Here is a 59,173-nt window from a genome sequence, read left to right as displayed (position 1 = left end):
GGGAGGGGAGGACCGAGCCGGCCTGGAGGATAGGGGACATAGAGAGTCAAAGGATGCAGAAAGGGAGGAGAGGAGGGTTGAGGAGGCAGAATCAGGAGATAGGTTGGAGAAGGTTTGAGCAGAGGGAAGAGATGATAGGATGGAAGAGGAGAGAGTAGCGGGGGAGAGAGAGCGAAAGTTGGGACGGCGCGATACCATCCGAGTAGGGGCAGTGTGGGAGGTGTTGGATGAGAGCGAGAGGGAAAAGGATACAAGGTAGTGGTCGGAGACTTGGAGGGGAGTTGCAATGAGGTTAGTGGAAGAACAGCATCTAGTAAAGATGAGGTCGAGCGTATTGCCTGCCTTGTGAGTAGGGGGGAAGGTGAGAGGGTGAGGTCAAAAGAGGAGAGGAGTGGAAAGAAGGAGGCAGAGAGGAATGAGTCAAAGGTAGACGTGGGGAGGTTAAAGTCGCCCAGAACTGTGAGAGGTGAGCCGTCCTCAGGAAAGGAGCTTATCAAGGCATCAAGCTCATTGATGAACTCTCCGAGGGAACCTGGAGGGCGATAAATGATAAGGATGTTAAGCTTGAAAGGGCTGGTAACTGTGACAGCATGGAATTCAAAGGAGGCGATAGACAGATGGGTAAGGGGAGAAAGAGAGAATGACCACTTGGGAGAGATGAGGATCCCGGTGCCACCACCCCGCTGACCAGAAGCTCTCGGGGTGTGCGAGAACACGTGGGCGGACGAAGAGAGAGCAGTAAGGAGTAGCAGTGTTGTCTGTGGTGATCCATGTTTCCGTCAGTGCCAAGAAGTCGAGGGACTGGAGGGAGGCATAGGCTGAGATGAACTCTGCTTTGTTGGCCGCAGATCGGCAGTTCCAGAGGCTACCGGAGACCTGGAACTCCACGTTGGTCGTGCGCGCAGGGACCACCAGATTAGGGTGGCCGCGGCCACGCGGTGTGGAGCGTTTGTATGGTCTGTGCAGAGAGGAGAGAACAGGGATAGACAGACACATAGTTGACAGGCTACAGAAGAGGCTACGCTAATGCAAAGGAAATTGGAATGACAAGTGGACAACACGTCTCGAATGTTCAGAAAGTTAAGCTTACGTAGCAAGAATCTTATTGACTAAAATGATTAAAATGATACAGTACTGCTGAAGTAGGCTAGCTGGCAGTGGCTCCTCTAGAACATTTGGTTTGGCACACATGAGAATTAACCTTGATATTCTAAAAACAGGGCAACAAAAAATTGTCAGTTGGTTGCATGAATAAATATCACTACCAAATGTTACCTGACATGTAAATATGAAATATTTGATTTCATAGTCATATTTTAAACATCTTTTCAATTACATTTTGCTTGGTGGGATAGCCCCAATGTCAAAACACAGTTTTAACGTGTCCAAATTAATAACCAATATGCAGCAACATTTTGGGATAAATTGAAAACCTAACATGTGCTATATGCACAAACATCTGCCACAATAATTGTATTACTTGTATTTTTTAAAACAAGCTCCTTATAAACTGCACAAGCACCAAAAACACTGTTGTTTTGACAAGTAGCAATAAATCACTGATATCGATTAGGGAGGAAATCAGGTTGTACGTGTGTCACGTCCTGACCTTAGTTCCTTTTCTATGTCTCTATTTTAGGTTGGTCAGGGCGTGAGTTGGGGTGGGCATTTTATGTTTTGTTCTTGTGTTTAGATTTCTGTTTGACCTGGTATGGTTCCCAATCAGAGGCAGCTGTCAATCGTTGTCTCTGATTGAGAACCATACTTAGGTAGCCTGTTTTCCCACTTTTGTTTGTGGGTGGTTATTTTCCGTTTCAGTGTTTGCACCATATGGGACTGTTTCGGTTTTCATTTATTCTCTTGTTCTTTTGTGTTCAGTGTATTAAAAGTAAATAATGAACATGTACCACGCTGCGCTTTGGCCTACTCCTTCTTCCACCAACGACAACCGTTACAGAACCACCCACCAAAAGAAGACCAAGCAGTGTGAGAAGGAGGAGAAGAGCTATCTGTAGGAATGGACATGGGAAGAGCTGGAGGCAGCTAAAGCCGAGCAGCGGCGATATGAGGAGTTAGCACGGCAGTGCAACAGGCACGAAAGGCACCCCCAAAAATTTCTTGGGAGGGGAACACGGAGAGTGTGGCTAAGTCAGGTAGAAGACCTGAGCCAACTCCCCGTGCTTACCGTGGCGAGTGGTTGACCGGGTAGGCACCGTGTTATGCGGGGAGGCGCACGGTGTCCCCTGTGCGCACGCATAGCCCGGTGCGCTACATCGCAGATCCTCGTATCAGCGGATCTGAGCCAGGAGTAATGAAGCCGGCTCTACGCATCTGGTCTCCAGTGAGTCTCCTCCGGCTGGCGTACATGGCACCAGCCTTACCAGCACAGCCCAGTGCGGGCTATTCCACCTCACCGCACTGGCCTGGCTACGGGGAGCATTCAACCAGGTAAGGTTGGGCAGGCTCGGTGTTCAAGAGCTCCAGTGCGCCTGCACGGTCCGATCCGGTGTCACCTCCACGCACCAGGCCTCCTGTGCCAGCCCCACGCTCCTAGCTGTCTCTCCGTCTTCTCCCTACAGGTCTCCCGTCTGTCCTGAGCCGCCAGAGTCTCCCGTCTGTCCTGAGCCGCCAGAGTCTCCCGTCTGTCCTGAGCCGCCAGAGTCTCCCGTCTGTCCTGAGCCGCCAGAGTCTCCCGTCTGTCCTGAGCCGCCAGAGTCTCCCGTCTGTCCTGAGCCGCCAGAGTCTCCGGTCTGTCCTGAGCCGCCAGAGTCTCCGGTCTGTCCTGAGCCGCCAGAGTCTCCCGTCTGTCCTGAGCCGCAAGAGTCTCCCATCTGTCCTGAGCCGCCAGAGCCGCCAGTCTTATCCTGAGCCGCCGGAGCCGCCAGTCTTATCCTGAGCCGCCGGAGCCGCCAGTCTTATCCTGAGCCGCCGGAGCCGCCAGTCTTATCCTGAGCCGCCGGAGCCGCCAGACAGCCAGGAGTCGCCGGAGCCATCAGCCAGCCAGGAGCCATCAGTCAGCCAGGAGTGGCCGGAGTCCCCCGCCTGTCCGGCGCTGCCGGAGTCTCCCGCCTGTCCGGCGCTGCCAAAATCTCCCGTCCATTCGGTACCCATGGCTAGGGTACCCAGTCGGGGGTCAGCGGCGAGCGTCGCCGCTCGTAAGAGGCCACGGGGCGGTTGAAGTGGGCTCCACGTCCCGCGCCAGAGCCGCCACCGCGGACAGACGCCCACCCAGACCCTCCCCTATAGGTTCAGGTTTTACGGCCGGAGTCCGCAACTTTGGGGGGGGGGGTACTGTCACGTTCTGACCATAGTTCTGTTATTTTATTCTTTGTTTTAGTATCGTCAGGGTGTGAGTTTGGGTGCGCAGTTTATGTTGGTTTTTCTATGTTGTTTTTTGTGTTCGGCCTAGTGTGGTTCTCAATCAGAGGCAGGTGTCGTTAGTTGTCTCCGATTGAGAATCATACTTAGGTAGCCTGGGTTTCACTCTTGGTTTGTGGGTGTTTGTTTCCGTGTGAGTGTTTTGGCCACACGGTACTGTTTCGGTTTTGTAAATTCACATTGTTATTTTTTGTTTAGTGTTCTGAGTTTGAATTAAAAATCAGCATGAACACTTACCACGCTGCACTTTGGTCCGATCCTTACTCCTCCTCAGGCGAAGAGAAGGATATCCATTACACTCTCAAATTCATAGACAGAGCTGTGGATGCAAGGACTGACCATCCATGATATCATTCATGATATCAACATTATAGTTTTAACCATGTTGAGGCTACAGTGGTGGGTTACATTGTTTCTAAACATAGGAGTGAGTCGCTCTGGATAAGAGCGTCTGCTAAATTACTTAAATGTAAATGTAAATGTAAAAAAATATTATTGTGGGTTCTGATGGGGTACAACAGTTGAACTAAGCTCATGAGGCATGTGTTATATTCTTCATGAATCAATGCCTATAAATAAACAAATTTAAAATGTCTAAATATGGATGTAGCTATTGCAGATTTCCCCTTTAGCACAACGCATTAGTTCAACAACTGCAGAGTTTGTGCCTATGTTTTTAAGACTCCTCTATTTTTAAGCTTCCTCCCTAAGTTTGTTTTATTCACGGCTTTAGCACACTCCACCAACCCTGATGTCCTAGTCGTGTCTAAATCATTAATTAGGAAGGCCACCAAAATTCCTGACATTTCCATCTCCAACTACAACATCTTCCAACAAGATAGAACTGCCAAAGGGGGCGGAGTTGCAATCTACTGCAGAGATAGCCTGCAGAGTTCTGTCATAGTATCCAGGTCTGTACCCAAACAATTCGAGCTTCTACTGTTAAAAATCTACCTTTCCAGAAACACGTCTCTCACCATTGACCCCCTTCAGCCCCGATCTGTGCCCTGGAATCCATATGTGAATTGATTGCCCCCCATCCTATCTTCAGAGTTAGTACTGTTAGGTGACCTAAACTGAGATATGCTTAACACCCCGGCTGTCCTACAATCTAAGATAGATGCCCTCAATCTCACACAAATTATTAAGGGACCTACCAGGTACAACCCTAAATCCGTAACCATGGGCACCCTCTACGCAGACGACACCATTCTGTATACATCTAGCCCTTCTTTGGGCACTGTGTTAATAACCTTTTGTGACTAGGGGGCAGTATTTTCATTTTTGGAGAAAAAAAACATTCCCGTAGTAAACGGGATATTTTGTCAGGACAAGATGCTAGAATATGCATATAATTGACAGCTTAGCATAGAAAACACTCTAAAGTTTCCAAAACTGTAAAATCATTGTCTGTGAGTATAACAGAACTGATGTTGTAGGCGAAAGCCTGAGAAAAATCCAATCCGGAAGAGCCTCATGTTTTGAAAGCGTTGCGTTCCAATGTGTCCCTATTGAACAGTGAATGGGCTATCAATCCGATTACTCGTTCTCCGTATTCCCGAAGGTGTCTACAGCATTGTGATGTAGTTTTACGCATTTATGTTGAAGAATACCCATAGGCGGCTACATTGCACAAGTGGTCACCTGATGGCTCCCAGAATGACTCTCGTGTAAAATACAGAGGTAGCCATTATTCCAATCGGTCCTACTGAAAAACAAATTGTCCCAATGGATATATTATCAAATAAATATTTGAAAAACACCTTGAGGATTGATTATAAACAACGTTTGCCATGTTTCTATCGATATTATGGAGCTAATTTGGAATATTTTCCGCCGTTTTCGTGACTGCAATTTTCGGGCGATTTCTCAGCCAAACGTGAAGAACAAACAGAGCTATTTCGCCTACAAAAATAATATTTTTTGGAAAAAAGGAACATTTGCTATCTAACTGGGAGTCTCTTGAGTGAAAACATCCGAAGCTCATCAAAGGTAAACGATTTAATTTGATTGCTTTTCTGATTTCCGTGACCAAGTTACCTGCTGCTAGCTGGACAAAATGCTATGCTAGGCTATCGATAAACTTATACAAATGCTTGTCTAGCTTTGGCTGTAAAGCATATTTTGAAAACCTGAGATGACAGGGTGATTAAAGGCTAAGCTGTGTCTCAATATATTTCATTTGTGATTTTCATGAATAGGAATATTTTCTAGGAATATTTATGTCCGTTGCGTTATGCTAATTAGTGTCAGTCGATGATTACGCTCCCGCATGCCATGCCTTTGGGGAAACCGAACCCAGATATCCAGGTCCTCCTCTTCATTTTCTTCTTCCAATGTGACAGTCATCTCCACCTCCTCCTTCACTCCAAAAACTGCATCCTCCTCTTTCTCTTCCTCCTCTTCTTTTACTGTAACATCCTCCTCCTCTTTCACTCTGAATGCGTCTTCCTCTTCTTTCACTGTAATGTCTTTCTCTTCTTCTTTCACTGTAACATCCTCACCCTCTATTTGTTTTTGTATTTTTACATCCTCTTCCTCCTCTTTCACGACAACGTTCAGCCACATACCCTCTTTCTCCGTCCAGCAGACCTCCTCTTCTTTAGCAGGAGGAGAGTAGTTTAGTGAGCTCATGGTCGGGGATGTTAGCTAGGCTAATGCTAACTTAATCAGCCCCGCTAGCTGACTAATAACAACAACACCATAAATATGAAAGTAAATCGGATAACTAACTAGACGACAGAAGAGGGGTTAAAACAGTGGCTAATATACACTAAAGCGTCTAAAGAGCTTTATTGGTTCGGCTATTTTGTCTAGCAAGCTACCGAGGTGGCTGACTAATTGTTGCTGCTGTTGAAAGAAGCGTTCCGTCTACTAGATTTTACATCACACGTATGGCCTTAAAGCCCCACACCAGACCTAGTCTGTTCATTATATACATCTACATGATGTATTGTTACACCATGTAGAAGCAGTATAGACCTAGTCTGTTCATTATATACATCTACATGATGTACTGTTACACCATGTTAGAGCAGTATGGACCTAGTCTGTTCATTATATACATCTACATGATGTATTGTTACACCATGTAGGAGCAGTATAGACCTAGTCTGTTCATTATATACATCTACATGATGTATTGTTACACTATGTAGGAGCAGTAAAGACCTAGTCTGTTCATTATATACATCTACGTGATGTATTGTTACACCATGTTAGAGCAGTATAGACCTTGTCTTTTCATTATATACATCTACATGATGTATTGTTACACCACGTAGGAGCAGTATAGACCTAGTCTGTTCATTATATACATCTACATGATGTACTGTTACACCATGTAGGAGCAGTATAGACCTAGTCTGTTCATTATATACATCTACATGATGTATTGTTACACCATGTTAGAGCAGTATGGACCTAGTCTGTTCATTATATACATCTACATGATGTATTGTTACACCATGTAGGAGCAGTAAAGACCTAGTCTGTTCATTATATACATCTACATGATGTATTGTTACACTATGTAGGAGCAGTAAAGACATAGTCTGTTCATTATATACATCTACATGATGTATTGTTACACCATGTAGGAGCAGTATATACCTACAGTAGCTAGCTACTTATTTAGATTTAGTATGACTGAATGAAACTGCCTTACATTTGCTGTAGTAAACATTTTTTATTCGCACTAATCAATCAACACAATCCTGTCTTTGCATGTCGCATTTAATTGTATTATTTAATTAAATCAATTTAAAATCAACTTTGTCTGAAAATAAAATATGATCCTCAACTGCGTTTCCCCTCCAGACAGCAGACGGCGATGTGCGTCTTTCAGGCGATGCTGCCAGAGTGATTTATAATCTAGTGGACGGTTCTTCAGAAACTGCTCGTCAACCACCTCGGTAGCTTGCTAGCCAACATAGCCGAACGATTAAAGCTGTTACGCTTTCGGTGTATATTAGCTAGTGTGTTTTAGACACACTTCTGTCGTATCTACTTGTTAACCTATTTAATTTAATATTACGTTATTTTGTATTAGTCAGCTATAGTAGTTGGCTGGTTAAGTTAGCAATAGCCTAGTTGCTAATGATAGCTAGCTAGCTAATATCCCCGACCATGAGCTCCATTAAGTACTCCCCTCTTGTTAAAGAAGCGGTCTGCTGGTCGGAGAAAGAAGCTCTTGTGAAAGAGGAGGAGGAAGAAGAGGACGTCACAGTAAAAAAAGAGTGTGAGGCTGTTACAATGAAAGAAGAGAAATATGTTTCAGTGAAAGAAGAGGAAGATGCCTTCAGAGTGAAAGAGGAGGAGGATGTTACAGTAAAAGAAGAGGAGGCAGAGAAAGAGGAGGATGCAGTTTTTGAAGTGAAGGAGGAGAAAGAGAGAATATTGACAGAGGAGTCAGGAGATCTGATTACCACCCGTAAGTACTGTCTTAAAAACGGGCTCTAACTCTCAAAGTTTTTGAACGAATGTGTGGTTTTAAAGCAGCATGCTACTGAAATTCTATACTTGAAAATGTTGTTCTCTACTATAGGAATTTGTTATAATATAATGTTAAAGCTACATTTTAAAATAGGTGATAAAGCCCTGAATGCTGATTGGCTGACAGCTGTGGTATTTCAGGCCGTATACCATGGGTATGACAAAACATGTATTTTTACCCTTCTAATTACACTGGTAACCAGTTTATAATTGCAATAAGCCACCTCGTGTTTGTGATATATGGCCAATATACCACGGCTAAGGGCTGTATCCAGGCACTTTGCGTTGTGCATAAGAACAGTCTTTAACCATGCTATATTGGCCATGTACTACACTTTCTCGGGCCTTATTGCTTAACTGTGACATGTGTAGAGAGTCCCCCTCCCACCCACCACAAAATCACAAGTTAACTGTCTCACAGGGTGACGTGTGTCTATTGTAGACATTGCATGGCGTGTGTATACCCACAAAAAGCAGATTTCTAAATAATGTTGGAGAAATACAGAAAATAAGAAGCATTATTGACATGAAATGGACAAGTGTTTTGGGGAGACTGAACATATTAGCAAAAGGACAAGCATTTTAGGAAAACTGAAAATATTAGCAAAAGGACAAGCGCTTTGGGGAGACTGAACATATTAGCAAAAGGACAAGCATTTTAGGAAAACTGAAAATATTAGCAAAAGGACAAGCGCTTTGGGGAGACTGAACATATTAGCAAAAGGACCAGCGCTTTGGGGAGACTGGACAAGGGCACAAACGTTTGTTAGTCCACAAAAAACATGGGCAAAATAGCCATTTCAAGGAAAGGCTGAACTAAAGAGTGATCATTTAGAAAAGATAGTAATTATAACTTTAGAGATGAAGTGGGCCACCAACAAAACGTTATTAACATTGGATCAAATGCAGCCTATAACATTGACTGAAATAGTAATATATGTTATTATACACCTCTACTCAGCCTGTATACATGACAAGATCTATTATTATACACCTCTGCTCAGCCTGTAAACATGACATGATCTATTATTATACACCTCTGCTCAGCCAATAAACATGACAATATATATTATTATAGAGCTCTCCTCAGCCAATAAACATGATATTATCTATTATTATAGAGCTCTGCTCCTCCTAAAAACATGACATTATCTATTATTACAGAGCTCTGTTCAGTCAATAAACATGATATTCCCTGAGAAATTAGATTTGGAGCTCTACATCATTTGTTTTTAAATCTCACCATCACCAAGTTTATTATTAATGATGTAATGTTGTGAAGACTGACCTTGGGTTATTGAGGGATCTAGTCTGGATTAAACCTCATAGGAAGACAGTTTTATCATGTGGAGATTTCATTCAGGTCTCTCTTTAGACAAATTACTCTTTGGCAGGAGAGAGACCAAACTCTCACTCTGATAGCAGAAAGAGTCCTTCAGAGGAACAAGACACAGAAATGCCCAAACCAGCGAGACAACACCACTGCTCCTACTGTGGAAATAGTTTTACCAGATTACTACATCTGAAAGCACATGAGAGAATACATACAGGAGAAAAGCCCTTCCACTGTTCCCAGTGTGAAAAGAGTTTTAGGTGGTTAACGAGTCTGAAAAAGCATGAGGGGACACACACAAGAAAAGCTCTACCAATGCTCCCTGTGTGGAAAGAGTTTTGCCAAGTAAATGCGCCTGACTAGGCATGACAGGACACACTCAGGAGGGGATAAGACCTACCACTGCTCCCAGTGTGGAAAGAGATTTAACCGGTTAAGGCATCTGAATAAGCATGAAAGAATACATACACAGAAGGAGAAGACATACCACTGCTCTCAGTGTGGAAAGACATTTTCCCAGTCAGAGGACCTGACATCACATGTGAGAATAGAGAGACTGTGTTCTGACTGGGAATTTGTGTTTTTGTTTGTCACAGTAAATCATATTGTTTAAATGAATTCAGACATGAAAATCTGACCAAAACAACAGGCCTGTTTCTGTTGTTTATTCATCTTGATCATGTCTAAAATCAAATTAAATATTTTAAAATGTGTATTTCATTTTTCATTATGAACTTTGATTGATTGTATACAAGTATAAACCCTCTGATGTAATTCATAATATGATTTGGATATTGATAAATGTAAATTATTATATAAGGAAGGAAGTAGCCGTGGCTTGTAGCTGTTTCTGTAGTGTGAGGCAGGTTGATGTACAAGTACTTCCCCTGGACAGGACTCTAGTCTATTAAGTTATTATATAGATTAATTTAATTTTTGCTACTCTTCACTCCAACTTTGAATTTGATTTGATATATGATTTGGATATTGCTAAATTACTTTGTTTGGATACAGCTGCAGCCAAATATATTGGCACCCTTACACAAATAATTCCCTATTTCTTCTCAAGTCAGTTGAAATTGATGGTGGTCTAGTACCACTACTTTACTATGATGGTCTCCACCTTGTTATTGTACTAGTACCACCACTATACTATGATGGTCTCCACATCTTATTGTACTAGCTCCACTACTAAACTATGATGGTCTCCACCTTGTTATTGTACTAGTACCACTACTAAACTATGATGGTCTCCACACCTTGTTATTGTACTAGCTCCACTACTAAACTATGATGGTCTCCACCTTGTTATTGTACTAGTACCACTACTATACTATGATGATCTCCACATCTTATTGTACTAGCTCCACTACTATACTATGATGGTCTCCACATTGTTATTGTACTAGCTCCACTACTAGTACCACTACTATACTATGGTCTCCACACCTTGTTATTGTACTAGCTACACTACTAATACCACTACTATACTATGATGATCTCCACACCTGGTTATAAAATCTATTTTTACAAAGCCCTTTTTACATCAGCTGATGTCACAAAGTGATATATAGAATCTCAGCCTAAAATCCCAAACAGCAATGCAGATGTAGAAGCATGGTGGCTCCCCAATTAAGGTTGCCTGTAGTTGAGAGGTAGTTCTGTAGTTGTATACGGTCAGACTGGAAGGGTTCATGCAGATTGTTGGTAGAGAGGTAGTTCTGTAGTTGTATACAGGCAGCCTGGAAGGGTTCATGCGGATTGTTGGTAGAGGGGTAGTTCTGTAGTATCTAGCCAGACGAGAAGGGTTCATGTTGGTTTGATGGAGGCAGTTTTAAGGGAATTAAGCACAGTGCCTGAATTAAGAAAGTGATTTATGATTGTATGAGTCCTGTGGGAACAGGGTCCAAGGGGCAGGTAGTTGACCTCATATTATGGACAATTTCAGAGACAGATGTTGGGGTTGTCAATGAGAATGTGGTGAAACTGTAGCTGGGAGGCTCAGTGTGAAGCAGGGGGGCAGGTTTGAATCAAGGGGTAGATTGTACAGTGAAGCAAATGCTCTTTATTTTGGATTTTAGGATTTGAAAAATGCATGAAAAATAGTACTTTATTCAATGAAGTGGGTAAAGAAGGAGTTAGCGAAGTGGTTGAACTCATTTCTTTACTACAGAAAATATAATTCTGGGGTTCCAATCACCATTTGCAATGAGATTGGTAAAGTATAACTTGTGTGCAGTGTTCAGTGCCTCTTTGTTTGCAGTCTGTTGATATACCAGGGCCTAACTGTATCAGTTAACTGGAGAATAGCTCAAGGAAAACAAAGCTTTCTCCCAGCAGCTTTCATAGAACTTAGATCACTGTTAAACTATGCTGCAGAGCGTTTGTTTGACTGAAGGAATATGATGCCTTAAATGCAGCGTTAGATGTAAAGTTTAAATTCTCATTCATTACAAATCTTCACTAATCAATAAACACATGCTTTCATTTCGACATATCAATATAATATTATTATTTAATGACACATTTTAAAAATACCCTTTTTTTGTCAGGAAATAAAATAAACATTTACTTATACTGCGTTACCCAATCCAGTCAGCTGATAACAATGCTGCCAGTGGGATGTATAATCTAGTGGACGGGACCCTTCAACAACAACAACAGCGAGTCAGTCACTTCAGTAGCTTGCTAGGCGACATGGCCTAAACGTTCAAGCTTTTTAGACTGTTTCAGTGCATATTTGCTCATGTGTTTAAAACATACTTCTGTTTTACAGTTAGTTGCCCCATTTATTTTCATATTTACGTTGTTAGTCAGGCGGATGTCTAAAATTTGCCTAGCACTAGGCTAGTCACTAATGATATCCAGCTAGCTAACATCCCCGAACATGAACTCCCTAAACTACTCTCCTCCTGTTAAAGAAGAGGAGGTCTGCTGGACGAAGAAAGATGTTCTGGGGCTGAACATTGTTGTGAAGGAGGAGAAGGAAGAAGAGGATGTCACAGTAAAAAAAACAAGAAGTAGAGGGTGATGCTGTTACAGTGAAAGAAGAATAGAAAGACGTTTCAGTGAAAGAAGAAGAGGAGGATGTAATTCTTGAAGTGAAATAGGAAGGAGAGGAGGAGACAGAAGGTCAGATTAACACCAGTAAATACTAATATTTAATAACTGGGGCACAAACGCTGCAGTTGTTGAACTGATGAATACAAACGTGGTTTTAAAGCAGCTGTGGTTTTTGTTTTGCATACATTTTAAAATAAAAAATCGGAGTCTGGTGTAATTTCGTTACTCTGGAATTGCCCTGCACCTAACTTCTCAACAAATATATAAACGCAACCATTTCAAAGATTTTACGGACTTACAGTTCATAGAAGTCAATTTAAATAAATTCATTAGGCCCTAATCTATGGATTTCACGACTGGGCAGGTGTGCTGCCATAGGCCACCCACTGGGGTGCAAGGCCCAGCCAATCAGAATGAGTTATCCACACAAAAAGGCTTTCAAATCAAATCTAATCAAATGTTATTTGTCACATACACATGGTTAGCAGATGTTAATGCGAGTGTAGCGAAATGCTTGTGCTTCTAGTTCCGACAATGCAGTAATAACCAACGAGTAATCTAGCTAACTATTCCAAAACTACTACCTTATACACATAAGTGTAAAGGGATAAAGAATATGTACATAAAGATATATGAATGAGTGATGGTACAGAGCGGCATAGGCAAGATGCAGTAGATTTGTAAGTCGCTCTGGATAAGAGCGTCTGCTAAATGACTTAAATGTAAATGTAAATGGTATCGAGTACAGTATATACATATGAGATGAGTATGTAAACAAAGTGGCATAGTTTAAAGTGGCTAGTGATACATGTATTACATAAAGATGCAGTAGATGATATAGAGTACAGTATATACGTATACATATGAGATTAATAATGTAGGGTATGTAAACATTATATAAGTAGCATTGTTTAATGTGGCTAGTGATATATTTTACATCAATTCCCATTATTAAAGTGGCTGGAGTTGAGTCAGTGTGTTGGCAGCAGCCACTCAATGTTAGTGGTGGCTGTTTAACAGTCTGATGGCCTTGAGATAGAAGCTGTTTTTCAGTCACTCGGTCCCAGCTTTGATGCACCTGTACTGACCTCGCCTTCTGGATGATAGCGGGGTGAACAGGCAGTGGCTCGGGTGGTTGTTGTCCTTGATGATCTTTATTACAGACAGAAATACTCCTCAGCACCCCTCCTCAGATGATCCCGCATGAAACATGGGACCAACACTTTCTGTGTTGCGTTTATTTTTTTGTTCAGTATATACACTTAGGAACACATGTCAGCGTAGAGCCCTGAACTATAATAATAAGTCAGCAGTTTATCTGGCAGGACAGTGTGGTGTGTAGTGATGTGTTGTGATATGGAGGCACTTTGGTGATTCTTGATGTTCACTTGTACAACTATTCATCATTACTAATGTATTTAAATTAATTATTTTAACACATTGGTTAAAAGACTTGTCACAAAAATGTGATTACAAGGAGCAACTTACCACATTACTTCATGCTTACATTTCTTGTTTTACAAACATTGCCAAGCTGCTCATTCATTTCTTGTTGTTGTGATTATTGGTGTAGTCAGTCATTGCAACAAAAATATTTGGTAGAAAATCAGCGGCGTGTATTTTCTTTCATCTGCCTGCTACACTGGCTGGTGGACCAACAAGACAACAGGACCAACAGGACTTAGGAAACATTTGTCAAAGTTTGTAAAAACATTCACTACATTGACTATCTGACTTTCACACAGGAGAGAGATGTGACCATCGTGAATCCTCTGGGGAGTCTCAACAACATCATGATGCTGAAGAGGCAGAGAAGAGTCTCTCCAGATCAGAACACCTCAAGAAACACCATCAGAGACACACAGGAAAGAAACCACACTGCTGCTCTGACTGTGGGAAACGTTTCAAATCTTCATCAGAACTTAAAAATCACCAGCGGGTACACACAGGGGAGAAGCCTTATAGCTGTAATCAATGTGGGAAGAGTTTTACTCATTCAAGTAATCTGAAAACACACCAGAGAACACACACAAGAGATAAGCCTTACAGCTGTGAACAGTGTGGCAAGAGTTTTACTCAGGCAAGCAACCTGGTATCACACCAGAGAACACACACAGGAGAGCAGCCATACAGATGTGATCAGTGTGGCAAGAGTTTTACTCAGTCAAGCAACCTGGTATCACACCAGAGAATACACACAGGAGAGCAGCCGTATAGCTGTGAGCAATGTGGGAAAAACTTTTCTCGGGGAGAACGCCTTAAAGAGCACCAGAGAACACACACAGGGGAGAAGCCTTATATCTGTGACCAGTGTGGCAAGAGTTTTACTCAGTCACGCAACCTGCTATTACACCAGAGAACACACACAGGAGAGCAGCCATATAGCTGTGAGCAATGTGGCAAGAGTTTTACTCAGTCAAGCAACCTGGTATCACACCAGAGAACACACACAGGAGAGCAGCCATATAGCTGTGAGCAATGTGGGAAAAGATTTTCTCGGATAGAACACCTTAAAGGACACCAGAGAACACACACAGGGGAGAAACCTTATAGCTGTAATCAGTGTGGGAAGAGTTTTACTCAGTCAAACAGCCTGAATAGACACCAGAGAACACACACATGATAGAAATCATATAGCTGTAATCAGTGTGGGAAGAGTTTTATCACCAGAGAGCACACACAGGAGACACTGATCTGCTCTGACTTTGAAGAGCTTTGCTTCCCTAAGAAACCTGACACAACACCAGAGAACACACACAGGAGAGAAGCCTTATAGCTGTGATCAGTGTGACAAGAGATACTCTCATTCAAGTGGTCTGATTCAACATCAGAAAATACATGCAGGAGATCCACAGGGTGTAGAATAACCGACACCAGACCTATATACATCAAATCACATTTTATTTGTCACATACACTTGTTTAGCAGATGTTATTGTGGGTGTAGAAAAATGCTTGTGTTTCTAGCTCCAACAGTCAAATTAACAATACACACAATATAAAGGAATGGAATTAAGAATATATAAATCTTTGGCCGAGCGATGCCAGAGCAGCATAGACTAAGATGCAGTAGAATAGAATACAGTACATACAGTGGGGCAAAAAAGTATTTAGTCAGCCATCAATTGTGCAAGTTCTCCCACTTAAAAAGATGTGTATTTGCAAATTATGGTGGAAAATAAGTATTTGGTCAATTACAAAAGTTTATCTAAAATACTTTTAAATTTAATATTTACGTTGTAAGTCAACTAGCTGGCTAATGCTAACTAGCCATTATCCCCGAACATGAGTTCACCAAGCTACTCTCCTCCTGATAAAGAAGAGGTGGTTTGCTGGACGGAGAAAGAAGCTCTCGTGAAAGAGGAGGCGGAAGAGGAGGCTGTTACAATACACAAACAAGTAGAGGGTGAGGGTGTTACTGTGAAAGAAGAAGAGAAAGACGCGTTCAGAGTGAAAGAGGAGGAGGATGTTACTGTGAAAGAAGAGGATGAAGATGCAGTTTTTGGAGTGGAGGATGAAGTGAAAGAAGATGAAGACGTTTTTGGAATGAAGGATGAAGAAGGGGAGATTACTGTCACATTAGAGGAGGACGAAGAAGAGAAGACTGGAGATCTGATTAACACCAGTAAATTACAGTGAGTACTAATCTTATAAAACAGGGACATTGATCTGATTAACACCAGTTTATACAGTGAGTATTATCTTAATAAAAAGCAGGGGAACACAAACTCTTCAGTTGTTGAACTAAATGTGTGATTTTACATTCTACACTTGAATATGTTTTTGTACTGTAGGAATTGTTCATGGCGTCCTCTAGTGATTTAAAAAAATACTTTTCATGTCGAAAAGTGATATAGAAATACAGTAAAGTATAAACACCCTAAAGGGAAACAAATAAATGTTTTGAGCAAAATAGTTTTTTTTTTAGAGATAATTACAAACTGGAAGGAGTGAATGATGTCATACATAGTAAGGCTTTCAAGGAGTTGGCTTGATGGGATGTTGTGATGTCATCCAATAGGCGACTGATGCTAATGTGAATATTCATTGTTCTTTTAAAAATCCTTCCTGTTCTGTCAAGTTGGTTGTTGTTCATTGCAAGAAAGCCATTTTGAAGTCTTGCCATTGACTTTCAAGACGATTTAAGTCAATACTGTAACTAGGCCACTCAGGAACATTCAATGTCACCTTGGTAAGCTCCTCCAGTGTAGATTTGGCCTTGTGGTTTAGGTTATTGTCCTGTTAGGACAGTTTTTCATATTCAGATCTCTGAGATCTACCTACGTAACATTTAGTGTCTCCTTATATTACGTTGAGAAAACAGTTTTCATGGGCACAGAAATCCTAAATAATTTCAGAGTTAGCTAAATCCAATGGTTCTAACCGAGAGTCACCTTAACTTTATTGACAACACCCCAATGGATCAATAATTACACATAATACTTAATACTGTAGCTGTTTAGTTGCAATCACATGTTCAACTATCATCAGCTGATCCAGGAAATCATTTTCTGAATGCCAGTCAAATGATAAACATCACGACATGGGTATATTTGTTGTTAGCTGAAGTTATGTGCCAATTTGTAAACAATTAGTGAACAAACCCTTATTGTCAGGCTGATGGCAAAGCTAGCCAAGGAGCATTTTACTGGTTGAAGTGTTTTTTTTCGTATAAAAAAGTTATGCGTATTGCACTCATAGCAACCTGTAAATGTTGTTGCTCCTCAGCCTATGAGAACTCCCCTGATTTTTTCCCCACGGTGGTGAACTAGTGAATAGACACAGAGCTTTAATGTGAGTTTCCTTGAGTAGCACTCCTGATCTTGCGCTATAATATTCAGAATACATTGTGGAAAACTAAAATCTTCGCTCACCATTTTGGCTCCAGGCAGATATACTACATCCATAAATAGTGGTTTCCTCATTAGCTGGGAGGAGTTTCTACAACCAGATATACTACATCCATAATTAGTGGTTTCCTCATTAGCATGGAGGAGATTCTGCAACCAAATTGTGTGTGCATCGCCCTCCTGCTGCAATTTTAGCAAACACAGAAAGGGGCCTATATTGGAGACCAAAGGTCATATGGCACACTGCTTAGAGTTTCAACAACACAAATAACTTAACAATCATCGATTTTACTACTGTGAAAACAAGACAATTGTCATATAATTTAATAGACGTGAATTATTGTACAACTTCATGACAATGCTCTGGGCATCAACGTTTATCTCAAATAAACAGTGGATTTCTGCTGTTGTGGGCCTTTAACCATCTGTCTGATATTTTCGTTAACACAGGAGAGAGATGTGAATATCGTGGATCCTCTGGGGAGCCTCAAAAACTTCATGATGCTGACGAGACAGAGAAGAGTCTCTCCAGATCAGGACACCTCAAGAAACACCAGCAGAGACCCACAGGATAGAAACCACACTGCTGCTCTGACTGTGGGAAACGTTACAAAACTTCATCAGAACTTAAAAATCACCAGCAAGTATACACAGGAGAAAAATCTTATAGTTGTGATCAATGTGGGAAGATTTTTACTAAATCTAGCAATCTGACTATACACCAGAGAACACACAGGAGAGAAACCTTTAGGCTGTGATCAATGTGGGAAGATTTTTACTAAATCTAGCAATCTGACTATACACCAGAGAACACACAGGAGAGAAACCTTTTAGGCTTTGATCAATGTGGGAAGATTTTTACTAAATCTAGCCATCTGACTAGACACCAGCGAGTCAGTGTGGGAAGTTTTACTCAGCTAAACATCCTGAAAGAACACCAGAGAACACACACAGGAGAGAAATCTCATGGCTGTGATCAATGTGGGAAGAGATACTCTGGTAAAAGATCTCTGATCAAACATCAGAAAAAACATACATGAAGGAGTTGAATTTGAAAAATCATATCAATTAAATAATGTCACAATGTAGAATGTTTTAACATTATAGTAGGAGTATTTTAATGATGTCACAATGTAGAACTCTAAATGTTTGTCCTCTGTTCTATTGGTTTCAACGTGATATGGATATTAGCCTCAGGGGGAAAATCCAGGCTCTGAATTGAAAGAGTTATTATTAGTTATTTAACAAAAAGTGACTCACAAAAAAAGAGTTGTGTTAAACTTACCACGTTGGTGACCCACTTGAATCAAAATGCAACACTTCAAAATGTAGCTAGCTGTTTTCTACAAATTGTCCTCTAACCAATGATGTACACATTATTCCCAGATTCGTGTGGTTTTTGAGCTGTTAGTTTTAACAGGACGTGCAACCTCATTTCCCTTCTGTCACACAAATGATTTTAGCATGATATCGATGAGTTATGACAAATAAGTGTTGTGTTCCTTTGTTCAACGTCCCCTACATTTAAATGTATCACTCCCAAATGCAGCTGACTGTCTTCTGCAGGTTGTCCTCTAACCAGTGAGGTAAAATATTTATCCCGTTTCCATGTATTTTGTTTAGTTGTGTTAGTTTCAACAGCACGTAAAACCTGATTTCCCCCTAATCAATATCAGTGATTTATTTGCTACTTGTCAAAACAACAGTGTTTTTGGTGCTTGTGCAGTTTATAAGGTGCTTGTTTAAAATAATACAAGTAATATGATTATTGTGGCAGATGTTTGTGTATACAGTATGGCCCATTTTACGTTTAGGTTTTCAATATATCACAAACTGTTTCTGCATATTGGTTGTTGATTTGTACATGTTAAAATTGTGTGTTGACATTGGGCTATCCCACCTAGCAAAATGTAATTAAAAAATACTTAGAAAAAAGGACTATGCAACCAAATATTTTACATTTACATTTCATGTAACATTTAGTAATCATAATTATTTTATGTAACCAACTGACAATTTTGGGTACAATTATATTGACATTGTTGCTCGGCTTTTAGAATATCATGGTTCATTCTCAGATGTGCCAACCCAAATGTACTAAAGCATGACATTAGGGACTGGGCCCAGATCCAACAACATGCCTATTGAGTGAACCCTGAAAGATTTTTCTCCAGGGTTGGCAAGTCAACTAGTTTTGCGTTTAGCGTTGCGTTGCCATGGATCACAATTTATTTTGGCTTATTGGAGATTAGTTTTTGTCAGGAGAATTCTATACTCCTTGTTCATTTACCAATTCAATTAAGTTACACTTAGTCTGTTACATCAGGATTTGTAAGATACTGATAGAAAAGGAAACAGACAGAGGCCCAGTCTACCAAAGTTAAATGTTTATTCATGGGAACGTTCTGACGTGTACAGTACAGGACCTTCAATTTATGGCAACACACATACTTCCACACCAACCATCAAACCCGCCTGCCAACAGAGCCTAGGGAATACGTGAGAATAGTGTCTTCCTTACCCTCCCCTAAGATAGGGAGAGACCTGGGACTGGGAAGTTCTCAGTGTCCCAGCCAAGCTCTCCCCGGATCTGGCTCAGACAGATAGTCTGTTCTCAAAACACTAGACACATTGTTCCCAAACGTTGATTCGGACTAAAATATATATAATCATCGAATGAGTCTAACACTTACACACGTGTTATAATAATCTAATGATTCAAATTAATTTCATACAATCACATGGTATCAGACCTATGGTTTCAGGACTGTAACATTCTAATCATTTATTGAAACACATTTCCTTATCAGTTTTGTTTGGTCTCTTCCAAGGGGAGGAGAGTTCTAGAAGCTTGTGGGGAAAACATTTTTCTTTAGAAAGAAAAAGGAGAAAAGAAAGGATTGTATATTGTTATTTAGAAATGTGTGTTTTCTTGTTTTTAAATTGTTGACAGCCAGTAGACATGTTAATATTGCCGCCGTTTTCGTGACTGCAATTTTCGGGCGATTTCTCAGCCAAACGTGAAGAACAAACAGAGCTATTTCGCCTACAAAAATAATATTTTTTGGAAAAAAGGAACACTTGCTATCTAACTGGGAGTCTCTTGAGTGAAAACATCCGAAGCTCATCAAAGGTAAACGATTTAATTTGATTGCTTTTCTGATTTCCGTGACCAAGTTACCTGCTGCTAGCTGGACAAAATGCTATGCTAGGCTATCGATAAACTTATACAAATGTTTGTCTAGCTTTGGCTGTAAAGTTTATTTTGAAAACCTGAGATGACAGGGTGATTAAAGGCTAAGCTGTGTCTCAATATATTTCATTTGTGATTTTCATGAATAGGAATATTTTCTAGGAATATTTATGTCCGTTGCGTTAAGCTAATTAGTGTCAGTCGATGATTACGCTCTCCAGCATGCCATGCCTTTGGGGAAACCGAACCCTCTTCATTTTCTTCTTCCAATGTGACAGTCATCTCCACCTCCTCCTTCACTCCAAAAACTGCATCCTCCTCTTTTAACCCCTCTTCTGTCGTCTAGTTAGTTATCCGATTTACTTTCATATTTATGGTGTTGTTGTTATTAGTCAGCTAGCGGGGCTGATTAAGTTAACATTAGCCTAGCTAACATCCCCGAACATGAGCTCCCTAAACTACTCTCCTCCTGTTAAAGAAGAGGAGGTCTGCTGGACGAAGAAAGATGTTCTGGGGCTGAACATTGTTGTGAAGGAGGAGAAGGAAGAAGAGGATGTCACAGTAAAAAAAACAAGAAGTAGAGGGTGATGCTGTTACAGTGAAAGAAGAATAGAAAGACGTTTCAGTGAAAGAAGAAGAGGAGGATGCAATTCTTGAAGTGAAATAGGAAGGAGAGGAGGAGACAGAAGGTCAGATTAACACCAGTAAATACTAATATTTAATAACTGGGGCACAAACGCTGCAGTTGTTGAACTGATGAATACAAACGTGGTTTTAAAGCAGCTGTGGTTTTTGTTTTGCATACATTTTAAAATAAAAAATCGGAGTCTGGTGTAATTTCGTTACTCTGGAATTGCCCTGCACCTAACTTCTCAACAAATATATAAACGCAACCATTTCAAAGATTTTACGGACTTACAGTTCATAGAAGTCAATTTAAATAAATTCATTAGGCCCTAATCTATGGATTTCACGACTGGGCAGGTGTGCTGCCATAGGCCACCCACTGGGGTGCAAGGCCCAGCCAATCAGAATGAGTTATCCACACAAAAAGGCTTTCAAATCAAATCTAATCAAATGTTATTTGTCACATACACATGGTTAGCAGATGTTAATGCGAGTGTAGCGAAATGCTTGTGCTTCTAGTTCCGACAATGCAGTAATAACCAACGAGTAATCTAGCTAACTATTCCAAAACTACTACCTTATACACATAAGTGTAAAGGGATAAAGAATATGTACATAAAGATATATGAATGAGTGATGGTACAGAGCGGCATAGGCAAGATGCAGTAGATTTGTAAGTCGCTCTGGATAAGAGCGTCTGCTAAATGACTTAAATGTAAATGTAAATGGTATCGAGTACAGTATATACATATGAGATGAGTATGTAAACAAAGTGGCATAGTTTAAAGTGGCTAGTGATACATGTATTACATAAAGATGCAGTAGATGATATAGAGTACAGTATATACGTATACATATGAGATTAATAATGTAGGGTATGTAAACATTATATAAGTAGCATTGTTTAATGTGGCTAGTGATATATTTTACATCAATTCCCATTATTAAAGTGGCTGGAGTTGAGTCAGTGTGTTGGCAGCAGCCACTCAATGTTAGTGGTGGCTGTTTAACAGTCTGATGGCCTTGAGATAGAAGCTGTTTTTCAGTCACTCGGTCCCAGCTTTGATGCACCTGTACTGACCTCGCCTTCTGGATGATAGCGGGGTGAACAGGCAGTGGCTCGGGTGGTTGTTGTCCTTGATGATCTTTATTACAGACAGAAATACTCCTCAGCACCCCCTCCTCAGATGATCCCGCATGAAACATGGGACCAACACTTTCTGTGTTGCGTTTATTTTTTTGTTCAGTATATACACTTAGGAACACATGTCAGCGTAGAGCCCTGAACTATAATAATAAGTCAGCAGTTTATCTGGCAGGACAGTGTGGTGTGTAGTGATGTGTTGTGATATGGAGGCACTTTGGTGATTCTTGATGTTCACTTGTACAACTATTCATCATTACTAATGTATTTAAATTAATTATTTTAACACATTGGTTAAAAGACTTGTCACAAAAATGTGATTACAAGGAGCAACTTACCACATTACTTCATGCTTACATTTCTTGTTTTACAAACATTGCCAAGCTGCTCATTCATTTCTTGTTGTTGTGATTATTGGTGTAGTCAGTCATTGCAACAAAAATATTTGGTAGAAAATCAGCGGCGTGTATTTTCTTTCATCTGCCTGCTACACTGGCTGGTGGACCAACAAGACAACAGGACCAACAGGACTTAGGAAACATTTGTCAAAGTTTGTAAAAACATTCACTACATTGACTATCTGACTTTCACACAGGAGAGAGATGTGACCATCGTGAATCCTCTGGGGAGTCTCAACAACATCATGATGCTGAAGAGGCAGAGAAGAGTCTCTCCAGATCAGAACACCTCAAGAAACACCATCAGAGACACACAGGAAAGAAACCACACTGCTGCTCTGACTGTGGGAAACGTTTCAAATCTTCATCAGAACTTAAAAATCACCAGCGGGTACACACAGGGGAGAAGCCTTATAGCTGTAATCAATGTGGGAAGAGTTTTACTCATTCAAGTAATCTGAAAACACACCAGAGAACACACACAAGAGATAAGCCTTACAGCTGTGAACAGTGTGGCAAGAGTTTTACTCAGGCAAGCAACCTGGTATCACACCAGAGAACACACACAGGAGAGCAGCCATACAGATGTGATCAGTGTGGCAAGAGTTTTACTCAGTCAAGCAACCTGGTATCACACCAGAGAATACACACAGGAGAGCAGCCGTATAGCTGTGAGCAATGTGGGAAAAACTTTTCTCGGGGAGAACGCCTTAAAGAGCACCAGAGAACACACACAGGGGAGAAGCCTTATATCTGTGACCAGTGTGGCAAGAGTTTTACTCAGTCACGCAACCTGCTATTACACCAGAGAACACACACAGGAGAGCAGCCATATAGCTGTGAGCAATGTGGCAAGAGTTTTACTCAGTCAAGCAACCTGGTATCACACCAGAGAACACACACAGGAGAGCAGCTGTGAGCAATGTGGGAAAAGATTTTCTCGGATAGAACACCTTAAAGGACACCAGAGAACACACACAGGGGAGAAACCTTATAGCTGTAATCAGTGTGGGAAGAGTTTTACTCAGTCAAACAGCCTGAATAGACACCAGAGAACACACACATGATAGAAATCATATAGCTGTAATCAGTGTGGGAAGAGTTTTATCACCAGAGAGCACACACAGGAGACACTGATCTGCTCTGACTTTGAAGAGCTTTGCTTCCCTAAGAAACCTGACACAACACCAGAGAACACACACAGGAGAGAAGCCTTATAGCTGTGATCAGTGTGACAAGAGATACTCTCATTCAAGTGGTCTGATTCAACATCAGAAAATACATGCAGGAGATCCACAGGGTGTAGAATAACCGACACCAGACCTATATACATCAAATCACATTTTATTTGTCACATACACTTGTTTAGCAGATGTTATTGTGGGTGTAGAAAAATGCTTGTGTTTCTAGCTCCAACAGTCAAATTAACAATACACACAATATAAAGGAATGGAATTAAGAATATATAAATCTTTGGCCGAGCGATGCCAGAGCAGCATAGACTAAGATGCAGTAGAATAGAATACAGTACATACAGTGGGGCAAAAAGTATTTAGTCAGCCATCAATTGTGCAAGTTCTCCCACTTAAAAAGATGTGTATTTGCAAATTATGGTGGAAAATAAGTATTTGGTCAATTACAAAAGTTTATCTAAAATACTTTTAAATTTAATATTTACGTTGTAAGTCAACTAGCTGGCTAATGCTAACTAGCCATTATCCCCGAACATGAGTTCACCAAGCTACTCTCCTCCTGATAAAGAAGAGGTGGTTTGCTGGACGGAGAAAGAAGCTCTCGTGAAAGAGGAGGCGGAAGAGGAGGCTGTTACAATACACAAACAAGTAGAGGGTGAGGGTGTTACTGTGAAAGAAGAAGAGAAAGACGCGTTCAGAGTGAAAGAGGAGGAGGATGTTACTGTGAAAGAAGAGGATGAAGATGCAGTTTTTGGAGTGGAGGATGAAGTGAAAGAAGATGAAGACGTTTTTGGAATGAAGGATGAAGAAGGGGAGATTACTGTCACATTAGAGGAGGACGAAGAAGAGAAGACTGGAGATCTGATTAACACCAGTAAATTACAGTGAGTACTAATCTTATAAAACAGGGACATTGATCTGATTAACACCAGTTTATACAGTGAGTATTATCTTAATAAAAAGCAGGGGAACACAAACTCTTCAGTTGTTGAACTAAATGTGTGATTTTACATTCTACACTTGAATATGTTTTTGTACTGTAGGAATTGTTCATGGCGTCCTCTAGTGATTTAAAAAAATACTTTTCATGTCGAAAAGTGATATAGAAATACAGTAAAGTATAAACACCCTAAAGGGAAACAAATAAATGTTTTGAGCAAAATAGTTTTTTTTTTTTTAGAGATAATTACAAACTGGAAGGAGTGAATGATGTCATACATAGTAAGGCTTTCAAGGAGTTGGCTTGATGGGATGTTGTGATGTCATCCAATAGGCGACTGATGCTAATGTGAATATTCATTGTTCTTTTAAAAATCCTTCCTGTTCTGTCAAGTTGGTTGTTGTTCATTGCAAGAAAGCCATTTTGAAGTCTTGCCATTGACTTTCAAGACGATTTAAGTCAATACTGTAACTAGGCCACTCAGGAACATTCAATGTCACCTTGGTAAGCTCCTCCAGTGTAGATTTGGCCTTGTGGTTTAGGTTATTGTCCTGTTAGGACAGTTTTTCATATTCAGATCTCTGAGATCTACCTACGTAACATTTAGTGTCTCCTTATATTACGTTGAGAAAACAGTTTTCATGGGCACAGAAATCCTAAATAATTTCAGAGTTAGCTAAATCCAATGGTTCTAACCGAGAGTCACCTTAACTTTATTGACAACACCCCAATGGATCAATAATTACACATAATACTTAATACTGTAGCTGTTTAGTTGCAATCACATGTTCAACTATCATCAGCTGATCCAGGAAATCATTTTCTGAATGCCAGTCAAATGATAAACATCACGACATGGGTATATTTGTTGTTAGCTGAAGTTATGTGCCAATTTGTAAACAATTAGTGAACAAACCCTTATTGTCAGGCTGATGGCAAAGCTAGCCAAGGAGCATTTTACTGGTTGAAGTGTTTTTTTTCGTATAAAAAAGTTATGCGTATTGCACTCATAGCAACCTGTAAATGTTGTTGCTCCTCAGCCTATGAGAACTCCCCTGATTTTTTCCCCCCACGGTGGTGAACTAGTGAATAGACACAGAGCTTTAATGTGAGTTTCCTTGAGTAGCACTCCTGATCTTGCGCTATAATATTCAGAATACATTGTGGAAAACTAAAATCTTCGCTCACCATTTTGGCTCCAGGCAGATATACTACATCCATAAATAGTGGTTTCCTCATTAGCTGGGAGGAGTTTCTACAACCAGATATACTACATCCATAATTAGTGGTTTCCTCATTAGCATGGAGGAGATTCTGCAACCAAATTGTGTGTGCATCGCCCTCCTGCTGCAATTTTAGCAAACACAGAAAGGGGCCTATATTGGAGACCAAAGGTCATATGGCACACTGCTTAGAGTTTCAACAACACAAATAACTTAACAATCATCGATTTTACTACTGTGAAAACAAGACAATTGTCATATAATTTAATAGACGTGAATTATTGTACAACTTCATGACAATGCTCTGGGCATCAACGTTTATCTCAAATAAACAGTGGATTTCTGCTGTTGTGGGCCTTTAACCATCTGTCTGATATTTTCGTTAACACAGGAGAGAGATGTGAATATCGTGGATCCTCTGGGGAGCCTCAAAAACTTCATGATGCTGACGAGACAGAGAAGAGTCTCTCCAGATCAGGACACCTCAAGAAACACCAGCAGAGACCCACAGGATAGAAACCACACTGCTGCTCTGACTGTGGGAAACGTTACAAAACTTCATCAGAACTTAAAAATCACCAGCAAGTATACACAGGAGAAAAATCTTATAGTTGTGATCAATGTGGGAAGATTTTTACTAAATCTAGCAATCTGACTATACACCAGAGAACACACAGGAGAGAAACCTTTAGGCTGTGATCAATGTGGGAAGATTTTTACTAAATCTAGCAATCTGACTATACACCAGAGAACACACAGGAGAGAAACCTTTTAGGCTTTGATCAATGTGGGAAGATTTTTACTAAATCTAGCCATCTGACTAGACACCAGCGAGTCAGTGTGGGAAGTTTTACTCAGCTAAACATCCTGAAAGAACACCAGAGAACACACACAGGAGAGAAATCTCATGGCTGTGATCAATGTGGGAAGAGATACTCTGGTAAAAGATCTCTGATCAAACATCAGAAAAAACATACATGAAGGAGTTGAATTTGAAAAATCATATCAATTAAATAATGTCACAATGTAGAATGTTTTAACATTATAGTAGGAGTATTTTAATGATGTCACAATGTAGAACTCTAAATGTTTGTCCTCTGTTCTATTGGTTTCAACGTGATATGGATATTAGCCTCAGGGGGAAAATCCAGGCTCTGAATTGAAAGAGTTATTATTAGTTATTTAACAAAAAGTGACTCACAAAAAAAGAGTTGTGTTAAACTTACCACGTTGGTGACCCACTTGAATCAAAATGCAACACTTCAAAATGTAGCTAGCTGTTTTCTACAAATTGTCCTCTAACCAATGATGTACACATTATTCCCAGATTCGTGTGGTTTTTGAGCTGTTAGTTTTAACAGGACGTGCAACCTCATTTCCCTTCTGTCACACAAATGATTTTAGCATGATATCGATGAGTTATGACAAATAAGTGTTGTGTTCCTTTGTTCAACGTCCCCTACATTTAAATGTATCACTCCCAAATGCAGCTGACTGTCTTCTGCAGGTTGTCCTCTAACCAGTGAGGTAAAATATTTATCCCGTTTCCATGTATTTTGTTTAGTTGTGTTAGTTTCAACAGCACGTAAAACCTGATTTCCCCTAATCAATATCAGTGATTTATTTGCTACTTGTCAAAACAACAGTGTTTTTGGTGCTTGTGCAGTTTATAAGGTGCTTGTTTAAAATAATACAAGTAATATGATTATTGTGGCAGATGTTTGTGTATACAGTATGGCCCATTTTACGTTTAGGTTTTCAATATATCACAAACTGTTTCTGCATATTGGTTGTTGATTTGTACATGTTAAAATTGTGTGTTGACATTGGGCTATCCCACCTAGCAAAATGTAATTAAAAAATACTTAGAAAAAAGGACTATGCAACCAAATATTTTACATTTACATTTCATGTAACATTTAGTAATCATAATTATTTTATGTAACCAACTGACAATTTTGGGTACAATTATATTGACATTGTTGCTCGGCTTTTAGAATATCATGGTTCATTCTCAGATGTGCCAACCCAAATGTACTAAAGCATGACATTAGGGACTGGGCCCAGATCCAACAACATGCCTATTGAGTGAACCCTGAAAGATTTTTCTCCAGGGTTGGCAAGTCAACTAGTTTTGCGTTTAGCGTTGCGTTGCCATGGATCACAATTTATTTTGGCTTATTGGAGATTAGTTTTTGTCAGGAGAATTCTATACTCCTTGTTCATTTACCAATTCAATTAAGTTACACTTAGTCTGTTACATCAGGATTTGTAAGATACTGATAGAAAAGGAAACAGACAGAGGCCCAGTCTACCAAAGTTAAATGTTTATTCATGGGAACGTTCTGACGTGTACAGTACAGGACCTTCAATTTATGGCAACACACATACTTCCACACCAACCATCAAACCCGCCTGCCAACAGAGCCTAGGGAATACGTGAGAATAGTGTCTTCCTTACCCTCCCCTAAGATAGGGAGAGACCTGGGACTGGGAAGTTCTCAGTGTCCCAGCCAAGCTCTCCCCGGATCTGGCTCAGACAGATAGTCTGTTCTCAAAACACTAGACACATTGTTCCCAAACGTTGATTCGGACTAAAATATATATAATCATCGAATGAGTCTAACACTTACACACGTGTTATAATAATCTAATGATTCAAATTAATTTCATACAATCACATGGTATCAGACCTATGGTTTCAGGACTGTAACATTCTAATCATTTATTGAAACACATTTCCTTATCAGTTTTGTTTGGTCTCTTCCAAGGGGAGGAGAGTTCTAGAAGCTTGTGGGGAAAACATTTTTCTTTAGAAAGAAAAAGGAGAAAAGAAAGGATTGTATATTGTTATTTAGAAATGTGTGTTTTCTTGTTTTTAAATTGTTGACAGCCAGTAGACATGTTAATATTGCCGCCGTTTTCGTGACTGCAATTTTCGGGCGATTTCTCAGCCAAACGTGAAGAACAAACAGAGCTATTTCGCCTACAAAAATAATATTTTTTGGAAAAAAGGAACACTTGCTATCTAACTGGGAGTCTCTTGAGTGAAAACATCCGAAGCTCATCAAAGGTAAACGATTTAATTTGATTGCTTTTCTGATTTCCGTGACCAAGTTACCTGCTGCTAGCTGGACAAAATGCTATGCTAGGCTATCGATAAACTTATACAAATGTTTGTCTAGCTTTGGCTGTAAAGTTTATTTTGAAAACCTGAGATGACAGGGTGATTAAAGGCTAAGCTGTGTCTCAATATATTTCATTTGTGATTTTCATGAATAGGAATATTTTCTAGGAATATTTATGTCCGTTGCGTTAAGCTAATTAGTGTCAGTCGATGATTACGCTCTCCAGCATGCCATGCCTTTGGGGAAACCGAACCCTCTTCATTTTCTTCTTCCAATGTGACAGTCATCTCCACCTCCTCCTTCACTCCAAAAACTGCATCCTCCTCTTTAACCCCTCTTCTGTCGTCTAGTTAGTTATCCGATTTACTTTCATATTTATGGTGTTGTTGTTATTAGTCAGCTAGCGGGGCTGATTAAGTTAACATTAGCCTAGCTAACATCCCCGAACATGAGCTCCCTAAACTACTCTCCTCCTGTTAAAGAAGAGGAGGTCTGCTGGACGAAGAAAGATGTTCTGGGGCTGAACATTGTTGTGAAGGAGGAGAAGGAAGAAGAGGATGTCACAGTAAAAAAAACAAGAAGTAGAGGGTGATGCTGTTACAGTGAAAGAAGAATAGAAAGACGTTTCAGTGAAAGAAGAAGAGGAGGATGCAATTCTTGAAGTGAAATAGGAAGGAGAGGAGGAGACAGAAGGTCAGATTAACACCAGTAAATACTAATATTTAATAACTGGGGCACAAACGCTGCAGTTGTTGAACTGATGAATACAAACGTGGTTTTAAAGCAGCTGTGGTTTTTGTTTTGCATACATTTTAAAATAAAAAATCGGAGTCTGGTGTAATTTCGTTACTCTGGAATTGCCCTGCACCTAACTTCTCAACAAATATATAAACGCAACCATTTCAAAGATTTTACGGACTTACAGTTCATAGAAGTCAATTTAAATAAATTCATTAGGCCCTAATCTATGGATTTCACGACTGGGCAGGTGTGCTGCCATAGGCCACCCACTGGGGTGCAAGGCCCAGCCAATCAGAATGAGTTATCCACACAAAAAGGCTTTCAAATCAAATCTAATCAAATGTTATTTGTCACATACACATGGTTAGCAGATGTTAATGCGAGTGTAGCGAAATGCTTGTGCTTCTAGTTCCGACAATGCAGTAATAACCAACGAGTAATCTAGCTAACTATTCCAAAACTACTACCTTATACACATAAGTGTAAAGGGATAAAGAATATGTACATAAAGATATATGAATGAGTGATGGTACAGAGCGGCATAGGCAAGATGCAGTAGATTTGTAAGTCGCTCTGGATAAGAGCGTCTGCTAAATGACTTAAATGTAAATGTAAATGGTATCGAGTACAGTATATACATATGAGATGAGTATGTAAACAAAGTGGCATAGTTTAAAGTGGCTAGTGATACATGTATTACATAAAGATGCAGTAGATGATATAGAGTACAGTATATACGTATACATATGAGATTAATAATGTAGGGTATGTAAACATTATATAAGTAGCATTGTTTAATGTGGCTAGTGATATATTTTACATCAATTCCCATTATTAAAGTGGCTGGAGTTGAGTCAGTGTGTTGGCAGCAGCCACTCAATGTTAGTGGTGGCTGTTTAACAGTCTGATGGCCTTGAGATAGAAGCTGTTTTTCAGTCACTCGGTCCCAGCTTTGATGCACCTGTACTGACCTCGCCTTCTGGATGATAGCGGGGTGAACAGGCAGTGGCTCGGGTGGTTGTTGTCCTTGATGATCTTTATTACAGACAGAAATACTCCTCAGCACCCCCTCCTCAGATGATCCCGCATGAAACATGGGACCAACACTTTCTGTGTTGCGTTTATTTTTTTGTTCAGTATATACACTTAGGAACACATGTCAGCGTAGAGCCCTGAACTATAATAATAAGTCAGCAGTTTGTCACGAACCGGCTCAAAGCCCGTAACAAAGGGAGACAACGTGGAGATAAGGAGTAACAAAAGATATATTTATTAACTAAAGCAACTAAGGAAAATATCCAATGGTGTGTGTAATCAGTAATCAGTAGTGTAAGTGAGTGTTTTGCATGCATGAATGTGATAATGCAGGGTGATGAAAGGTGCCAAAGCAAACAAACAAACAGCCACCAAGAACCACAACACAATCTACAACAGGTGTCTGCATGGAGAGAGTCTCTGGTGATTCTTGATGTTCACTTGTACAACTATTCATCATTACTAATGTATTTAAATTAATTATTTTAACACATTGGTTAAAAGACTTGTCACAAAAATGTTTTTTTACAAACAGCAGCTGCTCATTCATTTCTTGTTGTTGTGATTGTTGGTGTAGTCAGTCATTGGTGTAGTCAGTCATTGCAACAAAAATATTTGGTAGAAAATCAGCGGCGTGTAATTTTCTTTCATCTGCCTGCTACACTGGCTGGTGGACCAACAAGACAACAGGACCAACAGGATTTAGAAAACATTTGTCAAAGTTTGTAAAAACATTCACAACATTGACTATCTGACTTTCACACAGGAGAGAGATGTGACCATCGTGGATCCTCTGGGGAGTCTCAACAACATCAAGATGCTGAAGAGGCAGAGAAGAGTCTCTCCAGATCAGAACACCTCAAGAAACACCATCAGAGACACACAAAGGAAAGAAACCACACTGCTGCTCTGACTGTGGGAAACGTTTCAAATCTTCATCATCATCAGCAACACAATAATTCCTGGTCAGGTTCATGACATTGAGGAGAGAGCAGTTGTAACAACCTGGTATAGCTCTTGGCATTGAGAAAAGAGCAGCTGTAAAACAGTACCTGGTATCGTTCATGACATTGAGGAGGAGAGAGCAGCTGTAACAACCTGGTCTAGCTCATGACATTGAGGAGGAGAGAGCAGCTGTAACACAGTACCTGGTCAGACTGTTAAAACAGCCACCACTAACATTGTGTAGAGACCAGGGTCTGGCCCTGGGGTCATCTCTTAACTCATGCTCTGGAATGCAGTCTAAGTTTCATCACCCAAAAGACACTGTAAATCTCCTGTCAGTGTTTTTCTCCCAGAGGCCCATTCTCAGGAGAACAGACACAATAGTTATAAGAACCTGCTGTACTATTGCATAAAACAAACATTTAATGCAATAAAAGTATTGAAAAATTAGTGGAATCTGTGTGGGTAGCTGGTCAGGTAGGATGACTGACAGTGAAGGTGAAATGGTGATCACATGTCAGGTGACAGAGGAATGTATGATACTGAGGCAGGAATTCCTTTAACTATAGTGGTATAATTTACTGAATAGTCTGTGTTGCATCACAAAGGAAACAAATAACATATACATATCAAATTCATAATCAAAGATCAAATCATATCATTCATTATTAACATAATTTAGGGAATTCAACAGTCCAGTTCATTAAAGAAGTAAATAGTAATCATCCGTGAGTCATTTAGGATCGTAACTATTTATCATAAATCATGAAAGAATACAAAACAATCTATAATCCCCATTAAAGTCAATCAGTTAGCAAACAATGACGTTTCTCATTTCACTCTTTCAATTGCCTTCATGTGTCCATATAATTCATTTCAATACACATGAACCATATCGATTGCATAATTGGCCTATGAGGAGCCGTAGGGCCGTGATCATTGACAATTCACATTACACAATATGTTTGAAGCCGCGCTCCAAGCTGCTGTAATAACTATTAACAGAAACTGAATGGCCCACTCTCCCGATCGCCACAGATAATTCAGATAAAAGGTCGACTTGTGTGGATTCATGGACGCACATGGAGTTAAGGAAGAGAAAGCAGCGAGATCAGATGATGGCCATTTACTCCTTTTATGGAGTTGAGATCTGTCGGACATTTCCACCTGACCTAATTAAAGCGCCCCTGGCCCAGCTGAGTAAATGGCAATGAATTAAAGGATTATTCCACCAACTCCATGGCCCTTTTTCTACAAGTATTATAACACTGAAAGTTGACTACAAAATCTAAATCTACCCAAGAAGAGGCAAACAAAAGAAAAACCCACAACAAACTTAAAGACAGGACGCAAACCAAAAAGGAGGCGTAAAACTAAAGGCGTTTGACTCTCCACATCTATCAAAACAACTGGAGCACTGGGCCAGACACTCTTAAATAGAACCTGGACCAGCTCAGGTGGAAACACCCCACTAACAAGATGGACAAGCCAGCACAGGTGTAACACATATACAAACGAGTTGACACCAATCAGTGCGTCCTACGTGCTAACGAGCTAGACGTGTGTGCTAACGAGCTAGACGTGCTAAAGTCCAACCTCAAAACATAAATGGAAAACCAAAGCCTGTAAAACCTTCCCCTTTAAGACAACAAATATATCCTATATTTTTGTTGGACAAGTTCGCTCACAACCAACAACAAACAACCTCCATTTCACATTATAATCTACTACAATGCTTCACCTTCTACAATATTAACATGTCTACTGGCTGTCAACAATTTAAAAACAAGAAAACACACATTTCTAAATAACAATATACAATCCTTTCTTTTCTCCTTTTTCTTTCTAAAGAAGCTTGTGGCTTCTAGAACCCTCCTCCCCTTGGAAGAGACCAAACAAAACTGATAAAGGAAATGTGTTTTAATAAATGATTAGAATGTTACAGTCCTGAAACCATAGGTCTGATACCATGTGATTGTATGAAATTAATTTGAATCATTAGATTATTATAACACGTGTGTAAGTGTTAGACTCATTCGATGATTATATATATTTTAGTCCGAATCAACGTTTGGGAACAATGTGTCTAGTGTTTTGAGAACAGACTATCTGTCTGAGCCAGATCCGGGGAGAGCTTGGCTGGGACACTGAGAACTTCCCAGTCCCAGGTCTCTCCCTATCTTAGGGGAGGGTAAGGAAGACACTATTCTCACGTATTCCCTAGGCTCTGTTGGCAGGCGGGTTTGATGGTTGGTGTGGAAGTATGTGTGTTGCCATAAATTGAAGGTCCTGTACTGTACACGTCAGAACGTTCCCATGAATAAACATTTAACTTTGGTAGACTGGGCCTCTGTCTGTTTCCTTTTCTATCAGTATCTTACAAATCCTGATGTAACAGACTAAGTGTAACTTAATTGAATTGGTAAATGAACAAGGAGTATAGAATTCTCCTGACAAAAACTAATCTCCAATAAGCCAAAATAAATTGTGATCCATGGCAACGCAACGCTAAACGCAAAACTAGTTGACTTGCCAACCCTGGAGAAAAATCTTTCAGGGTTCACTCAATAGACATGTTGTTGGATCTGGGCCCAGTCCCTAATGTCATGCTTTAGTAAATTTGGGTTGGCACATCTGAGAATGAACCATGATATTCTAAAAGCAGAGCAACAATGTCAATATAATTGTACCCAAAATTGTCAGTTGGTTACATAAAATAATTATGATTACTAAATGTTACATGAAATGTAAATATAAAATATTTGGTTGCATAGTCCTTTTTTCAAATTATTTTTTAATTACATTTTGCTAGGTGGGATAGCCCAATGTCAACACACAATTTTAACATGTACAAATCAACAACCAATATGCAGAAACAGTTTGTGATATATTGAAAACATAAACGTAAAATGGGCCATAATGTATACACAAACATCTACCACAATAATCATATTACTTGTATTATTTTAAACAAGCACCTTATAAACTGCACAAGCACCAAAAACACTGTTGTTTTGACAAGTAAGCAATAAATCACTGATATTGATTAGGGGGGAATTCAGGTTGTACGTGCTGTTGAAACTAACACAACTAAACAAAATACATGGAAACGGGATAAATATTTTACCTCACTGGTTAGAGGACAACCTGCAGATCAACAACCATCAACAATCAGCTGCATTTGGGAGTGATACATTTAAATGTAGGGGACGTTGAACAAAGGAACACAACACTTATTTGTCATAACTCATCGATATCATGCTAAAATCATTTGTGTGACAGAAGGGAAATGAGGTTGCACGTCCTGTTAAAACTAACAGCTCAAAAACCACACGGAATCTGGGAATAATGTGTACATCATTGGTTTAGAGGACAATTTGTAGAAAACAGCTAGCTACATTTTGAAGTGTTGCATTTTGATTCAAGCTGGTCACCAACGTGGTAAGTTTAACACAACTCTTTTTTTGTGAGTCACTTTTTGTTAAATAACATAAATAGTAACTCTTTCAATTCAGAGCCTGGATTTTCCCCCTGAGGCTAATTATCCATATCACGTTGAAACCAATAGAACAGCGGACAAACATTTAGAGTTCTACATTGTGACATCATTAAAATACTCCTACTATAATGTTAAAACATTCTACATTGTGACATTATTTAATTGATATGATTTTTCAAATTCAACTCCTTCATGTATGTTTTTTCTGATGTTTGATCAGAGATCTTTTTACCAGAGTATCTTTCCCACATCTTTCCCACATTGATCAAACCTAAAAGGTTTCTCTCCTGTGTGTTCTCTGGTGTATAGTCAGATTGCTAGATTTAGTAAAAATCTTCCCACATTGATCACAACTATAAGATTTTTCTCCTGTGTGTACTTGCTGGTGATTTTTAAGTTCTGATGAAGTTTTGTAACGTTTCCCACAGTCAGAGCAGCAGTGTGGTTTCTATCCTGTGGGTCTCTGCTGGTGTTTCTTGAGGTGTCCTGATCTGGAGAGACTCTTCTCTGTCTCGTCAGCATCATGAAGTTTTTGAGGCTCCCCAGAGGATCCACGATATTCACATCTCTCTCCTGTGTTAACGAAAATATCAGACAGATGGTTAAAGGCCCACAACAGCAGAAATCCACTGTTTATTTGAGATAAACGTTGATGCCCAGAGCATTGTCATGAAGTTGTACAATATAATTGACGTCTTATGAAATTATATGACAATTGTCTTGTTTTCACAGTAGTAAAATCGATGATTGTTAAGTTCTTTGTGTTGAAACTCTAACCCTTTCTGTGTTTGCTAAAATTGCAGCAGGAGGGCGATGCACACACAATTTGGTTGCAGAATCTCCTCCATGCTAATGAGGAAACCACTAATTAGTGGATGTAGTATTAGTGGATGTAGTATATCTGGTTGTAGAAACTCCTCCCAGCTAATGAGGAAACCACTATTTATGGATGTAGTATATCTGCCTGGAGCCAAAATGGTGAGCGAAGATTTTAGTTTTCCACAATGTATTCTGAATATTATATTGCTACTTCCTTGCTACTCAAGGAAACTCACGTTAAAGCTCTGTGTCTATTCACTAGTTCACCACCGTGGGGGAAAAAAATCAGGGGAGTTCTCATAGGCTGAGAGCAACAACATTTACAGGTTGCTTATGAGTGCAATTGCGCATAACTTTTTTATACGAAAAAAAAACACTTCAACCAGTGAAATGCTCCTTGGCTAGCTTTGCCATCAGACTGACAATCAGGGTTTGTTCACTAATTGTTTACAAATTGGCACATAACTTCAGCTAACAACAAATATACCCATGTCGTGATGTTTATCATTTGACTGGCATTCAGAAAATGATTTCCTGGATCAGCTGAACATGTGATTGCAACTAAACAGCTACACAGCATTAAGTATTATGTGTAATTATTGATCCATTGGGGTGTTGTCAATAAAGTTAAGGTGACTCTCGGTTAGAACCATTGGATTTAGCTAACTCTGAAATTATTTAGGATTTCTGTGCCCATGAAAACTGTTTTCTCAGCGTAATATAAGGAGACACTAAATGTTACGTAGGTAGAGTGCATTTCAGAGATCTGAAATATGAAAAACTGTCCTAACAGGACAATAACCTAAACCACAAGGCCAAATCTACACTGGAGGAGCTTACCAAGGTGACATTGAATGTTCCTGAGTGGCCTAGTTACAGTATTGACTTAAATCGTCTTGAAGGTCAATGGCAAGACTTCAAAATGGCTTTCTTGCAATGAACAACAACCAACTTGACAGAACAGGAAGGATTTTTAAAAGAACAATGAATATTCACATTAGCATCAGTCGCCTATTGGATGACATCACAACATCCCATCAAGCCAACTCCTTGAAAGCCTTACTATGTATGACATCATTCACTCCTTCCAGTTTGTAATTATCTATAAAAAAAAAACTATTTTGCTCAAAACATTTATTTGTTTCCCTTTAGGGTGTTTATACTTTACTGTATTTCTATATCACTTTTCGACATGAAAAGTATTTTTTTAAATCACTAGAGGACGCCATGAACAATTCCTACAGTACAAAAACATATTCAAGTGTAGAATGTAAAATCACACATTTAGTTCAACAACTGAAGAGTTTGTTCCCCTGCTTTTTATTAAGATAATACTCACTGTATAAACTGGTGTTAATCAGATCTCCAGTCTTCTCTTCTTCGTCCTCCTCTAATGTGACAGTAATCTCCCCTTTCTTCATCCTTCATTCCAAAAACATCTTCATCTTTCACTTCATCCTCCACTCCAAAAACTGCATCTTCATCCTCTTCTTTCACAGTAACATCCTCCTCCTCTTTCACTCTGAACGCGTCTTTCTCTTCTTCTTTCACAGTAACACCCTCACCCTCTACTTGTTTGTGTATTGTAACAGCCTCCTCTTCCGCCTCCTCTTTCACGAGAGCTTCTTTCTCCGTCCAGCAAACCACCTCTTCTTTATCAGGAGGAGAGTAGCTTGGTAAACTCATGTTCGGGGATAATGGCTAGTTAGCATTAGCCAGCTTACAACGTAAATATTAAATTTAAAAGTATTTAGATAAACTTTTGTAATTGACCAAATACTTATTTTCCACCATAATTTGCAAATACACCTCTTTTTAAGTGGGAGAACTTGCACAATTGATGGCTGACTAAATACTTTTTTGCCCGACTGTATGTACTGTATTCTATTCTACTGTATCTTAGTCTATGCTGCTCTGGCATCGCTCGGCCAAAGATGTATATATTCTTAATATATATATATATATTCCTTTATATGGTGTGTATTGTTAACTTGACTGTTGGAGCTAGAAACACAAGCATTTTTCTACACCCACAATAACATCTGCTAAACAAGTGTATGTGACAAATAAAATGTGATTTGATGTATATAGGTCTGGTGTTGGTTATTCTACACCCTGTGGATCTCCTGCATGTATTTTCTGATGTTGAATCAGACCACTTGAATGAGAGTATCTCTTGTCACACTGATCACAGCTATAAGGCTTCTCTCCTGTGTGTGTTCTCATTTAGCATTTAGCATTTAGGGAAGCAAAGCTCTTCAAAGTCAGAGCAGATCAATGTCTCCTGTGTGTGCTCTCTGGTGATAAAACTCTTCCCACACTGATTACAGCTATAAGGTTTCTCCCCTGTGTGTGTTCTCTGGTGTGTTTTCAGATTACTTGAATGAGTAAAACTCTTCCCACATTGATTACAGCTATAAGGCTTCTCTCCCCTGTGTGTACCACAAATACAATCAAATTAAATATTTTAAAATGTGTATTTCATTTTTCATTATGAACTTTCATTGATTGTATACAAGTATAAACCCTCTGATGTAATTCATAATATGATTTGGATATTGCTAAATGTAAATTATTATATAAGGAAGGAAGTAGCCGTGGCTTGTAGCTGTTTCTGTAGTGTGATTAATTATATAGATTAATTAAATTTTTGCTACTCTTCACTCCAACTTTGAATTTGATTTGATATATGATTTTGATATTGCTAAATTACTTTGTTTGGATACAGCTGCAGCCAAATATATTGGCACCCTTACACAAATAATTCCCTATTTCTTCTTTACTTCTTCTTTACTTTACTATGATGGTCTCCACCTTGTTATTGTACTAGTACCACCACTATACTATGATGGTCTCCACCTTGTTATTGTACTAGTACCACCACTATACTATGATGATCTCCACATCTTATTGTACTAGCTCCACTACTAGTACCACTACTATACTATGATGATCTCCACACCTTGTTATTGTACTAGCTACACTACTAATACCACTACTATACTATGATGATCTCCACACCTGGTTACACCTGGAGGCAGTTTTAAGGGAATTAAGCACAGTGCCTGAATTAAGAAAGTGATTTATGATTGTATGAGTCCTGTGGGAACAGGGTCCAAGGGGCAGGTAGTTGACCTCATATTATGGACAATTTCAGAGACAGATGTTGGGGTTGTCAATGAGAATGTGGTGAAACTGCAGCTGGGAGGCTCAGTATGAAGCAGGGGGGCAGGTCTGAATCAAGGGGTAGATTGTACAGTGAAGCAAATGCTCTTTATTTTGGATTTTAGGATTTGAAAAATGCATGAAAAATAGTACTTTATTCAATGAAGTGGGTAAAGAAGGAGTTAGCGAAGTGGTTGAACTCATTTCTTTACTACAGAAAATATAATTCTGGGGTTCCAATCACCATTTGCAATGAGATTGGTAAAGTATAACTTGTGTGCAGTGTTCAGTGCCTCTTTGTTTGCAGTCTGTTGATATACCAGGGCCTAACTGTATCAGTTAACTGGAGAATAGCTCAAGGAAAACAAAGCTTTCTCCCAGCAGCTTTCATAGAACTTAGATCACTGTTAAACTATGCTGCAGATGTAAAGTTTAAATTCTCATTCATTACAAATCTTCACTAATCAATATAAACACATGCTTTCATTTCGACATATCAATATAATATTATTATTTAATGACACATTTTAAAAATACCCTTTTTTTGTCAGGAAATAAAATAAACATTTACTTATACTGCGTTACCCAATCCAGTCAGCTGATAACAATGGGTGTGGGACAGTGGGATGTATAATCTATAGTGGACGGGACCCTTCAACAACAACAACAGCGAGTCAGTCACTTCAGTAGCTTGCTAGGCGACATGGCCTAAACGTTCAAGCTTTTTAGACTGTTTCAGTGCATATTTGCTCATGTGTTTAAAACATACTTCTGTTTTACAGTTAGTTGCCCCATTTATTTTCATATTTACGTTGTTAGTCAGGCGGATGTCTAAAATTTGCCTAGCACTAGGCTAGTCACTAATGATATCCAGCTAGCTAACATCCCCGAACATGAACTCCCTAAACTACTCTCCTCCTGTTAAAGAAGAGGAGGTCTGCTGGACGAAGAAAGATGTTCTGGGGCTGAACATTGTTGTGAAGGAGGAGAAGGAAGAAGAGTAAAAAAAAACAAGAAGTAGAAGGTTACAGTGAAAGAAGAATAGGAGGATTGCAATTCTTGAAGTGAAATATGAAGGAGAGGAGGAGAGGAGGAGAGGAGGAGAGGAGGAGACAGAAGGTCAGATTAACACCAGTAAATACTCATATTTAATAACTGGGGCACAAACGCTGCAGTTGTTGAACTGATGAATACAAACGTGGTTTTAAAGCAGCTGTGGTTTTTGTTTTGCATACATTTTAAAATAAAAAATCGGAGTCTGGTGTAATTTCGTTACTCTGGAATTGCCCTGCACCTAACTTCTCAACAAATATATAAACGCAACCATTTCAAAGATTTTACGGACTTACAGTTCATAGAAGTCAATTTAAATAAATTCATTAGGCCCTAATCTATGGATTTCACGACTGGGCAGGTGTGCTGCTGCCATTAGGTCACCCACTGGGGTGCAAGGCCCAGCCAATCAGAATGAGTTATCGGGTGGTTGTTGTCCTTGATGATCTTTATTACAGACAGAAATACTCCTCAGCACCCCCTCCTCAGATGATCCCGCATGAAACATGGGACCAACACTTTCTGTGTTGCGTTTATTTTTTTGTTCAGTATATACACTTTAGGAACACATGTCAGCGTAGAGCACTGAACTATAATAATAAGTCAGCAGTTTATCTGGCAGGACAGTGTGGTGTGTAGTGATGTGTTGTGATATGGAGGCACTTTGGTGATTCTTGATGTTCACTTGTACAACTATTCATCATTACAGATAGTAATTGGTTCCTTTCATTACTCCTCTTATAACCAAGAACAGCCAGACGAGTAGAGACAGGAACGAAAAGAAGGTTACTAGGACAGGCGCGCGGCGACGCAGTGTGAGTGAGTGCTTGCTTTACCTGTCTCTCAATTCCCCAGACAGTCAACCCGACAACACGCCCTTCAGGGAGAATCCCCTCGGGGTCGGTAGAAGCTTCAGAGATAAGGCATCAGGCTTGATGTTCTTATTACCCGGGCGATAAGAAATCACGAATTCGAAACGAGCGAAAAACAACGCCCAACGAGCTTGACGTGCATTAAGTCGTTTGGCAGAACGGATGTACTCAAGGTTCTTATGGTCAGTCCAAACGACAAAAGGAACGGTCGCCCCCTCCAACCACTGTCGCCATTCGCCTAGGGCTAAGCGGATGGCGAGCAGTTCGCGGTTACCCACATCATAGTTGCGTTCCGATGGCGACAGGCGATGAGAAAAATAAGCGCGAGGATGGACCTTATCGTCAGACTGGAAGCGCTTGGGACAGAATGGCTCCCACGCCCACCTCTGAAGCGTCAACCTCGACAATGAATTGTTTAGTGACAAGGATAGGAGCGGACGTAAAACGCTTCTTGAGGAGATCAAAAGCTCCCTGGGCGGAACCGGACCACATAAAGCACGTCTTGACAGAAGTGTGGATCACAGCTATGAGGATTCTCTCCTGTGTGAATTCTTTGATGTATTTTAAGGTTTGATGAAGAGTTTAATCTTTTCCCACAGTCAGAGCAGCAGTGAGATTTCTTTCCTGTGGGTCTCTGCTGGTGTTTCTTGAGGAGTTCTGATCTGGAGAGACTTTTCTCTGCCTCGTCAGCATCATGATGTTGCTGAGGCTCTCCAGAGGATCCACGATATTAGTGACGTCTCCTGTGTGAACGACAAAGTCAGACATATGGTTAAAGGACCACAACAGCAGAAATCCACTGAGGTAAAAGATGATGCCCAGAGCGTACCCATGAAGTTGTACAACAATTGACGTCTGTTAAATTTGAAAATGAAGACAGTCAAGACAGCAACAATAGTCAGATTGTCTTGTTTCACATTAGTAGTAACATCGATGATTGCAGGCTAGAAACATGTTTTTCAAGTTGAAATCCTAAGCAGTGTGCCAGACAACTTTTGGTCTCCAATATAGGCCCCTTTCTGTGTTTGCTAAAACTGCGCCACGAGGGAAATGCACACACAATTTGGTTGCAGAGTGTATTTGAGTATGTTTCACATACTGGAGTATAATTGTAAGGCTCGCTTGAATCACCTGCTTAAAATGTTTGTGTTATTGTTGCAAATCAACTGATTTATAATTTAAAAAATACTTCAACCAGTAAAATTATCTTTGGCTAGCTTTGCCATCAGCCTGACAATAAAAAAAAATTGATAACTCGGGAGACTGAAAAGATTTGGCATGGGCCCTCAGATCCTCAAAGTTCTACAGCTGCACTATTGAGAGCATACTGACTGGCTGCATCACCGCTTGGTACACTAAGTGTTTAACAAATTGGCCCATAACTTCACCTAATGAAAACATAGACCTAGGACTATAAATCATTTCATATTTCAGGTGAAACATGGAAACTAAAATGTCGTTGTCATGACATTTCATAACCAGATAATTTTGTGAATAATCCCACTAGGCTACTCTTTAATGTGCAAAGATCCTGAATAAAGGAAAATAGCTCTGGGTTGTACAATAGCCTATCCATCAAGTAACAGTCCTCTACATATTATGAGCAAACTATCTCTGTCTCCAAACAGACAAACGAGACCCTACTATAAATCAAGCAGACAATAACATTATAAACACCACTTTTTTAGGGATGTTGGATCCAACGTGGAGCACAGCACAGTCTTTACCAGAGTAATGAATGAAGAAGCACTTTGGTTGTTGTTGCATGTTGTGATGTTTGTCATCTGACAGTCATTCAGAAAATGTTTTCCTGGATCAGCTGATGATAGTTGAACTAACAATGTGACTAACAAAACAGCTACAGTATAGAATTATGTGTAATTATTGAAGGTTAGGTTAGAACCATTGGATTTCATAAACTTTGAAATTATTTAGGATTTCTGTGCCCATAAACTGTTTCCCAGCGTAATATAAGGAGACACTAAATGTTACGTAGGTAGAGTGCATTTCAGAGATCTGAATATGAAAAACTGGCCTAACAGGACAATAACCTAAACCACAAGGCCAAATCTACACTGGAGGAGCTTACCAAGATGACATTGAATGTTCCTGAGTGGCCTAGTTACAGTTTTGACTTAAATAGTCTTGAAAGTCAATGGCAAGACTTGAAAATGGCTTTCTAGCAATGATCAACAACCAACTTGACAGAACAGGAAGGATTTTAAAAAAGAATAAAGAATATTCAACATGAAGATCTGTCTCCTATTGGATGACATCACGACTTCCCATCAAGCCAACTCCCTGAAGGCCTTACTATTACATCACTCACTCCTTCAAGCTTGCAGTGTCTAAAAAAAAACTATTTTGCTCAAGACATTTATTTGTTTCCCTTTAGTGTGTTTATACTTTACTGTATTTATATATTACTTTTCAACAGGAAAAGTTAATCACTGGAGGACGTCATGAACAATTCCTACAGTACAAAAACATATTCAAGTGTAGAATGCCCTTTTAAAATCACACATTAGTTCAACAACTGCAGAGTTTGTGCCCCTGTTTTATAAGATAAGATACAGTGGCTAGCGAGCTACCGAGGTGGAGGATGCAGTTGTTGAAGAGCGTTCCGTTCACTTGATTTTACGCCACAGTAGAAACATCGCCTGAAAGACACAACACCATCTGCTGTCCGGAGGGAGGAAACGCAGTTGAGGGAAAGCTTGTTTTTTTCCTTCAATTAATTATAATATTATAAAGCAGTTTAGGGAAACGCTTTTTTCCTCTCCATTAAATATGAATATTATATCAACACATACAAAGATCAACAAGTGTTGTTTGATTAGGTCAGATTTTTATGAGAATTCAAAACAAACTCTACATCTACTCCACATCTGTTTTTCTGATTCAGTCAAATAACTAGATATCAAAATAAGCACCTACTTACCCTTGATAAAGATGAGCAAAAATGTTTGTATAAAATAAATAAACTTTTCCCACTACCAGGATATTTTAGCCCAAAACCTGGTTTACCTCTCTGCTAGGAGGCTGAAACTTGGCCATAAGTGGATCTTCCAGCAAGACACATCAACACCCACAAGAAACGGTTAATTGGGCACAAAATCCACATTTGAACTCCATTGAAAACATGTGGTTAGAATTGTTCAGGGCAGTGCACAAGTGCAGACAAAATAAATTAAGGCCCTGGAGAGATTCTGTATTACATGTTAAACTATATATCTTTCTCTGAGCAATTGTAATCATATAAAATAATATAATTTCCCTTTATTTTTTACATACAATATAGCTCAGTATTTGAATTCTTTATTTTATAGTCGTTTATCTCATCTTTATCAAGGGTGTCAACAATTGTCCCCCACTGACCTCTATACTGCTGCTACATGGTGTAACAATACATCATGTAGATGCTCCTACATTTTTGTATTATTATTATTTTTTCACCTTTATTTAATCAGGAACAATTTCTCATTTACAACTGCGACCTGGCCAAGATAAGCAAAGCAGTGTGACAAAAACAACAGAGTTACACATGAACATTTAGTCAATAACACAATAGAAGATCGAGAATATATTTTTATTTTTAGGAATATTGTGAAACACCACTATTAATGTTATTAAATCAAACGTTTTACCATTGGGACGCTTGATTTAATTAATTAATTATTATTTTCGGATATAAAGACGAAGCTGTATTAACAAAAAACGTATTGCAACTTGCAAAACATCTGGGAAGAAAATTACAGACGGAGGCGCACCAACTTCCAACTTTGTTCGACATTTGAAGCTGCACAAAGAACGGTAAGTCGTGGCTAATATAGTCGACAGCTATATAATTGTTTTGCTAGTATAGCATATAGGCTAACGTAACATTAAATCAATGAGACTCCACACAGTCAGTCAGTCTGGGAACGTGAACATTGCACCCAAGATTGAGCAACAACTGGCTAGGCAGCTGGTAGCCTAAATCCTACCTGATGTTACTGCTGTTCCTGAAACCATTGACATACGTTAGCCTACTGTAACCACACACCGAGAGGGTGTAGGTGTGTGTGTGTTAAGGTTGGGCGATTGTGTAAACGCCAACATCGCCCGACTGCGCCCCATAGCTTGTCTTGACTTGGGACTTGAGTGCTAAGACTTGAGACTTACTTGTGACTTGTAAAACAATGACTCTGTCCCAACTCTGGTATATACTCTATCATATTCTATTGTATATTAGTCTATGTATTACTCATCTCATATGTATATACTGTATTCTATCCTATTCTACTGTATCTTAGTCTATGTATTACTCATCTCATATGTATATACTGTATTCTATACTATTCTACTGTAACTTAGTCTATGCCGCTCTGACATCGCTTGCCTAAATATTTATATATTCTTATATTACTGGACTGTTGGGAGCTAGAAACACAAGCATTTTGCTACACCCACAATAACATCTGCTAAACACGTGTATGTGACAAATAAAATGTGATATGATGTATATACATGTCGAAAGTTTACATACACCTCAGCCAAATACACTTAAACTCAGTTTTTTCACAATTCCTGACATTTAATCCTCGTAAAAATTCCCTGTTTTAGGTCAGTTTAAGAATATGACATTTCAGAATAATAGTAGAGAGAATGATTTTTCAGCTTTTATTTATTTCGTCAGATTCCCAGTGGGTCAGAAGTTTTACATACACTCAATTAGTATTTGGTAGCATTGCCTTTAAATTGTTTAACTTGGGTCAAACGTTTCAGGTAGCCTTCAAAAAGCTTCCCACAATAAATTGGGCGAATTTTTGCCCATTCCTCCTGACAGAGCTGATGTAATGGAGTCAGGTTTGTAGGCCTCCTTGATCGCACACGCTTTTTCAGTTCTGCCCACAAATTTTCTATAGGATTGAGATCAGGGCTTTGTGATGGCCACTCCAATACCTTGACTTTGTTGTCCTTAAGCCATTTTGCCACAACTTTGGAAGTATGCTTGGGGTCACTGTCCTTTTGGAAGACCCATTTCCGACCAAGCATTAACTTCCTGACTGATCTCTTGAGATGTTGCTTTAATATATCCACATAATTTTCCTTCCTCATTCCTCATCTATTTTGTGAAGTGGAAGTTAAGTAGCTCCTGCAGCAAAGCACCCCCACAACATGATGCTGCCACCCCCGTGCTTCACGGTTGGGATGGTGTTCTTTGGCTTGCAAGCCTCCCCCTTTTTCCTTCAAACATAATGATGGTCATTATGGCCAAACAGTTCTATTTTTGTTTCATCAGACCAGAGGACATTTCTCCAAAAAGTATGAACTTTGTCCCCATGTGCAGTTGTAAACCGTAGTCTAGCTTTTTTATGGCTGTTTTGGAGCAGTGGCTTCTTCCTTGCTGAGCGGCCTTTCAGGTTATGTCGATATAGGACTAGTTTTACTGTGGATATAGATACCTTTGTACCTGTTTCCTCCATCTTCATAAGGTCCTTTGCTGTTGTTCTGGGATTGATTTCCACTTTTCGTACCAAAGTACGTTCATCTCTAGGAGACAGAACCTTCCTGAACGGTATGGCGGCTGCGTGGTACTATTCTTTGTACAGATGAACGTGGTACATTCAGGCGTTTGGAAATTGCTCACAAGGACGAACCAGACTTGTGGAGGTCTACAATCTTTTTTCTGAGGTCTTGGCTGATTTATTTTGATTTTCCCACGATGTCAAGCAAGGAGGCACTGAGTTTGAAGGTAGGCCTTGAAATACATCCACAGGTACACCTCCAATTGACTCAAATGATGTCAATTAGCCTATCAGAAACTTCTAAAGCCATGACATAATTTTCTGGAATTTTCCAAGCTGTTTAAAGGCACAGTCAACTTAGTGTATTTAAACGTCTGACCCACTGGAATTGTGATACAGTGATTTATAAGTGAAAAACTCAGTCTGTTAATCAACAATTGTTGGAAAAATTACCTGTATCATGCACAAAGTAGATGTCCTTACCGACTTGCCAAAACTATAGTTTCTTAAAAATAAATTTGAGGAGTGGTTGGGTGTATGTAAACTTCCGACTTGTAGGTCTGGTGTTGGGGATCATTCCACACTCTGTGGATCTCCTGCATGTATTGTCTTATGTTTGATCAGACCACTTGAATGAGAGTATATCTTGTCACATTGATCACAGCTATAAGGCTTCTCTCCTGTGTGTGTTCTCTGGTGCTCTTCAAGGCTTTTGCCCTGATAATTTTTATGACTGCTCTCCTGTGTGTATTCTCTGGTGTGATACCAGGTTGCTTGACTGAGTAAAACTCTTGCCACACTGATCACAGGAAAAAGGCTTCTCTCCTGTGTGTGTTCTCTGGTGTGATACCAGGTTGCTTAATGAAGTAAAACTCTTGCCACACTGATGACAGCTATACGGCTTCTCTCCTGTGTGTGTTCTCTGGTGCGTTTTCAGATTACTTGAATGAGTAAAACTCTTGCCACACTGATCACAGCTATACGGCTTCTCTCCTGTGTGTGTTCTCTGGTGTGATACCAGATTGTTCGACTGAGTAAAACTCTTGCCACACTGATCACAGCTATATGGCTGCTCTCCTGTGTGTATTCTCTGGTGTGATACCAGGCTACTTGACTGAGCAAAACTCTTACCACATTGATCACAGCAATATGACTGCTCTCCTGTGTGTGTTCTCTGGTGTGATACCAGGTTGCATGAATGAGTAAAACTCTTGCCACACTGATCACAGGTATAACGCTTCTCTCCTGTGTGTGTTCTCTGGTGTTTTTTAAGATAACTTGAATGAGTAAAACTCTTCCCACATTGATTACAGCTATAAGGTTTCTCTCCTGTGTGTGTTCTCTGGTGTCCTTTAAGGTGTCCTATCCAAGAAAAGTTTTTTCCACATTGCTCACAGCTATATGGCTGCTCTCCGGTGTGTGTTTTCTGGTGTGATACCAGGTTGCTTGACTGAGTAAAACTCTTGCCACATTGATCACAGCTATATGGCTTCTCTCCTGTGTGTGTTCTCTGGTGTGAAAGCAGGTTTCTTGAATTAGTAAAACTCTTGCCACACTGATCACAGCTATAAGGCTGCTCTCCTGTGTGTGTTCTCTGGTGTGATACCAGGTTGGTTGACCGAGTGAAACTCTTCCCACACTGATCACAGCTATAAGGCTTCACTCCTGTGTGTGTTCTCTGGTGTGATAGCAGGTTGCTTAACTGAGTAAAACTCTTCCCACATTTATTACAGCTATAAGGCTTCTCTCCTGTGTGCACTCGCTGGTGTATTTTAAGCTTTGATGAATATGTGCAATGTTTCCCACGGTCAGAGCAGCAATGAGATTTCTTCCCTGTGGGTCTCTGCAGGTGTTTGAGGTGTTCTGATCCGGAGAGACTTTTCTCTGCCTCGTCAGCATCATGATGTTGTTGAGGTTCCCCAGAGGATCCACGATAGTCCCGTCTCTCTCCTGTGTGAACAACAAAGTCAGACAGATGGTTAAAGGCCGACAACAGCAGAAAGCCATTGTTAATTTGAGGTAAAAGGTGATGCCCAGAGCGTACCCATGAACTTGTACAACAATTGACATCTGTTAAATTATTTGACAATTGTCAAGTGAGCAACAATAGTCATATTTTGTCTTGTTTTCACATTAGTAGTAACATTGACGATTGTAGGCTAGAAATAAGTTAAAGTTGCTGAACCCCTAAACAGTGTGCCAGATGACTTTTGGTCTCCAATGTAGACCCCTTTCTGTGTTTGTTAAAATTGCGGCACGAGGGCAATTTGGTTGTAGAAACTACTCCATGCTAATGAGGAAACCTCCAGCTGCGTACCCCCTCTAGCACCAGGGTCAGCGCACTCTCAAGTGTTGTTTTTTTGCCATCATTGTTAGCACACTAAGGGATGTCCTCCTCTTCTTCCGAGAAGGATCGGAGGACCAATATGCGGCATGGTAAGTGTCCATGGTTCTTTTAATAAGGAATAGTACACATGAACAACTGAATACAAAACACAATAAACGTGGAATGAACGAAACCCAAAACAGTACCGTGGTGAAAAACAGACACAGAAACAAACACCCACAAACAGTGAAACCCAGGCTACCAAAGTATGATTCTCAATCAGAGACAGCTAATGACACCTTGCCTCTGAGAACCATACTAGGCCGAAACGTACAAATCCCCAAATCATAAAAAAACAGACTGCCCACCCCAACTCACGCCCTGACCATACTAAATAAATACAAAACAAAGGAAACAAAGGTCAGAACGTGTGACACACACACACACTATACATTTATTAAACATAAGTTCGTCAAAACCCGGCTGGTGGAAATTGACAGAGGACCAGGACACTAATAATAATATCAATCATTTTGCTCTTTATTTAACCATCTTACAAATAAAACCTTTGTTCATTGAAATTGTGAATAACTCACCACAGGTTAATGAGAAGGGTGTGCTTGAAAGGATGCACATAACTCTGCAATGTTGGGTTGTACTGGAGAGTCTCAGTCTTAAATCATTTTCAGCACACAGTCTGTGCCTGTATTTAGTTTCATGCTAGTGAGGGCCGAGAATCCACTCTCACATAGGTACGTAGTTGCAAAGGGTTTGAACAGTGTTTGAACAGTGCGATTTGCCAAGGCAGGATACTCTGAGCGCAGCCCAATCCTTCTGATTAAATAACATTTTCACAGAACTGCTTGTTGCAATTTCGATGAGGTTCTCTTGTTAAGATATCGGTAAGTGGACTGGAGGCAGGGCATGAAAGGGATAAGGAATCCAATTGTTTGTGTCATCCGTTTCGGGAAAGTACCTGCGTAATTGCGCACCAAACTCAAGTCCTTCACGATATCAGATTTGACATAGTCCGTACGCTTGAGTTAATTTGCACACAAAAAAAACAACAAAGACCTACTGTAGAACCCATAACAGCAACTAACAACAACATTGACCTACCGTAGGACCCATAACTTCACCGAACAACAATATAGACCTACTGTAGGACCTACAACTTCACCAAACAATAACATAGACCTACTGTAGGACCCATAACAGATATCTACTGTAGAACCCATAACAGCAACTAAAAACAACATTGACCTACCGTAGGACCCATAACTTCACCGAACAATAACATAGACCTACTGTAGGACCCATAATTTCAGCTAACAACAACATAGATCTACTGTAGGACCCATAACTTCACCTAACATAGCGCTACTGTAGAAAACAAAACTTCACCTAACAACATAGACCTACTGTAGGACCTACAACTTCACCTAACAATAATATAGACATAGGACTATAAATAATTTAATATTTCAGGTGAAACATGGAATCTAAACTGTATTTGTCATGACATTAACCTGATCACCAGATAATTTTGTGAATAATCCCACTAGGCTACTCTGTAATGTGTTGTCATTATAACTGTCCTGAATAAAGGAAAATAGCGCTGTGTGTTGTACAATAGCCTATCCATCAAGGAACAGTTCTCTACACATTATGAGCTAAGTATCTCTGTTTCCAAACAGACTAACAAGACCCTCCTGTAATCAAGCAGACAATAACACATTATAAACATCAATTTGTTAGGGATGTTCGATACAATGTGGAGCACGGCATAACTGTCTTTACCAAAGAAATGAATGACGAAGCACTTTGGTTGTTGTTGCATGTCGTGATGTTTGTCATTTGACTGGCATTCAGAAAATGATTTCCTGGATCTTCTGATGATAGTTGAACATGTGACTGTAACTAAACAACTACAGTATTAAGTATTATGTGTAATTATTGAAGAACCACGTTAATGACAGTATCCATTTGGGTGTTTTCAATAAAGTTAAGGTGACTCTCGTACTCTCGTTGAGAACCATTAGATTTCGCATACTCTGAAATTATTTAGGATTACTGTGCTTATGAAAACTGTTTTCCCAGTGTAATATAAGGAAACACTAAATGTTACAATTCAGAGATCTGAATACAAAAAACTGTACTAATAGGAAAATAACCTAAACCACAAGGCCAAATACACACTGGAGGAACTTACCAAGATGACATTGAATGTTCCTGAGTGGCCTAGTTACAGTTTGGACTTAAATCGTCTTGAAGGTCTATAGCAAGACTTGAAAATGGCTTTCTAGCTATGATCAATAACCAACTTGACAGAACAGGAAGGATTTTAAAAAGAATAAGGAATATTCATATGAAGATCTGTCGCCTATTGGATGACTTCCCATCAAGCCAACTCCTTGAAGGCCTTACATAAAACTCACTCCTTCTAGTTTGCAGTTCTCTAAAGAAACACTATTTTGCTCAAAATTATACTTTACTGTATTTATATATCACTTTTCAACAGGAAAAGTTTTTTTTAAATCACTGGAGCACGTCATGAACAATTCCGTCAGTACAAAAACATAACCAAGTGTCGTGCCCTTTTAAAAATCACAAATTAGTTCAACAACTGCAGAGTTTGTGCCCCTGTTTTATAAGATAGTACTCACTGTATTTACTGGTGTTAATCAGTTCTCCAGTCTTCACTTCTTCGTCCTCCTCTAATGTGACAGTAATCTCCCCTTCTTCATCCTTCATTCCAAAAACGTCTTCATCTTTTTTCACTTCATCCTCCACTCCAAAAACGGCATCTTCCTCATTTTCTTTCACAGTAACACCCTCCTCCTCTTTCACTCTGATCGCATCTTCCTCTTCTTTCACTGAAACGTCGTTTTCTTCTTTCACCCGAACAGCCTCACCCTCTACTTGTTTTTGTATTGTAACATCCTCCTCTTCCTCCTCCTCTTTCACGAGAGCGTCTTTGTCCGTCCAGCAGACCTCCTCTTCTTTATCAGGAGTCGAGTAGCTTAGTGAGCTCATGGTCGGGGATGTTAGCTACTTAGCATTAGCGACTAGACTAGTGCCAATTTAACCAGCTAGCTAGTTGACTTAAAACGTAAATATTAAATTAAATGGGGTAGCAATTTGTTTCCACATAAGTATGATTAAATCATAGTGGGAAATAAACACGAAATTGTCTAAATAACTTGAATGTTCAGACTTTGTTATCCAGCGAGCTACCGAGGTGGCTGCAGTTGTTGAAGAAGCGTTCCGTCCACTAGATCATACGTCACAGTAGAATTATTGCCTGAAAGACATATATCGCCATCTGCTGTCCGGAGGGAGGAAACGCAGTTGAGGAGGGAAACTTTCTTTCTTCTTCATTGAATTATAATATTTGAAAAGCAGTTTAGGGAAACGTTTTTTTTCCTTTCCATTAAATACGGATATTATGTCTTCACCGTGCACTGCCACTTTAAGAGCGCATGAGCAGTAAGGAAGGAGGAAATAAAGAGAGCTCATTCGGCTCTTTGGGGAGGAGCTCTTGGGTGGCGAGACAGTTTGATTGTGTGTGCTGTGTCACATACGTTTGGTTTGTTTTCACCGTGTGTAGTTCATAAAGTATTTAACTCAATCATCGGTGTAATCGCTCTAGGTCGTAGTTGTTTTCGTTTGGGACCGCGCCCGTTATGGATCGCATGGATTAGTAGCAACATTGTTGCGAAGCATTAACCTACAAACCTACGGACAGTCAGACAGTACACCGGCACGCCTGAATACCACAGCTAAGATCTCTCTTGTTCTCTTTCTCCTTTTTTTTCCCTCTATCGTTCCAGTGCTTTACCCTGAAACAGACTCTCTATTTTTCCAATGCACTTAGAGCTCATTAGAGCTGGAGTATTATTGCCCTGCCAGAAGTAATTGGGTGGACATTTTAGTTAAAAGGGAGGTTTCTTGCAAATTATGCATTATGTGAACTGTATTGAGGTGTACTACTGACATGTGGCCGAGAAGATTGTGGACATTTTTAAGGCCTTTCATGTGTCTATGAACCCCCCCACCCCACATTCATACCCTCTGCACTCCTCCACTGGACGATAATACATATTGCAAATCCTCTGTTGATTACTGGGTTCTTGTGGTCCTGTGTAGCTCAGTTGGTAGAGCATGGCGCTTGTAACGCCAGGGTAGTGGGTTCGATCCCCGGGACCACCCATACGTAGAATGTATGCACACATGACTGTAAGTTGCTTTGGATAAAAGCGTCTGCTAAATGGCATATATTATTATTATTATTATTATTCTTGTATGAAGTTGCTGTTAAATTGCTCTGCCATTATTAGTGTTATTATTGTATGAGGTATTCTTGTTGGGGTTACCCCTGTGCTGTGATGTGGGTTTTATATGGTGTGTATTCTTTTTTTTCTCTCCACTGGCTATCTGGTAAACAGGCTACACTCTAGGCAGTCTCTTAGTCTCTTCTGCTGATGTGTGTGGGTCTGGAAGTGGTACTCTTTCTATTCTACTCTTTTCCTTTCGGCATGGTTAATACCTGCCTGGCGCCCGAACAAAATCATTCTTTACCCCTCTAATAAATACCGCTAAGTGTTGTTTGATTAGTTCAGAATTTTTATGAAATTTTCATAATATTGTAGATCTAGCTGGTTTTCATAATATTGTAGATCTAGCTGGTTTTCATAATATTGTAGATCTATCTGGTTTTCATAATATTGTAGATCTAGCTGGTTTTCATAATATTGTAGATCTAGCTGGTTTTCATAATATTGTAGATCTAGCTGGTTTTCATAATATTGTAGATCTAGCTGGTTTTAATAATATTGTAGATCTAGCTGGTTTTCATAATACAGTAGATTGAGCTGGTTTTCATAATACAGTAGATTGAGCTGGTTTTCATAATACAGTAGATTGAGCTGGTTTTCATAATACAGTAGATTGAGCTGGTTTTCATAATACAGTAGATTGAGCTGGTTTTCATAATACAGTAGATCGAGCTGGTCTCGCATTATATACAGTGGGTCAAAAAAGTATTTAGTCAGCCACCAATTGTGCAAGTTCTCCCACTTAATAAGTTGAGAGAGGCCTGTATAAATTTTCATAGGTACACTTCAACTATGACAGACAAAATGAGAAAGAAAATGAATTTATTTGCAAATTATGGTGGAAAATAAGTATTTGTTCACCTACAAACAAGCAAGATTTCTGGCTCTCACAGACCTGTAACTTCTTCTTTAAGAGGCTCCTCTGTCCTCCACTCGTTACCTGTATTAATGGCACCTGTTTGAACTTGTTATTAGTATACAATACACCTGTCCACAACCTCAAACAGTCACACTCCAAACTCTACTATGGCCAAGACCAAAGAGCTGTCAAAGGACACCAGGAACAAAATTGTAGACCTGCACCAGGCTGGGAAGACTGAATCTGCAATAGGTAAGCAGCTTGGTTTGAAGAAATCAACTGTGGGAGCAATTATTAGGAAATGGAAGACACACAAGAGCACTGATAATCTCCCTCGATCTGGGGCTCCACGCAAGATCTCACCCCGTGGGATCAAAATGATCACAAGAACTGTGAGCAAAAATCCCAGAACCACACAGGGGGACCTAGTGAATGACCTGCAGAGAGCTGGGAACTTGTCGTGTTTGGAGGACAAACAATGCTGTGTTGCATCCAAAGAACAACATACCTACTGTGAAGCATGGGGGTGGAAACATCATGCTTTGAGGCTGTTTTTCTGTAAAGGGACCAAGACGACTGATCCGTGTAAAGGATAGAATGGATGGGGCCATGTATTGTGAGATTTTGATTGAAAACCTTCCATCAGCAAGGGCATTGAAGATGAAACGTGGCTGCGTCTTCAAGCATGACAATGATCCCAAACACACCGCCCAGGCAACGAAGGAGTGGCTTCGTCAGAAGAATTTAAAGGTCCTGGAGTGGCCTAGCCAGTCTCCAGATCTCAACCCCATAGAAAATCTTTGGAGGGAGTTGAAAGTCTGTTGCCCAGCAACAGCCCAAAAACATCACTGCTCTAGAGGAGATCTGCATGGAGGAATGGGCCAAAATACCAGCAACAGTGTGTAAAAACCTTGTGAAGACTTACAGACCTCTGTCATTGCCAACAAAGGGTATATAACAAAGTATTGAGAAACTTTTGTTATTGACCAAATACTTATTTTCCACCATAATTTGCAAATAGATTCATAAAAATCCTACAATGTGATTTTCTGGATTTTTTTCTCTCATTTTGTCTGTCATAGTTGAAGTGAACCTATGATGAAAATTTACAGGCCTCTCTCAACTTATTAAGTGGGAGAACTTGCACAATTGGTGGCTGACTAAATGTTTTTGCCCCACTGTAATAGACTGTATATCTAGCCGGTCTGTCAACATGTAGTAGAGGCAATAGATCAAGCTGGCCTGTGGTAATATAGTAGAGAAAGTAGATCTAGCAGTCTGTTTTAATATAGTGGAAACAGATGTAGCTGGTTTGCCATAATAGACCAGCTAGATCTACTGTATCCTGTCATAATTTAATAGGGACAGTAGGTCTAGCTGGTCTGTCATATTATAATAGCTACAATAGATGTAGCTGGTCTGTCATAATATAATAGAGACAGTAGATCCATCTGGTTTTCATAATGTAATAGAGTAAATCCAGCTGGTCTTTTATAATATAGTAGAGAAGGTAGATCTAGCTGGTCTTTCATAATATTGTAGAGAAGGTAGATATAGCTGGTCTGTCTGTCATGATATAGTAGAGACAGTATATCTAGATGGTCTTTCATAATATAGTAGATGTAGATCTAGCTGGTCTGTCATAATATAATAGAGACAGTAGATCTAGCTGGTCTTTTATAATATAGTAGAGAAGGTAGATCTAGCTGGTCTTTCATAATATTGTAGAGAAGGTAGATATAGCTGGTCTGTCTGTCATGATATAGTAGAGACAGTATATCTAGATGGTCTTTCATAATATAGTAGATGTAGTTCTAGCTGGTCTGTCATAATTTAATAGGGAAAGTAGGTCTAGCTGGTCTGTCATTATATGGTAAAGACAGTAGATCTAGCTGGTCTGTCATTATATAGTAAAGACAGTAGATCTAGCTGGTCTATCATAATATAATAGAGACAGTAGGTCTAGCTGGTCTGTCATAATATAATAAAGACTGTCGATGTATCTGGGCTGTAGAAATATAATAGAGACAGGATGCCTGCTGGACTGTCCATTAATCACGGTACTCCATTCTGTTTGTTTTTATCTGTCGGCCCCAGCCGCACTCAGGCTCTGTGTAGTTCATCCGACCCTCTCTGCCTAGTCAACCCCATTTTTACCTGCTGCTGTTGTGCTAGCTGATTAGCTGTTGTTGTCTCACCTGCTGTTTTTGCTGGCTCTCCCAATCAACACCTGGGATTATGGTATGCCTTGCTGTATGTTTCTCCCAAATGTCAATATGCCTTGTATACTGTTGTTCAGGTTAGTTATCTTTGCTTTAGTTTACAATGGAGCACCTAGTTCCACTCTTCATCACTCTGATATCTCCTTTGTCCCACCTCCCACACATGCGGTGACCTCACCCATTACAACCAGCATGTCCAGAGATACAACCTCTCTTATCATCACCCAGTGCCTGGGCTTACCTCCACTGTACGCGCACCCTACCATACCCCTGTCTGTACATTAAAGCTTGAATCTAATCCTACCACACCCAGAAATCTGCCCTTTTTATTCTGTTCACAACGCACTAGACTAACAGTTCTGATAGCCTTTAGCCGTACCCTTATGTTGATGTTCTGACTATCCTACCGATCCTTGACTTCGGCGATGTCATTTACAAAATAGCCTCCAACACTCTACTCAGCAAACTGGATGCAGTCCTTTACAGTGCCATCTGTTTTGTCACCAATGCCCCATATACCACCCACCACTGCGACATGTTTGCTCTTGTCAGCTGGCCCTCACTACAAACTCATTGCCAAACCCACTGGCTCCAGGTCATCTTTAAGTCTTTGCTAGGTAAAGTTCCCCCTTATCTCAGCTCTCTGGTCAGCATAGCACCACTCCCTCTGGCCACATTTCCTTCCAGTTCTCTGCTGCCAATGACTGGAAGGAATTGCAAAATTAGCTGGAGACATATATCTCCCTCATTAACTTTAAGCATCAGCTATCTGAGCAGCTTATCGATTGCTGCAGCTGTACACAGCCCATCTGTAAATAGCCCATCCTACTGCCTACCTCATCCCCATGTTTTTATTTACTTTTGTTGCTCTTTTGCACACCAGTATTTCTACTTGCACATCTATCACTCCAGTGTTAATTGGCTAAATTGTAATTACTTAGCTACTAAGGCCTATTTATTGTCGTGCCTCCTTACTCCATTTGCACACACTGTATATAGATTTTTCTATTGTGTTATTGACTGTGCGTTTTGTTTATCCCACGTGTAACTGTGTTTTTGTCGCACTCCTTTGCTTTATCTTGGCCAGGTCTTAGTTGTAAATGAGAACTTGTTCTCAACTGGCCTACCTGGTTACATAAAGGTGAAATACAAAAAGTCTTAACTTTATTGACAACACCCAAATAGATGCTGTGATTCACGCTGTTCTTCAATAGTTACACACAATTCTTAATACTATAGCAGGGAGGAGTTTAGCAGGGAGGAGTTTCTGCAATCAAATTGCCCTCGTGCGCCAATTTTGGCAATCACATAAAGGGGCCTATATTGGAGGCCAAAAGTCATCTTGCACACTGCTTAGAGTTTCAACAACACAAATAACTCTAGTCTACAATCATCCATGTTACTACCTATGTGAAAACAAGACAAAATATGACTGTTCTTGCTCATTTTAAGACAATTGTTAAATAATTTTAACGTTCATTACAGACGCCAACAGCAAAGCCATGATGTTGTACAACAATTGACATCACCTTTTACAGTGGATTACAGCTGTTGTGGGCCTTTAATCATCTGTCTGACTTTGTTGATCACACAGGAGAGATAGAGGACTATCGTGGATCCTCTGGGGAGCCTCAACAACTTCATGATGCTGTGGCAGAGAAGAGTCTCTCCAGATCAGAACACCTCAATAAACACCTGCAGAGATCCACGGGGAAGAGAACTCACCGCTTCTCTGACTGTGGGAAGAGATTCACCTCATCAGGCATTAACATTCATCAGAGAATCCACACGAGCGAAACCTTATAGCTGTGTTCAATGTGGGAAGAGTTTTACTCAACCGGCCTGATATCACACCAGAGAATACACACCGGAGATAAACCTTATAGATGTGTTCAATGTGGCCATCTGACATCACACAAGAGAACACACACACAGGAGAGAAACCATATTGCTATGATCAGTGTGGGAAGAGATTTACTGAGTCTGGGGCTCTGACTAAACACCAGGGAACACACACAGGAGAGAAACCCTCTAGGTGTGATCAATGTGGGGAGAGTTTTGCTGCATCTAGCTTTCTGACTCTACACCAGAGAATACACACAGGAGAGAAAGCATATAGCTGTGATCAGTGTGGGAAGAGTTTTACTGAGTCTTGGGGCCTGACTAAACACCAGAGAATACACACAGGAAATAAACATTATAGCTGTGATGAATGTGGAAAGAGTTATACCACATCGACCCATCTTATTGCACCCCAGAGAACACACACAGAGAAACCTCAGCTGTGATCAATGTGACGAGATACTCTGATAAGACATCTGATCAAACATCAGAAAATACATACATGATGAGGGAGTTGTTTCATGATATCAATGAAATATCCCACTTAGCAAAATGTAATTGAAAAGAGGTTGAAAGTAAGACTAAGTCCGAAGTCTAATATACATTCGGTTGAAAGTGAAAGTTGAGATGTTTTTCTGGTCATTTAACTTAATTTCAATGTACTTGCAGCCTATACACATGGACGCTGTATAATAAATTGGTCTATAATCAATATTAATAACAATCTTACATCACTCCAGTATTTCTTGACAACATTCAAGTGCTAATTGTCTTTATTCCACTACTAAAGAAGCATGACTCAAATCAGCTACTCATATTTCAAACATTCAGCCTGACAAAATATACATGTTTTATCATTCCATGCCTCACCACAAAGTGAATTATTCCCAATATTAACAAAGGAGTGTACATTTGGTTTTGATAATTCATATTTACAATTAATGTAACATTTATTAATCATCATTATTTATGCAACCAACTGACA

At 39.8% G+C, this 59,173-nt stretch overlaps 4 protein-coding genes across 6 annotated transcripts; 3 read left to right on the top strand and 1 right to left on the bottom strand.

The window, feature by feature from the left end:
- Nucleotides 1-7,277: 7,277 nt before the first annotated feature.
- LOC124015805 (zinc finger protein 239-like) lies at nt 7,278-17,850 on the top strand. Of its 3 annotated transcripts, none has more exons than XM_046331288.1 (2): nt 7,278-7,810; nt 17,568-17,850. In XM_046331288.1, exons 1-2 carry the CDS (start codon nt 7,507-7,509, stop codon nt 17,690-17,692), a joined length of 429 nt encoding a protein of 142 aa, XP_046187244.1. In that variant the 5' UTR covers nt 7,278-7,506; the 3' UTR covers nt 17,693-17,850. The 3 variants fall into 3 exon arrangements, with proteins under 3 accessions (XP_046187244.1, XP_046187243.1, XP_046187245.1); XM_046331287.1 differs by lacking the exon at nt 17,568-17,850 and adding an exon at nt 14,014-15,271; XM_046331289.1 differs by lacking the exon at nt 7,278-7,810 and adding an exon at nt 15,366-15,902.
- Nucleotides 17,851-18,878: 1,028 nt separating this feature from the next.
- Nucleotides 18,879-23,398, top strand: LOC124016485 (zinc finger protein 239-like). Its single transcript, XM_046332060.1, has 2 exons — nt 18,879-18,909; nt 22,677-23,398. Exons 1-2 carry the CDS (start codon nt 18,879-18,881, stop codon nt 23,396-23,398), a joined length of 753 nt encoding a protein of 250 aa, XP_046188016.1.
- Nucleotides 23,399-24,046: 648 nt separating this feature from the next.
- Nucleotides 24,047-26,509, top strand: LOC124015831 (glutamic acid-rich protein-like). The gene is made up of 2 exons (XM_046331321.1): nt 24,047-24,556; nt 26,227-26,509. The coding sequence occupies exons 1-2, from the start codon at nt 24,207-24,209 to the stop codon at nt 26,237-26,239; spliced, it is 363 nt and encodes a 120-aa protein (XP_046187277.1). The 5' UTR covers nt 24,047-24,206; the 3' UTR covers nt 26,240-26,509.
- Nucleotides 26,510-47,183: 20,674 nt separating this feature from the next.
- Nucleotides 47,184-52,190, bottom strand: LOC124015777 (zinc finger protein 883-like). Its single transcript, XM_046331240.1, has 2 exons — nt 51,595-52,190; nt 47,184-48,552 (listed from the first exon to the last, which is right to left on the bottom strand). Exons 1-2 carry the CDS (start codon nt 51,962-51,964, stop codon nt 47,330-47,332), a joined length of 1,593 nt encoding a protein of 530 aa, XP_046187196.1. The 5' UTR covers nt 51,965-52,190; the 3' UTR covers nt 47,184-47,329.
- Nucleotides 52,191-59,173: the final 6,983 nt, after the last annotated feature.

This window comes from Oncorhynchus gorbuscha, linkage group LG26, assembly GCF_021184085.1.
Source record: "Oncorhynchus gorbuscha isolate QuinsamMale2020 ecotype Even-year linkage group LG26, OgorEven_v1.0, whole genome shotgun sequence".
In the NCBI taxonomy this organism is placed as follows: Eukaryota; Metazoa; Chordata; class Actinopteri; order Salmoniformes; family Salmonidae; genus Oncorhynchus; species Oncorhynchus gorbuscha.
Note: the sequence above shows the minus strand (reverse complement) of the source record. Positions and strands in the feature narration are given on the sequence as shown.

Coding starts and splice junctions, on each gene's coding strand:
- LOC124015805 (XM_046331287.1), top strand. CDS start 7,507: ATGAGCTCCATTAAGTACTCCCCTCTTGTTAAAGAAGCGGTCTGCTGG. Junction 7,811..14,013: donor AGGAGATCTGATTACCACCC/GTAAGTACTGTC, acceptor ACTTTCACACAG/GAGAGAGATGTGACCATCGT.
- LOC124016485 (XM_046332060.1), top strand. CDS start 18,879: ATGATTATTGTGGCAGATGTTTGTGTATACA. Junction 18,910..22,676: donor GGCAGATGTTTGTGTATACA/GTATGGCCCATT, acceptor ACTTTCACACAG/GAGAGAGATGTGACCATCGT.
- LOC124015831 (XM_046331321.1), top strand. CDS start 24,207: ATGAGTTCACCAAGCTACTCTCCTCCTGATAAAGAAGAGGTGGTTTGC.
- LOC124015777 (XM_046331240.1), bottom strand. CDS start 51,964: ATGAGCTCACTAAGCTACTCGACTCCTGATAAAGAAGAGGAGGTCTGC. Junction 48,553..51,594: donor GATTAACACCAGTAAATACA/GTGAGTACTATC, acceptor TTGTTCACACAG/GAGAGAGACGGGACTATCGT.